This window comes from Piliocolobus tephrosceles, chromosome 2 (assembly GCF_002776525.5).
Source record: "Piliocolobus tephrosceles isolate RC106 chromosome 2, ASM277652v3, whole genome shotgun sequence".
Taxonomy (NCBI): Eukaryota; Metazoa; Chordata; class Mammalia; order Primates; family Cercopithecidae; genus Piliocolobus; species Piliocolobus tephrosceles.
In genome coordinates, this window is record NC_045435.1 from 66,846,190 (window position 1) to 66,918,278 (window position 72,089).

At 40.2% G+C, this 72,089-nt stretch overlaps 2 pseudogenes across 1 annotated transcript; one reads left to right on the top strand and one right to left on the bottom strand.

The window, feature by feature from the left end:
• Positions 1-2,054: 2,054 nt before the first annotated feature.
• Positions 2,055-22,829, top strand: LOC111532934 (annotated as a pseudogene).
• Positions 22,830-37,304: 14,475 nt separating this feature from the next.
• LOC111533386 lies at positions 37,305-37,710 on the bottom strand (annotated as a pseudogene). The gene has a single exon (XR_002728843.2). The product of XR_002728843.2 is annotated as a 60S ribosomal protein L22 pseudogene (transcript).
• Positions 37,711-72,089: the final 34,379 nt, after the last annotated feature.

Sequence of the window (72,089 nt, forward strand, 5' to 3'; positions counted from 1 at the left end):
CATTTCTCTTTATCTCTTCTCCTACAACCATGGTCCAAAGCAACAGCCTTTCTCCTCAGCTGTTGTTTTTCATGCACTCTGTGTTTCTACCTAATCCACTGTCCACACAGGACCTAGCAGGAACTTCTTAACTACTACTCAGATCAATGGCTTCCCACTGCACTTAGGGTAAGATTCAGACTCTTTACTGTGGCACAAAAGAGTCTATGATCTCTTGGACCCCAATTACACCCTTTTCTCCTGGGTTCAGGACACTCTCACCACACTAGTTTTCTGTCTCCTGTTGTAAAATCTGCCGAGCTGATTCCTGCCTCAGGATCTTTGTACTCACTTTTCCCCCATCTGGAATGCTTTTCATACCCAGAATTCCTTCCTATCAATTCTGTCTTAGCTCAAGTGTATTTGCTTTACAAAGGACTTTTATGAACAAGTATCCTTTCTAATGTGCCACTATCACCTTATATCACATTGTCCTGTTTTATTTTTCATGATATTAAATTATATTGTTTTTTGCTTAGTTATCTTCCCAAATAGAACATAAGCTTCATCGTAGCAGGAAATTTATTAGATGATATTATTAAGTTGGAAATACTCCTGGTGTACAGTAGATATTCGATAAATACTCATTGAAGGAATAAGTCCTGGGTATAAATATAAACTTTGAATAATAATGAGTGCCTGTGAGCCCATCTGCAAATCAGTGAATACTTGTAAGCCTCAGTTTTCTCCTCTATAAGAGATGCTAATAAGTGTCTGCTAAGTGTTTATTTACTCTTAGAACTCTTAACAGTTACATGTTGTAGAGTTCTAAGCTATGAAACTTATATGAGTATATTCATATAGCATAGTACCTGAACAAAGAAAGATGAATCCTTGTTGAAAAGAGGAAGACTGAAACTATCAACAATTCCCAGAAAATACTTCTAAGCTCAATACCTTGAAGAGCATGCCGTATTTGCAAAACTATTCTCATATTCTTATGCTTTCAGATCTCTCTCTCTCTCTTTCTCTCTCTCTCTCTCATACACACACACATGCAGTCTTCAATCCTTTCAAATCATTCAAAAGGCATACTCTTTGTTATTCAGGAGATAATTGTCCAAAAAATATTCTTGTCATCAAATCCCCTTATTGCCTTTTCCAAAAATATTAAATGATAAGTTCAGTCAATGTAACCCGAGCCCATTAGCAAAACAGATTGTCCAAATGCTACTCATAAATGAAGATGAATGTTCAACATACCAGCTTGATTCTGGTGTCCTCCTCAGTTCTCACTTGAGGTCCAACTCTGGAGGCATTGCTCTCCTTTCACTGAGCTTCAGAATGCAAAGACATTCAGAGGATAAATGGCTATCCCACTTCTCAGCTCCCATCCAGCTTCCTCAGCAGCATTCTCCCCAGCTACTCTTCCTTGGATGGCATACATACAATTTAAAAAGTAATGTCTTAGCAGCCTCCCCAGAATGCTATTTCTTAGGGAATGGGGCTCAGTGTTAGCTAGGCTCACCTTGGACTCCACAACCCATGGAGGGGTTGTTTCTGGAAACATCAAAAGAGTTCAGCCAGACATGGTGGCATGTGCCTGTAGTCCCAGCTACTTAGGAGACTGAGATGGGAGGATCACTTGAGCTCAGGAGTTTGAAACTGCAATGCACCATGATTCTGCCTGTGAAGAACCATTGTACTCCAGCCTGGGCACCATAGCAAGACTCCATGTCTTAAAAAAAGTTCCATCAGGGCACTTTCTTCTATAATGGTAAAAATTATAGTTGCTGTTTCCTGAGTGTTTTACCATGTCCCCTGCACTGTGTTTCACTCTGTATACACAAGAATCCCATGGGGAAGGCATTATTATTATTATTATTAGGAGGAGGAGGAGGAGGATATTGAGACTCGTAAGTTCAATAACTTACCAGTCATTAAACCCCAAAGACAAAGCCCATATTTTTGACCACCACTGCATATAACTGGGCCATGAACACTAAAACAATGAGAAGCAATCAATCATCCGAAATTCCTTTGTGGTAACTTACAGGATATAAATTATAGACAACATGATAGGTGCTCGAGATTTATACTCAGTTATGAACTTTGACAAGCATTACAAAGATAACAAGTATGTTAGTCAGCTTTTGTTAGGTTATGCTTCAGTAACAACTACCCTCAAATATCAGTAGTTTATAACAAAATAAATTTATTTATTGTTCATGGTACTCATTAGCTGTAGGTCAGCTGAGGCTCTGCTCCAAATATTTTCTCCATTCTGGGATTCATTCTAAGATGGGATAGCTACTTGGCAGAGAACAAAAAAGGAAATATGACAGGACCTTCTAATAGCCCTTAAAGCTTCTGCTTGGATGCAGCATATGTTGTTTCTTTCCACAGCCTATTGACCAAAACCAGTCACATGGTCAGAGTTTACATCAGTGGGTTAGAGAGGTATTCTCCTACCTCAGGGTAGGCAGTGCTAGTCACATAGCAATGGATGGAGAAGCAAGCTGTTACTGGGAGAAGAGCAAATAATTGGTAATAAAAGTATAACCTACCATAACAAATAGAGATGTAACTCTTGGAGGTCAGATACAATCAATATATCAGATACAACCTATATTAATTGAAAGTATTAATTAATTGAAAGTGACAAATAACCCATAGTGACTTAAGCAAAAAGGTGGACTTTATTGGCTTGAGTAATGAAGCTTTAAGTGTGACTTGGCCTGGATACTCATGACATCATCAGGACCTAATCTGTCTTTCTCTCTCTCTCTCTCTCTCTCTCTCTCTCTCTTTCATCTTTCACCTATACTCTATGCTGGCTTCATTCTTAAGAAAGATGATTGTCCACAGCTTATGGCTGATAGTCTTGTACCTCTGAACCAACAAAAAAGAGCATGTGTCTGCTGACAGATTCTGCACAAGTCCCAAGATTGACCCAAATTGGATGAGCTTGGGTCACTCACCCATCTCTAAATCAGTCAATATGGCCAGAGGATTCAGCGTTTTGATTGGCCAGTCCTGGGTCATTCCTGGAGCAGAAAGTGGGTCCTCCTGAGCCCAAACACTATGATTGTTGACTCTTTCTCTAAAATTCCTGAAATAACAAAACCTCTAAAGAGTTCAGTATTAATGAATTTCAAAGCATTTGCAATAACTTGCATAAATAGTCAAACAGATTTGAGTGTCTGGCATTTTTACAGTACTTACTAAAACCACCATCTGTAATCATTTTTCTACGCCTATTTTCCATATCTAATTTGTCTTCATTACAAACAATGGTTAATAAGATGATATGGAAGATTAACTTAACGTTTACTGAGTAAAACAGAGGAAATAGTATAAATGAAAATATTTGAAATATATATATATATATATATATATTTATTTATTTATTTATTTATTTTTGAGACAGAGTCTTGCTCTGTCACCCAGGCTTGAGTGCAGTGGCACTATCTCGGCTCACTGCAAGCTCTGCCTCCCAATTTTACGCCATTCTCCTGCCTCAGCCTCCCAAGCAGCTGGGACCACAGGCGTCTGCCACCATGCCTGGCTAATTTTTTTGTGTTTTTAGTAGAGACGGGATTTCACCATGTTAGTCAGGATGGTCTCGATCTCCTGACCTTGTGATCAGCCTTCCTTGGCCTCCCAAAGTGCTGGGATTACAGGTGAATCCTGTGAGCCACCGCGCCTGGTGAAAATATTTGAAATATTATCTAACCTACTTATTCAGGTCAGACCCAAAAAGATTTTTGTCCAGGATGCAAACCATATACTCATAGTCTGTTCTTGTGCCATAAAATCACTGCATACTGGTTTGGGTGGTTTTAATTAGGGAAATCTGTGTAGTGAATTGCTAGTAAATTTTAGGTAAAACAATGGCCCTCAATTTAAATATATATTTCAACCTAGTCAGACAACAATAAAATATATTGTATGTCCATTTCATAGTTGAAATCATCACAATCCCTTTAGCATATCTTTCTTCTTGTGTTACTGAAAGTAACACTAGCAACACTAGTAACAAACAGGCCCCAAATTTCAATGCTAAACACAATAGAGGTTTATTCTTCATTAAGATAAGACTTCAAGATAAGACTTCAAGGTGGGTGTTCCAGGTTGACAGGCTGCTTCCCTCTATGCAGTGATTCAGGCATCCAGGCCTCTTCTAGTGTTTTTCAACCTCAGTACATTTGGGGCCAGATAATTCTTTGCTGTGGAGGGCTGTTCCATGTCACAGGATTTTAGCATATGATCATAGCCACATTCCTAGCATCTACTTATGAGATACTAGTGACTCCTTGATTCACATTGTGAAGACAACAAATGTCGTCTGACTTTGCCACATGCCCCCACGGAGCAAAAATGCCCCTTGGTTGAGAGCCACTCATTTACTATCAAGCCTGGAATTCATTTGGTTAATATTTCCAGTTGATTTCATTGTGTAATAAGGATTGAGAACCAATGTCTTCATCATTATCTCCCTTCAGAAAAAGGAAAAAACACAACCTTTCTTAAAAGCTTTAACTTAGAATAATCACACATCACTTTGATTCTGCCCATGACCTGAACAAGCAGTAGCCATATACATGCCCTTTGCCCCATGCAAAGAGAAGAGGAGTGCTAGGGAATATAGTCCCTGGATGAGCGACAACTCTGTATGGAAAGGGAACACAAATTTTGGTGGACAGAATCATCTCTGCCTCATCTCTCAACATTTCCCCTTTTGATACAGGACCCTATATCTCACGTATTTGGTCCACCACTGCAGACTGTGCTAATAAGTGTCCTTCCTATAGATGTTGTTTTTAAGTAGGACTGGCAAGGTGAATTCCTGTCTTCCCTCTGCTATCAGAATGGTTGGGTTATGAGCTAGAGCTGCTTCTTACCAATAATGACAGAGTCCTTTCCATGTTCCAGGCACCATGCTAAGTACCTTATATATATTTGCTCATTTAATCCTTGCAACAACCTAAGAGTGAGGTGCCGTTAATTATGCCCATTATACAGATGAATAATTTGACTAAGGTCAAGGGGCAGAGGTGGGATGCAAACCCAGTCTGTCGGATGACCCAAATTCATGCTCTTGTCTACCAAGCTACATTGATTCTGCACAGGAAAAGTCCATCTCTTTCAGAAGAAAATGAAGCCAATGACAGAGAGTGACACAGCCCAGGGGCAGAGAGAGAGCATAAGCTCCAAGACCGACTCTCCTTCTGCCTTCCCATGGTGTGTTTATGCAGCCAATAGAGTCCTCTTTCTTTCTAAAGGGAGTTTGGATTATCTTTCTGTTCTTCGTAGAGAAAGTCCTGATTGCTAATGTAAGTAATAGCATTAACTCACACAGGTTCTCCTGTTCTGGAAATGCAACACTCTAGTATCAAAGTCATTCAAGACAAAAGGCAGGATTGGGAGTTCTTGTCTACATTAAAGAGGAGTGTATTCTCCTAGGAATTGGCACTCAATGTGTCCTTAGTAGGGTTGGAATTTATTAGGGAACTTAACACCAACCAACACTATGGGCCTGACTCAAGCTTCAACCTGGATGCTGAGACCAAGTGTATACCTTGCAACCACTTCTGGAATTTTACAATGCTAAACCCATTTTGGGTACCTAGATTCTTTCTTTCTTTCCCTTCCTTCCTTCCTTCCTTCCTTCCTTCCTTCCTTCCTTCCTTCCTTCCTTTCTTTTTTTTTTTTCCTTCCTTCCTTCCCTCCTTTTTTTTTTTTTTTTGACAGAGTTTCACTCTTATTACCCATACTGGAGTGCAATGGCATGATCTTGGCTCACTGCAACCTCTGCCTCCTGGGTTCAAGCAAATCTCCTGCCTCAGCCTTCCAAGTAGCTGGTATCACAGGTGCCTGCCACCATGCCCAGCTAATTTTTGTATTTTTAGTAGAGACAGAGTTTCACCGTGTTAGTCAGGCTGGTCTCGAACCCCTGACTTCAGGTGATCCACCCACCTTGGCCTCCCAAAATGCTGGGATTACATGTATAAGCCACCACACTCAGCTGATTGTTTCTTAGTACCTATTCTCTGTTGTGACTTTGACTACCATGCCCCTTGCAACACGTGTGAACTCAGCCTTCAGCTCTCATGATTGTTGTTCTATTATCAGTTGCTTACTTGAGGCAGACCACATACCTTTATCTGGGAACACTGACCCTTTCTGGATTCTCTATTTTTAGCCATCATCAGACATGCCCGATGCCAGCAACTTGCTTAGATTGCTAGTCATGCTTTATTAGTATTCATACAACTTGCTATTTTCTGTCTTACTGAACTTCCTTGCGGAGCTGGATCTGGTGCCCAATCATCTCCTCAGCCTAGTGACCACATCTATTTCTAGACCCTGGACCCACCCAACATAAACCACCTCTCTGTGGTTAACCATTTTGTGGTGGAACATGATCACCAATAATTTCATCCAAGAAATGCTATCATGGGTGGGTGCTGTGGTTCATGCCTATAATCCCAGTGCTTTGGGAGGCCAAGGTGGGAGAACCACTTGATGCCAAGAGTTCGAGACCAGCCTGGGCAACATATCAAGACCCTATCTCTACAAATTTATTTTTAAAAATGAGCTGGGTACAGTGACTTACACCTGTAGTCCCAGGTACTCCAGAGGCTGAGGCGAGAGAATTGCTTGAGGCCAAGAGTTTGAGACTATAGCAAGCTATGATTGCACTCCACCACTGCACTCCACTACTTATCATTACTATTGTACTACTATGGGCTTGGGGTTCCAAGATGAACAAGATATGTCATAGGATGACAAAACGTATCATATTCCTTGCTTGATCCATTCAGCAGTTTTTATGAGAACAAATTACGTCCCTCACCCTGGCGAGGGCTGATGATAACAATAAGCAACATAAGCACAGCCCCTGCCATTGAGAGAGAGAGAGAGAATTCTAAAGTAAACAAATAAAAAGGGAAACTAATTACAGAGGCTGTAAATGCTAGGAGGGCGAATAAAGGGAGTGCTGGTGTAGAGAACCAGAGAGATCTACTTGGATACAGTGGTCAAACTTCTAGGACCTTAAAATGTTTCCTTACTTTGTACCTAACCTTCCATTCCAGTAACTAGGAATTTTCAGATAGCAGCCAGACCTGGTCTAAATGCAGCTCACAATGTGTTTTGTTTGGCTAGCAAAATATTAAAAAAAAGAAAAAAAAAAGATTAAGGCGGGGGATAGTTTTCCAGTTTGCCCCAAGCCCCACCACTCCCTATTGCTCCCACATGGCCTTGATTATATACTTATGTTTTCTGTCTTATTGGCTCTTAGCAACATTTTGAGTTTGTAATTCTTGACCCCACCTTTCAAATACTTGAGGCAGTAAGATTGGATCTTGTACTGTACTCTACTTTCCCCTCATAATTTGATAAATTGACAAGTTTATTTGGCCAACAGTTCCCTTTTCTAAATGTTAAACTGGAAATTAAGCTAAAAGTCATGCATGTGAGTGCGAGTTTGTGCTTTTGATTGTGTATAAAAGAATGTGCATTGTTGGCTGCTTGTAAGATAAAATTTAAGTTTGCCAGTTCTTCAAGTAACAGCTCTTGCTTCGATAATGACTTCATCCGGTCACTTAAGAATCCTAATGGAGCACCTGAGACTGAAGATACAGAGATGGTTGCTGTGAATTATCCGTCATCTTTAAAATGCTCATACATAAAACATAGAATATATGTCATACTTAGAAGACCAACAAGAGGACTAAAATGTAACTGGAAACGTTTACCAGCCGTGAAGTGGTAGAGGTCTATTTAGAAAGCTTGCAAATAACTAAGCAGACATACAAGACATTCCAGACATGCTAGAAGGTTAGGTTGCCAAGCATCAGAGTTTGTCAAAAATTATGACTGCCTAAATGGAGTACTAAGGGTAATTATAGTTGTGCCTTCACTTTATGAAACCCTGAAATTACAAATCAGGTAAATTAGGGATGCGTGGTTCCCCGACAAAATGGTTTCTTCCAGGGTCGCAGAAGGGCATACTGAATTTATGCACATACCAAGGTCCCTCGATTCCTCCAAAAATGTATATTTATATCGGATATATCTCATGCCTTCTTCCAGAAGGGTTTACAAACAATCTATACTGATCCACCCACAGAATACAATCAGATGATGTAAACTAAAGCATGCATTTTTTTCTCAAATCAAAGAGACCTGCCCAGGTTAGAATGCTGGTTTTCTGTTTAGCTAATACTTTTACTGTGTAAAGGGGACTAACACTTATTGAGCAAGCTACTGGCTGCCAGGAATTATTAGATGTTCATAACCCTTTAAAGAGGGATCGCTGGCCGTTGTTCACCAGTGAGAAACAGGCCCTCAGAGGTGAAGTGAGCTGCCAAGCTCACACGGGAGAAGTGCCAAAATCAGGATTCAAATGCAGGTCTTGCAAACTTTCACTCTGCATGTGGTCATACCACATGCTCTGCCGCCTCCCCAAGCATGCAAGATATAGAAAACAGAGATGAGAGGGAATCTTGATTGCCAGGTTCAGCTTCCTGCCAGGGCAGGATGTAATTGCAAGGCTAAGACTAGAGCCTATGATAAGCTGATACTAAACTTGTTCTTGGCAGACTGTCTTGGGACTTGTGGAGGGTAGGGCGGAGGAGGGGGAAGAGGGGGCTTAGGTCTAATCTCTGATCTCCGCTTGTTTGAGCATGAGAACACTTCCTGAATGATGGTCCTAAATAATTTAGTGGTCTTTGAGATATGTTACTGGTCTTCAGATGTTCATACCTGGAGACTTGGTTGCAATGGTGTGAGTTGCTGTATCTGAACTTGGTCTTCGTTCCTCTTGTGAATCTAGCTGGAGGCTTGCATACCAGCACGTTATTTGGATGTGATGTCTCTCATGGTGTCACAGGTAAATTGTGAAAGCCTTTTGATATTTTATTAATTGACTGTGTTGTGCTTAGGTTAAAAAGGAAGCCAGCATCATTTGTTTGGTTTTGTATTTGTAACTTTAACCTTGTCTCTTTTCTTCTTTTTCTGTCTTTTTGTTCTTTTTGCAGAAGAGAAGTTCAGGAAATAGAATAAGATATGTGCTTTTACGTAAAGTTTTCTTTAATTGCAAATAGGAGTCATTTTCTTTCTTTTGATTCTCTCACTAGCTCTTTTATCCAGAAGAAGATTAGGTGAGGAAATGCTTTTGCTTTTTTATTTTAAAACATCTTTTTCTCATCTTATCTTTTTCTTTCTTTTTTCCTTTCTCTTCCTTCCTTCTGTCTTTCAATATTGAAGGACTAGATGCTTTGCAGTTCTTCTCATAAAGTCAGCTATAAATTTGAGGACAAACTCCACGATAAGCTATGCTTCATTCTCTTCTTCATTTTCCTGTAGTGATCTTCATTTTGTCTGGGTAATGGCTGCATGGCTTCCCGACCCATTGTTTCTATTGTTTGAACTCCCCTGGGACCGACTCTGCTTTGATTTTCCTTGCACTGGAAGTGCAAGCTAGTCTTTGTTGCTTTTTTCTCTTTCTTCCTATTGATCTTGCTTGAGACTAGTTTTACTGAAACAATTTTCATTGAGCTGGCGCTGCACCTTTAGGTGAAGAGGAATTTATTTTTCTGAAATCAGTCTCTGGGGGAGAGGTTTCTAGCATCAAAAAGTTGTTAAGGAAATTCTGGCTCCTTCTTGGAGGGGGTAGGGATGAATGAGGATGGAGTTTCGGAGAGGGAAAAGGCTTCATTCTTTTTCATCCTATTACTAGGGCAGAAGCAAGCAACCTTATCTAGTGCTTCATTCACCCTAAAGGCATTGACCAACATCTCTTATTATAGGCCTGGTGTGGTGGGGGCAGCTATGACAGAGCTCCCGTCCTCAGGGAACATATGATCTAGTGAGGAAGATGCATGGTAAATCCTTTAGCAAGCGAGCAAACAAATACAAATGGGAATATGGAAACCAAGACAGAAGCTACAGTTAGGTACTTGCCATGACACAAATACAATGAGAGGTAGGTGGTAACTGTGGGCTGCTGGAGCTATGGAAGTCTAAGACTTCTCTTTTGAGTTAAATCTCAGTGGAGAGAAGGAGGCAGTCCTGCAGAGGCAGGGGAGAGAACTTTCCAAGTAGAAGGAAGCACCATTGCAAATGCCTGAAACAGGAACAAGCCTGGCATGTTTGAGAGACAGGAACTTGAAGCTGTTTTGGAAGATAAGAGAAGCAAGTCTGTGGTAGAAAGAGTCAAGGCATTCATGACAAAAAGAAGAACTGATACAAAGATCTTAAAGAAAAGAGACTAACAAGATTAAGAGACCCTGTCTGACTAGTGCTGAAAACTTCATGCAGCACATGATAGATGAAAGTTTTTAAGCCTTCATTGGGATATAATTTATAAACCATCATCTCATTTAAAATGTTTGTTCATGTTTAAAATATACAATTCAGTGGCTTTTAGTGTAATCATATTAGGGCAACCAGCACCATAATCTTACTTTGGAATATTTTCATCATCCCAAAAAGAAACCCATACCCACTAGCAGTTACTTCCCATCCTCCCAACTCCCCCAGCCCTCGACAGCCATTCATCCACATTCTATCTCCCTAGATTGCCTATTCTGGACATTTCATATATGTGGGATCATAAGATTGTGGTTTTTCTGACTGGCTCGTAATAATGTGTTTGAGGTTCAACCATGTTGTAGCTCTATCAGTACTTTATTCCTTTTTATCGCTGAATAGTGTTCTATTGTGTAGATAAATCACATTTTATTTACCTGTTCATCAGTTGATGGACATTGGGCTTGTTCTCATTTTTTGGCTCTTGTGAAAAATGCTTCTGTGAACATCTGTGTGCATATCTTGGGATGGACATATGTTTTTATTTCTCTCCAGTGGATACCTAGGAATAGAATTCTGGGCTATATGGCAACACTATGTTTATTTTTTGAGGAACTGCTAGACTTTTCCAAAGTGGCTGCACCATTTTACATATACACCAGTAATGTGTGAAGGCTCTTGTTTCTTTCCACCTGTTTGCTAATATTTATTATCTGTCTTTCTTATTATAGCCATTCTAGTGGGTATAAAGTGGCAACTCACTGTGGTTTTGATTTGCATTTCCCTAATGAATAATGAGGCTGAGCATCTTTTCATGTACCTACTACTCATTTATATATTTTCTTTGGAGAAATGTCTATTCAAATCCTTTGCCATATATATCATTTGCATATTTCCTTTGGAGAAATGTCTATTCATATTTTTTACCCATTTTTATATTGGTTTATTTGTCATTGTATTAAGTTATAAGTTATATATTCTGCATATAAGTTTCTTATTAGATATATGATTTGCAATATTTCCCCCAGACAGTGGATTGTCTTTTCACATTCTTGATAGTGTCCTTTGAAGCACAAAATTTTTAAAAATTTCAGTGATGTCCAATGTATCAACCTTCTCTTTTACTGCTTGTGCTGGGTGTCATATCTAAGGAACTGTTGCCTAACCCAAGGTCACAAAGATTTACTACTGTCTTTTCTTTGAAGGGTTTTATATCTTAAACTTGTCTTTTTTTTTTTTTGAGATGGAGTCTCGCTCTGTTGCCTAGGTTGGAGTGCAGTGGCATGATCTTGACTCACTGCAACCTCTGCCTCCTGGGTTCAAGTGATTCTTCTGCCTCAGCCTCCTGAGTAGCTGGGATTATAGGCATCTGCCACCATGCCCAGCTAATTTTTGTATTTTTAGTAGAGATGGGGTTTCACTGTGTTGGCCAGGCTGGTCTCGAACTCCTGACCTCATAATCCGCCCACCTCAGCCTCCCAAAGTGCTGGGATTACAAGTGTGAACCACCGTGCCAGGCTTATACCTTAAACTTTTATAGCTATGTCTATGATATGCTTTTAGTTGTTTTTTCTATATGATATGAAGTAGAGGTCCAATTTTATTATTTTTCATGTGACTATCCAGTTGTCTGAGCATGATTTGTTGAAAAGACTATGCTTTCCTTATGAATTGGCTTGGCACCTTTGAAGAAAATCAATTGACCATAGAAGTTAATTTCTGGACTCTGAGGTGGGTACATTTTTAATTAGTGCCATCTTTCTAACATGATGTGAAGCCTTCAGAGAGCCAAGCTCTGGTTGCATGGTAAAGCAACTGATAGCTGTCAGGTGAATTTTGGATTGAAGGGCGTTTAATTTCTCTGGCTATAAAATGAATTTTTGGACAAAAGCTCTGGTGTTATTTACTCATAGGACTGGAAGGAGCCTTCAGGTAATTCTCAGATCCTTAACAGGGCTCCATTTTAACCACCCTTGACAAGGCAATTCTACTCCAAAGCTCCTTTCTCCCTCTTTCTTTTTTTCTTTCTCTTTCTTTCTTTCTTTCTTTCTTTCTTTCTTTCTTTCTTTCTTTCTTTCTTTCTTTCCTTCCTTCCTTCCTTCCTTCCTTCCTTCCTTCCTTCCTTCCTTCCTTCCTTCTTTCTTTTCTTTCCTTTTTCCACTTAAAACATAATCTGGTGGAAGAGATAAAATTTTACAATGGGCACATTTAAATTAGGTGATACATACAATAATACAAATAAAACAGAATGCAGTTTTATTTGAGATCACTTAATCACAAATTCAAGGGTAGTGATTTCTCAATTTAGCAAGATTTTTGAGGTAAGCTGTAAGAAACATAGATATTGGGTATTCATCTTCCCAGGTTCATGCTTCCTCTCTCCGTGAATCCTCTCCCTTTGTCTGTGGGCCATCCTCATGTGGCTAGCACTCCAACTGCCTCAGCATCCCTGGACAGCTTCCTAAATTCAGGTTCCAAATGTCTTCCTGGATATTTGCACTAGGATGCCTGCAAATACCAAAGGCCCCAAACAGAAGAGTGATCTTTTGACATCTTCTGAGAGGAAACAGATTATGAGTCCTGTGGATTTATCCACTGCCATAGATCTGTCTCATTCACTAGCTTTCAATTCTTCTTGCCTCCACTAGTTCTGAGATAGTGGAGTCTCCTGACCAGTCTCTTCTCCTGTAGTCTCTTTCTCTTCCAGATAGACTGGGTTAGTTCTGTTGGAAAACCCAATCTCTAGACCCCCAAATCTTCCTTGCCTATGAAATAAAATTCAAATTTCTTAGTTTAATATTTAAGATCCTTATCTATCTGATCCTTCATTTGCTTTACATGCCTTATCTCTGACTTTCTCAGTGTCATCTAAAGGAAAAAAAAAAAAAAGCTTTTAAAGATTTAAAGTTAGTTTTATTCAGAAGCCTTACTGGTGACTATAGACTCAGGCCTATAGCCTGGGATTAGCCATTTAAAGAGGTTCTATGAGACTGCTCCAGCACAGTATTTCAGTCCAGTGTGTTCAAGTACAGGTGGTGGAGATTCAGCACATGCAAAATCACGTCAGATTTGTTCAGAAATCACATTAAAGCAGAATCACATCAAGGTTTGGGTATAAGAGTACATCTGGTTATAGATTACAGAGGCATAATCACTGACCCTGTCAGACGTTATCTTAAGTATAGAGAAGGGCAAGGTCTAGGGTCATTTATCTTTTAAGGAGTATAGTGGCTGAAACAAGAGACCTTGGGGCAGGGACATGTTTTGTCTTTTATCGATCCTGTTTTGTCTTTTCAAAGCATCTTTCCGGAGAGTTGCATATCTTCACAGAGTCAGAAGCTTTGTGAAATTATTCTGGCAAGCAGAAATGAGCAAACATTGCTTCTTAACATTTGCTACTTTGCCTCACATCAGTATGTGGATTTTCTTTTCTAGCCAAACTAATCTCTTCAGTGTTTGTTCAACATTCCTTGAGCCTTCCTGCTTCGGAGCTTCTTTTATGCTTTCCTCCCCATGTAGTATGTCTGCCACTGTCTCTCCCTTCTCCTTATACACATTTTCCCCCCTTTTCTTTCCAAAATTCAATGTAAATCCCCTTCTGCTCACTCCAGAGTGAAGTTATAGATTCAGTTCCCAAGACTTAATGGCTTAGTTACCTGACAGAGATTCAAACCAGCAATCCACAGGCCAAATCGAACTTATGAATATGTTTTCTTTTGTCCATATAGTGTTTTATAAAAATGTTTTGGGGAGTTAAGCTATAAGGATGGAAAGGCATAAGAATGATACAATGGACTTTGGGGACTTGTGGGGAAGAGTGGGAGAGGGGCGAGGGATAAAAGACCACAAATATGGTGTAGTGTATACTGCTTGGTTGATGGATGCATCAAAATCTCACAGATCACTAAAGAACTTACTCATGTAACCAAATACCACCTTTACCCCAATAACTTACAGAAAATAATAAAAATAAATGTTTCGAATTAGTTGGCAACAGTTAGAAACCTGATGTTTTATATCAAAAGCAACAATAACCAGATTTCCAGCCAACTTGGGAAAAATTCAGAGCAAGACTCTTTATGCCCAACATGGCAACTACATGCAATTGCTCTATTGAACTGCCCCATGTAGCCAATGTGTGTGTATGTGCACTACCACTATGCATTGTGTTCTAGAATGCATTGTATCTCAACCTAGAATCATCTGTAATTATTGTATGCTAGAATACATATATCTGCATGTATTGGTGTTACAGAGATGCTAAATATATAATAGCGATGGCAGCGGTGGGTTGTCTCATGTGGCTGCTGCCATCACACTGGCCGCTGCAGGGAGGGCACAGGGAGGTGGACAGCCCCACACCTGCAGCCTGCTGCCCTGGGAGCCACCACGATGGAGCTAGGCTGGGTTGCACCAGATGAGGCGGAGCTCTGGGTCACCCTGAGCACCAGGGCCACAGGGGGAGCTTGCAGCAACATTGCCCCTGCCCTGTATGCTGGCCCAGGCCCAGCAAGGACCTGGAGCCCCAACCCCAGGCTGTGAGGAGGCTGGGCCAGGTGCCATGCTCCATGGAGCCAGCAGGAACCAGGGACAAGTGGGAGCCCTACCCCTTCTGAGTTGGTGGGGTGGGAGCTCCCCAGTTGCAACTGCAGCTGCCCAAGCTGTGGCTGCAACCCAGGCACCTCTGTGCTTCTGGGAGCTGAGAGTAGGCAGGAGTCCTGTTCTCCTGAGCGAGGCTGTAGCCACCGAAGTCCTGGCTGCAGATCTGGGCCTCCTGCTTCACAAAGCAGGCAGGAGCCCCCAACCCTGGTGCAGCTGCAGCTGTTCAAACTGCGACTGTAGATCCAGGCATCCCTGCAATCTTAGGGGGGCCTCAAAGGCCCCACTTGCCCTTGCAGGCTCTGAGGTGCCTGTTCTAGCTGCCTTGCCTTCCCCCACTCCTGGCACCCACTCCAATCTCTGAGTGGAGTTGGGGCCAAGCCTAGGCACTGTCACAGCCCAATCAGGTATGTGCACCCTCAGGGCAGTGCTGACATGCCAGCCCCCTGCTGCCCTGGCCCCCTCAGGGCTTTGGGCATAGAAGAGCATTGGAGGGGAAGCTGAGGGGGGTTGAGGACAGTTGGGAACTGGCCTGCAGGTGCCCCCTTGGTGCCAGCAACCTGGGTGCCATGGATGGTCACGGCAGGCAGACAGGCTCCTGGGGAGAAGGTTGGGGGGTCCCCAGAGAAGCCCCACCTTCAGGCCGGGGCAGACCTGAAGCCTGGGAACCAAGCTGCCAGTCCTGCCTACTGGAGGAGGAACTCATGGTGCTTTTTCCTGGACCTGCCCATGGCTGCCCATGGATGAATCAGCACATACTTCCCTCCTCTGAGGCCCATAAAAGCCTCAGGCTCAGCCAGAGCAGGGCAGAGGACAGACAGGATGGAGAGACGATGAGACGACCAGCTGCAGAGAGGAGTTATCCTCTCTGCTGATAGCTGGAGATGACTGGACAACCAGCAGCAGAGACGAGCTATCCTCTCTGCTAAGAGCTTCAGGGACCTGCAGAGAGTCAGGAATACCAGCTGTAGAAAATAGTAACTCTCTCCAGGGACTCCTCTCCACTGAGAGCTGAACACTTGATGTGATGACCTGCCTACAGATAGGAGCTAATCACTGTGGGTCTCCTCTGAGCTGTTCTAACACTTAATAGAGCTCCTCTTCATCTTGCTTACCCTCGTCTTGTCTGTATACCTCAGTCTTCCTGGACACAGGACAAGAACTCAAGCAAAGGCACCATTGGCCACAGAGGTTTCCTGCCAGAAAATCAACACCCCAAAGATCTTGTAACAATAGTACCTGGTACAAATATATAATAGCACCTGGTAGAATTCTAGAATGCATTGTGTCTTATAACCAGGCCTCCACCTTCCCCATCCAGCCCCTGTGGGAATCTGACTGGGCAGTCAATCTTACAGAGCCTATGACCACTTCTTCTTTGTCTTGATACTGTTAAATCATTCTTCTGTTGCTCTTCACTCCTTGTATTTGTAATCTCCTAAATAAATGCACTAAGATTATTTTAACTTCCCATCCCTTGCTCAAAACATCCTACCCCTTGCTCAAAAGGCTTTGAGGTAATGTTTTTAAAGAACTGTGCATAAAAAAGAAGAGAAATTCAAATAAAGAAGTAAACCAAAGACACAGGAGAATGCAGTTGCCAGGATTTTTTGTTTAAAGGGAAAAGAAAGCTAAGGTGTATTTTATTTCAAGGAGAACCAAATCGGCAAGCTGAACCGACAAAAACTTCAGTGAGCAGGGTTCTGGTTTCATTATGTATTTGTTGAATGTAACTGGTTTTTATTTTTAAGTGACATTTTCTTTCAAATAAAATAATTTGGGGCTTTTGATAAGGTCATCATAATGGAAATTAAGTCTTCTATTTTATTTCTGTTGATTTTTAAAATAACTGCAATGGTCCACAGTTGGTTAACGTTTATTGCTTTTTATTTTTAGAAGTTGGCAAAGAGATCCATAACTGTTTTTCCACCAGCAGTTTCCAGGTTTTCTGTGTCTTCTCCTCATGAAGTTTCCCAGCATGAATTGTAGGGAAATGTCCCTTTGGTGACCATTTCCCAATATGGTCCCATATTTTCCAGTGTTTCATCATTAATATGAGGTGAGGCAGTTCTACAATCCATTTTAAGCTTTTCATTAGTGAAATCCTGAACCTTGGCATACTTTCTATCACAGACTCCAAAATATCTTCTTAGACTAAAGATTTTCAGAGGAAACCTCTATGGGATTCTAAATCATTATAATCTTTATTATCATCAGTGTAAGCACTTCTAAGGGAACATACAATCTTGGACTGGAGGAAAGAAGCAGCTCTTAAGATTTATTTTAAAAGCCAAGACGCTCTGGCAAAGGCCTTAGAAGCCACAGGCAGTCTTCTCACCTGAAATATTTGACTGTTATTCTCGCACTGACATGGGTTGGCAACATAGAGTCTTCCTTTTGACCCATGGACCTAGAAACATACATACTTAGTAACTAAGAGAGTACTTTTGGAACATCTGGTACTACCACTGTTGATATTTTTCTGTCAATGTACTGCCTTTTTTGAACTACAAAAAAATTTTTAGGAAGCAGCTTTACATGCCTACTCTCAAAGGAAGACCGATATTCCTAGCCTGAAACTGAACATTATTGGGATATTCAGTGCAATGAAACATACCGTGTTATTCAGTTCTTTCTAGGTCCTCCTGCCTAGCCGAGCATCTGCTGTTTCTGTACAACAGGGGATAGAGTTGGCGTTAGAGAAGTACTAAATATGTAGAAGTGCAAAACACTGTCACATATTAATTCAGAGGGATTAAAAGCGAACCAAAAAAGAGTAACTGTTTACCCTGGGATGCCATGTTATTTAGGCACCCCTATGGGGATCATCTGAGGTCATTTCAGGCAGTGGCACAAGCCCCACACTTTGACAATCCCTGGACGAAGGATGTACTTCCTGCCCCCTCTAATATATTTTAGGAACTGTTGGTTAAAGATTTGATTCTTCAGTTAAAAGGAAATTGGCATCAGTAAGCTTCTAGAAAAATCTCCACTGTTTGAAATGTTCACATGAAACATGCTCTTTTAAGGAAGATGTTACAGCATTGCCCAGGTTAGACCGCTGTCATTTTCCTGTCTCCTTCGTTTTTCCCCCCAATCCCTCTCTCTCTTTTCTTCCTCCTCCCCCTTTTTCTCCTCCTTCTCATTTCTTGTTAGACATCTTCACAAAACAGTCACCTGTGGGAGTATGGTTTTGATCATTAAGTGTGGGAGCAGACACACTTCAGAGGTCTCCAGGGCATGGCTCATAATTCCCAACTTAGTTTACTAAGTTCTGTGATATTCTTAGGGCCACAGAGAAGCTCTCAGCAACAATGCCTCTTTAGGGTTATTTTTAAAATACTCTATCACATTACAGCTTTTACCCCCACCCTACTCCCTACCCCTTAAAGAAAACTAGTGTCTAATTAGAATGGGGCATTGAACAACAGGTCTGCAGGAAAACTTTTGCATGAGCAAAGCTAATGAATGTGTGCTCAGTGATTTCTGAAACCCAGGTGATGATTTTTGTCCCCAAACAGAATTTCAGCTTTTAAAAGAATTTGTGTGCTTGTTTATTAAATTAGTTGCAGCTTTTGCATCATTTTAAAGAAGGAACTTGCATTGAAAAAAAAAAGATCTAGTCCACATTTATGAGATTTTCTGCTTGGCTCTGCCTGTGTCTCCTTCTTTTGAGAATGTCTCTGTTAAGCCTTATTTCCCTGGTTGCTGTAGGAGCCACTGTTTTATACTCTAGTACCCTGTTTTCTGTTGACTGCTAGTTTATCCAGAGGCGAGTACCTGACTCCAACAAGGTCAACTGAAGCCCTTCTCTGGGATCAGATTCTTGAATGTGGGGCACTAAAGGTTGAGATTTTCTTTCTCCAGGGACTGAAGTCGTGAAAGGTGAAGCTTGACAGTTGCCGTGGCCAAGTGTTCCTCCTTATAGGAGAAGTCAGTGAGCCAGAAATTAAAGTTGACAGGCAGAAAGAGTTAAGTGTCTTGGCTGCATTTCAGCCCCCGACTACATCCTTTCCAAGACCCTGCTTCCTCCCTGCCATTCTTACTGCCTAACTGTTATGTGAAATATCAAAATAGTCTCTCTAAACTTTCCTTTTTTGCTTAGGGATTTTCATACCAGGGTTCATTCATCTATAACCAAAAAAGTCCTGATAGGTAACAAATGATCAGTATATAATTGAGTCTCATTCAGTAACCAACCCTATCATGAGCAAAGAAAAAATATAAGCACAGGTCAGGAAATTAGCTTATGACACCTCAGACTCTGATCCTCACAACAGCACTAATGAGGTAAGTAATAACCTGGCCCTGTTTTATATATTAAGAACTGTGGCTCTAAGAGGTAAGGGCATACACTCGATGTCACGTTGCTGTGTATTGTGTAATTTAGAAACCAACAGCAAGACATTTTCTTTTTCTCTCAAACACATTCTTTCGGTCTAAGCTTAAAAGCCACTTCTTCCCAAAGCCTTTAGAATTCCTGGACCACATGAATTGCTCCGTCTATAGGCTTTCCTACCACCCTCTCTTTCCCCTTTCATAGCATTTTATCCCTGGTTTAAACGGTTGCTAAACAGTCCCTCTTCCACACCAGACAGTAGTCTCTGTGAAGGCAGGAACTCTGTCTCTCTTGTTCACTCTTGCCCCTCATGTGGCATGTGCTTAATATACCTAAATGGTGACTGAATGGATGAATAATAGCACACGAGATCGGCAGCAATGTTCCAGTGTTTAAAGCAATCAGGGTATTAGAACATATCTTCTAATTGTAATTCTTTGGTTTTTGCAGTGTTCAACATTTGCTGTTGTAATCATATATGTAGCGTTTAGACTTGTAGCTTTGGGGACAGAAGTGCTCATAGATTAAGTACCAGGAATTCCACTGTTTCCCTGACTTTCCTTCTTTTGGGCTGGAGATTTTAATAAACTGTCAGTCACAGAACCATCCCCAATTCCCCACTGAACATACACTAGAACAACGAGAACCACTGCAGGAACTGAGCAGCGTTACTCAGGAACTTGACTCAGGGTCCTCAGATGGTAGTTTTGGAATGACCATTTGTAACTTCATGCTGCTGAGTTTCCCCAGATATACCCTGGTTCCTACTCTACCAGAATTGTATTGTTCACTCTGCCTTTAATTCTGGGAGCTATCTAAAGCCTTTCCAATACCTACCTTTCTTCCTTTCTTTCTTATTAACTTTGGTTTGCTAGAACTGGTTTCTGTCACATGTATTCAGGATTCTGTAGCAATACATGAGCTAAGACCAGGCTGAAGATGAGAAAACAGAGGAGAGCAAGTAATTCAGACCATTGCATAGATCACTGATGGACTTTACCAACCCTTGGGCATTGGCAGTTTAGAAGAGAACTTGGATGACCATAGGGCATCTCTAATTTTTGAATTGTGTAGGGAAGGTTGGAAAAGAGGGAGAAGAGAAATTGCGTGGCAGGATGGGAGAAGGCTCGGATGGGAGAAGTTTGGGAGCCTAAGAGCAAACCCTTGAAAGACCAATAACATTTGTTAGAAGTGGGACTAGTAGAAGCAGCCTTCTTCTGTTGGATTTACTGGGTTTTCTCCTTATTGACGAAACCTTGTGTAGGGTCGCTTCGTCAACCCCTTGCCCAAAGCTACTTTGCTTTTCACCTAAATTTTTATATCATGTTCAGCAATGACAGATTTTCATAAATTGTATTAGTTGTATTAAACTCATTATTTAAAAACACTGTGAATGCCCACATGGATGAATTATAAGCCACCAGTTAAATCTTCAGTGGACATAAAAACCTAAGGATGTTGGGGAAATAAAAGTATATATACTCGAATGATTAAAAGAGAGATCGATATGGCTGGAGAGGCAAATTAGGGTCAAATGCAAGATGGCTATATGAACACTATATCAGGTATGGGGTTTATGGGAGATAATCAAATCTCCAAGTTCAGAATGAGGAGTGAGATGGAGATTCAGATATGTGCTGCGTTGCCAATGAAGCCAAATTGTAGAATGTAGTTTAGACTGGAAGTCGAAATGTACTTTATTATATTGTAACCCTGTAACTGGACTTTGGAGTCTAAACTTGGGAAGAGTTGACTTGGTAGAGTGGACAGAGCCACCAGTTGGATAGAAGATTGTACCTGACCTCACCCTTATCAAGCCCAAGAATACATACATGCTTGCTGGAGGTATGGAGTATAGGAAGAGAGAAGGGCAAAGAAAGCAGAGGCCAATAATTGGTCTTCTGCCATCCTTGTCAGATAAATTACTCCTGGAGAGAAGGGTTAAAGGTTTTCCTCCAACCTTCATTCCTTTGGGGAATATCGTTTCTCTTCAATTTGCAGTCATAAGGAGTGGGATTAATGAGCATAACCCCCCTATATGGAAGTTAGATCTTAAATTTCTCTTCTTTAGAAATAGTGCCCAGAGGGAATTAGTCAAAAATAAAGATTTCACCCCCCAAGTAAAAAAAAAAAATAAAAGAAAGAAAGACTCACTTGAAGGCTTGGACATGCTACAGCCATTGGTATGGATAAAACTTCTGGTCCTTTGGAGCTCTCTACTCCCAATATGCCCAATATGGTAATACCTGAACATTTGACCCATTGCAAGTCCCCATGGGATGTCCTCTTAACACCAGACTGGTGGCAACCCTCTTCCAGGTCCCCTCTCTGCAGCAGAGATCTTTCTTCTTTCACTTATTAAACTTTCACTCCAACCTCACTCTTGGTATCCACGCTCCTTAACTTTCTTGATAGTGAGACAGAGAAATTCTGGGTGACATCTCAGGCTGCTGGCTACGAGAGACTGCTACACTGTGGTGCATTGGCAAAACTGTAACATTTTGGTGCATTGGCCAGAAATGGAAACATCAGAAGGACATCAGTTTTGAATGTCAAGGAATCCAAAGCTTTGAAAGAACAGTTGTAATTGGCTGGTCTTCTGGTTGGCCTTTTTAGTGATCAATTATTGGCTGTATTAGTGAAGAGGCCCTTCTGAGATATTAAGAATGAGGGTGGAGATGTTGAAGATGTGATATATCCAAAAAGAATCCAAGGGAGTTGCATCTGTAATATGCAAAGAAAAAAAAAGTTGCAGAAAATGTCATCAGACAAAAGAAACACCAGCTAACAAGGAAGACATGCTGAACTCACAGTCTCTCATTTTAGTGACAAGATCTTCAGCTCTGTAAATGCTATCCTTGATCTTTCTGTTTTTGGAAGTGAAGTTACTCTAGAAATTCTGGTAATGAACCTGAAAAAGAAATTCCCAACTTTAAGCTTCAGTCCTTTGGAAGCCAGTGGAAGACTCCATGGAAGGATCATTTCTAGCTGTCAAAGAGGCTCAAAGAATCTTTGCAAGTAAAAGCAAGTTCTCTTTTTTTAAAAAAAAAAAAAAAAGACAAATTTTACCAGTGAGGGGAGAAAGTAGAATAAATAGAGCCCCCAAAGGAATCTGCAGAGAAGCAATAACTCTTTGGAGTCAGTTGAGACCTTAGTACCTGAGACTACTAGAAGTGGAGAAACACTTCTGCTCAACACAGATGTTTTTCTTTACCTGAAACAGAAATGTGGATTTTTTTAAAGCACACTGAACAAATTCCATATTCTGAGTCAGAAGAGAGTGGATGGTGAAATCCCCACAATTTTTCTAAAAAGTACTCAAGCTGATTCTCAACCAAACAATCCAAAACATATAAAGGAGCTCATTGAGGAATGGTCACATGCTCTTCACTTAGAGCTTAGAAAAGAGACATTTATTTTGGGGGAAAAAAAGGAAAGAATCATTAAATGGGGATATGAACAATTAAGTTTGAGATATCTTGGAGTCCTAACTAACCTTTATAGGACACACATTGACATTATAGGATCTTCTTCTGACACTTAACCTATTTAAGAAGAGGTCGTGAAATTAATAAGGCAAAAGATTAGTTAATAAAAATCTCAGCAATATAGTGATAAGGGCTGCATTCTCTTGCTGAGCAGTGACCATTGCCATGAGTGAGGCTAGCTTTACACACCTTATCTCATTAATCCTTATGATCACCCTTCATGGTCAGTGTTAACTATCCTCATATTATAGTGGAAGAAGCTAGCATTTGGAGAAGTTAAAACACTTTTCTGAAGTGATCCAGTTGACAAGGAATGAGGCTGAGACTTAGCCCAGTCTATTTGATTACAAAGATATATCTAAGGAATAAAGCTTTGAAAAAAAAAAAAAAAAAAACCACCTCACCAAACCCCTTGAGAGAATCTTACCTTCTCTGTGACTTCAAATGATTAGAAAAAGAAGTAGCCTTAAGATATGAGAAGTTGGGAAGATGGCTATTATGCCATGGGCAATTTCTTAACATTTACAGTTTGTGTTTACTGCATGTGGAATTAGAGTGTTGGCAAAAATCACTTGCGAAACTACCTAGATGGACAGCATTGCTAATGCAGGTAATCATTATTTGACTAAATTCTATTGTTTCTAGCCTGCTGGCCGTGTGGGATGGTTTTACTACTTCTTATTTAGCCTAAGTGCTTACATGAAATGTTGATTCTCTTATTATAATTGTGCAAATTGATCATATGAATTGGGTCATTCTTGTCATGTCCAATTGAAACAGAGTCAAAAAGCTAGGGGGAAAAAGTACTTAGACATATAACATTGCCCCAGGAATGTAGTTCTCTTTGAGCCTGGCTACTCAAACTGCTTGCTGTAGCCTGAGACCAGCTTTGTCTACAGCTGCTGAGATAACTTGTTGCAACTCTAGGACTAATTTACCTGTGGCCATTGCCCACCAATTGGAGCTTCCCAGCTTCCCAGAGCTTTACTAATACTAATGAACTTTCTCTTAAGACTGCAAGTAACATTCTTCTTTTTAAATAAAACCCTCAACCTTCTCTTTGTTCTTTGGACATACCAAAGACCACCTAGAATTGAAATTATTTCTTCTCAAATAAAGCATTAAATTAAAAAAAAAAAACTAGACTGGTAATTTGAAGAACTCGCAAAATGGTGTTTTACTATACAAAATGCTTCTCCAAGGAATAGAGTCATTTGGAATGAAAAGACAAACCAAACATTTTAGTATCTCCTTCCAAACTCATCATGAGTATGCTTTAGAAAGAAATATACATCTTGGCAAAACAAAAGCTTTCCCTATTAATGTAAATATGATTTCCATAATGGACTGCACCATGGTGCCTTCTCAATGTAATTGCAAGAAACCTCTTTGGCTGCATTGAGAAATCTTATTTACCACCATAAATAATAAACTTGTTTTCTGCAAAAGTAATCTCTTTGGAGAATACCGATCCGAAATATTCCCATCATCTTGGAGTCTCTAATGTGTTTTGCAGCTGGGTGTCTTGGGGTATATTTCAACAAACCTCTGAACTAGATTTTCTGATTATGTCCCACAGAGAACTGTGCTACACTGCTGTTAATCTGAAACATTCACTGCAACACAGCAATTTGGTGAAATTATAATTGAAACAAGGTACTTGACCCTGAGGGGACCATAGAGAAAGAGATTTGCTTTGGTGGCTTCTCATGCATCATTTAAAACCTGCCGCCGCTAAATCAAAGTCTCGCTTGTATCTTAATTATACAAAACCTTTATCAACAGCCATTTCAGCTGGGCTGTAGAATGCTGTGCTCTTAGCTCTATCATTTTTCTCTATTTGTCTGTCTTTATTTTTCCATAAATTGAATTACTGTGATTAGTAACAATCTTGTGGAGTAGGGGCTTGCTGTGGGATTCTGGTGACCAGTGAGCAAAGTGTAATTAAACCATTGTCATGCAGTTTAACTGAGGAAAAGAGATTTGAAATCAAGGAAAATCAGTGAAGTTCAGTTTTTTTCACATACACAAGGTAATAAACTGGGCCAACAAGGTATTGCTGATTGCTGAGATCCTTCTGGGATTCACCTAAAAAGAAAAGATGAAAGGGATATGTACTTTTACCTATATCTAAGTAAATAAGTTCTGCTAAATCGTGTGGGGAGGCACTTAAGAACATTTCTTTGAAATTTTACTTACATTTCTGAGTTGTTTTAATTAAAGAGTCAGTTGAACTAAATCAAATTAACCCTCTCTGCTTCTTCTCTAGCTGAGACTTCCTATACTGCATTCTGATGACTCCTTATGACCATTGCAGCTATGTTCCAGTATTTATTTTTACCTTTTCCTTGTAGTAATAGAACTGGCCAATGGCCACCCAGAATAACAACTACATCCCTGAGCCTCCCTTGCAATTGGTTGCAGAGATGTGTGAGATTAATTTATAGGTTTTCTTTTTAAAGGGATTGGGTGTCTGCATGTATGTGTTGGTGTGAGTCGGAACAGCTGACTGAGATGAGAAGCTGGATGCTAAGGATGGCAGATGAAACTGTGCCCTGATGATGGTAGAGCTGCCTTAATCTGTCCAGGAACACCTCTGAAAACTCTTAACATAAGAAAGAAATCAACTTCTATCTGGTTGAAGTCACTGTATTTTAGGGTATCTTTGTTACATCATCCCAATACGATTCCTTACTCAAATTTTGAAACTCAGACTATACAGGTCATAGGTCTGTATTGACGGCAAAGTTGGTTATTTTCAGCAGCAATTAACAGATACCTGGACTCAAACAGATTTACACAATGAAGCAGATTTTTAATTCTCAGAACAGCAAGTCCAGAGGTGGAGCAGTCCCTCGGCTTGCTTGATTCAGTTGCTTAATAATATTAAGGTCTCAGCTTCCTTCCCCCATCCTCTGTCATCTTTGGTAATAGCTTCATCTTCAGGCTGCTCCAGCCTGAATATGGCCTGAATATAGCTGCTCCAGTTCTGAGCATCACGTCCAGATGGGATAGCAGTCAAAGGAAAAAGAGAGACAATTTTTTTGTGGCTGCTCCTTAAGAGCAGAAAATTATCCATAAGTATCTCCCTTCCCCAGTAGTGTCCCTTTCAAGTTTCAACACCCCTTTATTGCATTCCTGACCCTGTTACTGACCAGGGAAATGAAATTACCCCTAGGCCAAACAGGTGCATCTCTAGGATTTGAATACAAACAGGTCCATATCTCTGGCTGCATGAGAGAGCTTAAGAAATAAACATCACTGGGTGGAATAATGGGGAAATGAGTGATGGGTAGGCCACCAACAGTGTCTGCTACACAAGAAAACACCATAAAAGGATCTGAAAAATATAAATGAAAAGGGAAAAAGGAAATAAGTGGGAGGGACATAGTTCAAACAAGACTATTCATGAATTGATAATTGTTGGAGTTCATGAGGGTTCATGATACTTTTTTCTCTGCTTTTGCGTATATCTGAAATGACCTGTAATTTAAAAAAATTAAACTTTAAATAAAAAGAAATAATCCCAGCAAAGCAACAGAATAAAAGGTAGCAGGAAAAATTTGATCTGTTTTCATGTTTCAAGTGATAGCTAACATTTCTTGCACATGTGCTCTTTGTCAAAAACTCTGTTAATCAGTTCAGAATGGCTTACACCAACAGGAGAATTTATTTACTGGTGTGACTAAAACTTCTCAGGGTAGCTTCAGGCCCAGGTGAGTGTATCCCTTGGTTCTGCTTTTTTCCACATTGGTCGGTGCCTAATAGTTCCTGACTGACTCCTATTTCTTCAGTGTCCAAAAGGAAACAGCACCCTCCTTTTTAGTATTTGCAGCAGAAGGTCCCCTGCTGGGATCCCATTTACCTAGCATGGATTCTGTACCCACACCTAAACCAGTCATGATCACGAGAATGTGGTGCTTGGACAGACTAGTCATACTCTTCTTCTGGAGATGGGAGGTATATACTGGGATTGAGAAGAGCTGAGACACCATAGTTGTGATTGTGTCACTTATTTCTCACAATAAAACCTAGGCACATTCTTTTATTAATCCATGTTATAGAATTAAAAATGGAGGCTTGACAGGTCAAGTGACTTGCTCAGTCATGTAGCTGGTAATGGGAGAGCTAGGATTGAAACATGGGAAGCTTGATTTAGGGGGCCACAGGTTTCACTGCCTTCAATGAGTGGAACAACTTTTTTTGAACCTAGGTCTCTACTGGCTGTGAATCTCCATAGCCAATTCACAAACAGTCAGGTGCCACTCTAGAAGACTGTGTGGTGTAGTAGTTGTGAGCATGGATTTTAAGAGGCAGATGGATTTGAGTCCAAATAATGCCAGTTATTTACCACTCAGATGCTACTTCTCTTAATAAGTCACAAGTGCTTCTTGGTGAAGTATTTCTTAGCTTTATTAGCTTCTTTCCAGAGATGGGAAAGTTGAGCTCAGAGAACCAAAGTGACATGTCAAATTGCAGACCCAGAGGTACCTCCACTTCTCATTGGCTCCAAAGCCCATGCTCTTTCCATCTCACCAGTGCCTTAGAAACCATAGCGGGACCTCTGGGGGAGAGAGTTGGGGACAAATAAGCATGTTCTGGCTTTCTAACTTTTGCTTTGCCCAGAAGACTGGGATTCTCATTAAGGTTTTATTTTTTAAAAGACTTCTGGCCAGGCACAGTGACTCACACCTGTAATCCCAGCACTTTGGGAAGAGAAGGTGGACAGATGGCTTCAGCCCAGGAGTTCAAGATCAGCCTGGGCAACATTGCGAGACATTGACTCTACAAAAAATAAAAATAAAAATAAAAAATTAGCTGGGTGTGGTGGTGCATGCCTGTACTCCCGGCTACTCAGGAGCCTGAGATGGGAGGATCAGTTGAACCCAGTAGGTCAAGGCTGTAGTGAGCCATGATTGAGCCACTGCACCCCAGCCTGGGTGACAGAGTGATCCTGTCTAAAAAAAAAAAACAAACAGCAAACAAAGTTTTTTGCTTTTCTGTTTGTTGATTTTAACTTTGTGTTATGAGAAAATACAAACATAAACAAGGGCAAAATGTATGATTATCGTTCCTGTATCCAGCACGCAGGTTTAAACAATTATCAACTCATGGCCGACTGTGCTATATCAGTACCCCATTTCTCCCCTCCTTATTATTTTGAAGCACATCTCAGATATCATATTATTTTTCTGAAAATATTTCAGTGTGTATCCTCAAAAGATAAGGACTGTTTTTCCACAAAAACAATATCATACTTTTAACATTTAAGAATAATCCAGTTTCTAATTAAAGAGCTTCTGCACAGCAAAAGAAACTACCATCAGAGTGAACAGGCAACCTACAGAATGGGGAAAAAATTTTGCAATCTGCCCGTCTGACAAAGGACGAATGTCCAGAATCTACAAAGAACTTAAAGAAATTTACAAGAAAAAAACAAACAACCCCATCAAAAAGTGGGTGAAGGATATGAACAGACACTTCTCAAAAGAAGACATTTATGCAGCCAACATGAAAGAATGCTCATCATCACTGGCCATCAGAGAAATGTAAATCAAAACCACAATGAGATACCATCTCACACCAGTTAGAATGGCAATCATTAAAAAGTCAGGAAATAACAGGTGCTGGAGAGGATGTGGAGAAATATAAACACTCTTACACTGTTGGTGGGACTGTAAACTAGTTCAACCATTGTGGAAGACAGTATGGTGATTCCTCAAGGATCTAGAACTAGAAATACCATTTGACCCAGCCATCCCATTACTGGGGATATACCCAAAGGATTATAAATCATTCTACTATAAAGACACATGCACATGTATGTTTACTGTGGCACTATACACAATAGCAAAGACTTGGAACCAACCGAAATGTCCATCAATGATAGACTAGATTAAGAAAATGTGGCACATATACACCATGGAAGACTATGCAGCCATGAAAAAGGATGAGTTCATGTCCTTTGCAGGGACATAGATGGAGCTGGAAACCAGCATTCTCAGCAAACTATCAGAAAGACAGAAAACCAAACACCGCGTGTTCTCACTCATAGGTAGGAATTGAACAATGGGAACACATGGGCACAGGGTGGGGAACATCACACACTGAGGCCTGTCAGGGAGTGGGGGCTGGGGGAGAGATAACGTTAGGAGAAATACCTAATGTAAATGACGAGTCAATGGGTGCAGCAAGCCAACATGGCACGTGTATACCTATGAAACAAACGCGCACGTTGTGCACATGTACCCTAGAACTTAAAGTATAATAATAATTTTTAAAAAGAATAATCCAGTCAATGGTAACCTAAATGTCTCATGGAATTTTGTATTTTCTGAAGGTTTTTTTTTTTTTTGTTTTTTTTTTTTGAGATGGAGTCTCACTCTGTCACCCAGGCTGGAGTGCAGTGGTGCGATCCCGGCTCACTGCAACCTCCGCCTCCTGGGTTCATGCCATTCTCCTGCCTCAGCTGGGAGCCCACCACTGCGCCTGGCTATTTTTTTTGCATTTTTAGTAGAGACGGGGTTTCACTGTGTTTGCCAGGATGGTCTTGATCTCCTGACCTCATGATCTGCCCACCTTGGCTTCCCAAAGTGCTGGGATTACAGGCATGAGCCACCGCGCTCGGATGAAGATTGTTTTTGAATTAAGGTCCAAATAACATCAGCTTTTGGGGATTGGTTGGTATGTCTGTAAAGCCTCTTTTAATCTGTAAGTTTTCCCTCCATCTCTTTGTTATTTCCCCTTGCAATTTAGACATTGAAGAAAATTGGTAATTTGACCTGCAGAGTTTCTCACAGCCTGGATTTTGCTAATTTCATTGCTATGTTGTCATTCAGTGTTCTGTTTGACGCTTGTTGGTAGTTGAATCGAGATAGTTGTTAAGATTCAGGTTCAATTTTGTTTCCTCAAGACTAATTTATTGGTGATGTGTGTTCCCTCACACCTGCTTCCCTGGGATTGCACTCTGCAATAAAGTGCTAGTACCCAAGCTTTCATTTTGTAATGGAACATAATCTGCATGCAGTAAGTTTTGACAAATGCCTACACCTATGTGACCCACCCTTGCATCCAGATCTAGAGCAACCATCAGCCCAGGAAGTTTCCTTAGGCCCCTCACCAGTCAATCCACTCTTCTCACATTCCTAGGCAACCACTGTTCTGATGTATTTCAGCAGCAAGCGTCACCTGTCCTAGAATATCACATAAATGGAATCGTGGAATCTAACACATACAGTGTTGCCTGGGGGAGGCCAAGGAGGTGAATGGCATTAGGAGCCCCATTGCATTGGATGGTCACTCTGGGATATTAGCAATCAGTGATGGATCCATTAATTGGTTAAGAGCTGGAAAGTAGTGATATTCTAATTCTGTCAGTTTTTCCTTCCTGTCGTAGAAGGACCACTTCTAGAAGAAAGGGATCTCCACCTTTAAAACATTTACAAACCATTGCATACTGAGTATCACATGGTCTTTACTTAATCTGTAGTCCCAGTTTCATGTTTTAGAGAAGAGAAAAAAGAAAAACACCATTCCCAGGCCTTATCTGCCTCAGTAATCATATATAGGTGACAGTTTACTTTCTGACCTGCACACAGTCTATGGGGAAGGGCACTGCTAATATTACGTTATCCTACTGCACTCACCTGCCAAGCTAATGTATTTTCAAGGTGCTCTCTAAATGGTCAAAAAATACCTCTGTCGTGTTACCAGAAAACTTCCTGGCCAACATACCCTTCCCATTTCTGACAGAATAGGTATTGATGGGCAAAAAAAGTGACCAGCATGTATTTTAAATTACCATAAGCAAAAGTTTAACACAGATCAGTTGATCATTTATTCAGAAAGTCAGCCTTGTTTGCTGGTATAACCTCAGAATTGGGAGCAGCAGAGTATGCACATGGTAGTTGCCCCACAAATATGTTTGAATGGGTACATGAGGTAAGTAAAGGGTATAGTGTACTTTTCCAAATGAATCAAGGTGAGGCTTCTCCTATTCACTGTTTACTCCCTCTTGCTTCCAGGGTAGTGTTTCAGGAACCTGCCTGCTGTGGGAATAAGTGACTAATCATCTTCTGTGATACCCAGTAATCTTTCCAGTGGGTGGATCTCTAATAGAGAGCCTTTCAAAGCTGTACTTAGGAGATAAGGCAGTCATTTCTTTGTGCAGAGAGAGTCCTCCTTTTGCAAATTTCCTTGTACCTTTAGCTTTATGCATTATGAGCCAAAGTTTGCTTATGGACTTCCTTAGAGTCATGGTTACTAATAGTTGAGGAGTTTCTCTTCGGATAACTTATAAGTAGAGTATTTTATGAAAGAGCATAAAACTTGGAGCCAGATGCAGTCTGGCTCAAATCCCAACCCTGCCTCTATTACATTGTGTCATCTCAAGTCACTACTCAGCCTAACTGGAGCCTTAATTTTCTAGTCTATAAGCCAAAGGTAATAGCTATCCTAAAGACTTACTATGAAGATAAAAAAATAGGATCTATAATGCACTCAGGTCATTGCTTTGAATATCACTCACTAAATGAAAATACTTTGATCATGAACTTTAAATACCAGTATTTGTAATTATTTTGGTCTACGCTGGAAGTGATGTATGGTATATGTACTTCAATGGACCAGAATTATGAGAAAAACTCAAAATATACCAAGTTAGAACCTCACCCAGTTTCCCTGAAAAACAGATGCCCCAGGCAAAACTGTATGTGTTAGATTCCACGATTCCATTTATGTGATATTCTAGGACAGGTGACGCTTGCTGCTGAAATACATCAGAACAGTGGTTGCCTAGGAATGTGAGAAGAGTGGATTGACTGGTGAGGGGCCTAAGGAAACTTCCTGGGCTGATGGTTGCTCTAGATCTGGATGCAAGGGTGGGTCACATAGGTGTAGGCATTTGTCAAAACTTACTGCATGCAGATTATGTTCCATTACAAAATGAAAGCTTGGATACTAGCACTTTATTGCAGAGTGCAATCCCAGGGAAGCAGGTGTGAGTGTGAATAACGAGTGAGCAGGGAGGGCAAGGAGGTGAATACAAGGAAGTGCATCATAGATGAGAAAGCTGGCTTTGTGACAAGCTGACTACATGGTCTTCCAGGGGTGTCTTGGGAGAAGCCATATGAAATTATTATTCTTCTGAGCAGTGCAGGGGGAGAGAGGAAGAAGAGTTCATCGATCATTTCCCTGAGAGACCAGGAGGAATCGTCTGCTCTAAGTACCTCAGTCGGTGGCTGTGGCAGAGGCCTTGGCTACCTGGCTGTACAGCAAGCCATTGCCAGGACCTCTCAGGACAGAAACAAGGCCAGTGCACAGATACTGGGTGATGCACAAGTGACTCAGGTGTAGGCACAGGGAGGTCTCTGCATGGTTAAGGGTAAGCTCTGCAGAGCCGAATGCATGAGTCAAGATCCTGTCTCTACCACCCACCAACTATGTAGCTCTGGGCAAGTGACTTAACCTTGCCAAGCCTCATTCTCCCTGTAGCTGTGCTGTTAGTGGCCCTGAGCCTACCCCAGAAGTTGTCTTCAGACAGTTCTCATGCACACTGACAAGGCTGTTTGTGTCTTTTACCTGAGGGCTTTCTCTGGCCATAGGAATGAACTGCTTCTCACTATGACACAGGCCAGGCATCAGGGAAGGAGACGGAACATCTCCAGGAGTGACCCTCAACCAATGAGGAGTAAAGCTGCAGGATAAAACTGCGGCCTCCTAGCCCCTCCATGGGAACATTCTGAGGCATGCTCACACAGTCTCAGACAGTTCCCGGCAATACTGAGCTTTGGTTAATTGCGGCTCTGGTTACTGTTCACGAAGTCACCATGTTTTGGCATCCTTCCCTTCCCTGACTCCATTCCTCACTTCCCTACCTATGCTTCCTGGTAATATTTCCCAGAAAAATTCCTCGTCCCTGACTCCTTGCTTCAGGGTCTGCTTTTAGAGAGACCCAACCTTAGGACATCACCCATCAGCAAAATATCGTGAGGATTCATTGGGATAACACAGAGAAGACCCCCAGAGCAGGCCTGCCTCTTACCAAGTATAAAATAAATGGAGCAATCATTTTGGCTATTTCACCTACAGGAAGGATGATACCATGTTATGTATCATCCAAACGGGGCACTTTTGAGAGGGAAAGGTGGCACTCTGTTAATTACTCAGAGACAACAGGTAAAAACTGGGGCCGTCCTGGAAAAATACAGGATGTATTATCACCTAATAGTCATGATTTCAGTAGAAAAGAGGTTTTCTATACAAAGGAAATCCTAGCCTAGCCCAAATACTATAAACACCCCTTAACTGTTTCATAATTTCACTGTTTGTTTTAAGAATCCATGATCTGTTTCTTTTTTTTTTTTTTTTTTCCTTTTGAGACAGAGTCTCACTTTGTCCTCCGGGGGGAGTGCAGTGGTGTAATCATAACTCACCGTGGCCTCAAACTCCTGGGCTCAAGTGATTCTCCCACCTCAGCTGCTCGAGTGGGTGGGACTATAGGTGTGTGCCTGAATAATTTTTATTATTTTTGAGACGGAGGTCTCACTGTGTTGCCCAGCCTGGTTACTTTTATTTATTGATTTATTGATTTTAGAGATGGGGAGCTCACTATGTTTCCCAGGGTGGTCTCGAACTCCCGGCTTCAAGCAATCCTCCCACCTCGGCCTTCCAAAGTGCTGGGATTACAGGCCTGAGCCACCAGGCCTCACCAATTTCACATTTTTATGTGTCATTGTTTCTTAAAGTGGAGGTGTGTACTGTGCTGCTTTATTGCCTTAAAGAGATAATATTAAACCTCTAGTTTGCAACTTAATGAAAATGTCACTTACAAAGAACTGACAGGGGATATCACACACAGAGAGAGGTGCTTTACATCTAAACACAATGGAAGGAACTATTCAAACTTTTCCTGGTAGAGTAGCAAATTGAATTTTGAGAGACCAAAAACTTCAGATGTAGAAAGCTAATATCCAAATGTGATGCATTTGAAAGAATATGAGAATTATTGTTTAGATAGTGTTGACCAAGAATAGCCATTTCTCATGGTGAAAATAAGAAATGTAGAATCTCAGCTCCAGTTAGAGCTGGAAGGAGCCCTATAGATCATGTATCTGGTGGTTCACAAACATCTCTGCTGCTGACGTCACTTAGAGGAGCTTTTGTAAATATGCAGAGAACTGGCCTTTACGCTGGGAGGCCACAGATGGCCTAGAGGAGGGCTCAGGAAGCTGTGTCCTATGGGCAACCTGGTCAAATCCAGACACACCCATTTGTTTCCATATTGTCTGTGGTTGCTTTGGTTACATAATGGCAGAGTCAAGTCTGAGTAGTTGTGACAGAGATCATATGGCCTGCAAAACCTGGAATATCTGGCCCTTTATATTACAAATTTGCCTCCTGCTAGCCAAAAAGAAACTGTATTTTAAAAAGCTTTCCAGAAGATTCTGGTGTGCAACCAGTTTTGGGAATTACTGATGACAATTTGTGTCCTCCATTTACAAATACAGTAATCCGAGAGCCCCAAAGAGTGAAGTGACTTGCCCAACCTTGCTAAGCCGAGACAAGACTGAGGAACATCTCACTTTTTAAACCTCATCTTCCTACCACATCACCCTGTCTCTCTAAAGATGCTACTACCTTCCGTTAAAAATCAGCCTCTTCACTTGACCATTGTGGAGCTCAGCAGACAGCAGTCGGTTCTCTGGCCAACAACATTTGATGATGAATAATACAGTGAATTGGCTTGTCATCTGGCATCGTAACTTTCACGCATGCCAGAACGCCTTCCCTTTGTCACGGGCACCATCTGGGTATAAAACCATGTGGAATTTCCAACAAATGGCATATGATAGACATGTGTGATGGAAATCTCTGAAGCGAAAGGCTGTGGGGAATCAGAGGGGTCATGCATGCTGACAGAGAATCATTTATTCCTTGGTTCATTCATTCAACAAACATTTACTAGTGCCTTACTATAACCAAGCACAATGCCGGGCACTGGGCATTTAGTCTCTCTCTTCATGTATCCTATAATTTGATGGAGGTAAACAATAAATAAAAATAAATAATGGATAACTAATTAAATAGATAAGTAGATAGAGACACCTAGAGTTGCTGTGAGTTTGTTATAGACCAGCACAATTCAATAGGGAACACAAAAGAGGTAATAATTACCAAGTACCTGTTATGCCCCTGGTAGTCTTTTGACATGTTATGTATGTACTGACTAATTTAATGCCCACAACAGTCCTGTGGAGGTAGATGCTATTAATACTTTAACTCTCATTTTGCAGATGGGAAAACTGAGGCACGGATTGGCTCATTGTTTTGCCCAAGGTCACATGGCTAATAGTGAAGCCAAGATTTCAATATATGCAGTCTGACTCCAGAGTTTTTAATCAGTGTGTTTTGTGCCCCTCATAGAAGGATGCCAATCTAAGAAAGCACCATTAAAGCTGTTCTGGTATCTTCCACAAATGCATAGCACATACAGGCATTTTATAAATATGTAATGAATGTATGAGTGGATTAAGGTATACATATATCTATATATTCTTAAAAATTATGTCTAGCATAAAATGGGCTGTAGTAAGTCCTGCATTATCCATCCTCATTTTTTTTCCTTTCTGAGTATTTGAGCTATTACCAGCTATTTCAGCCAAAACACTGCTGCACTTCAATAAGAAAGGTGAAATGCAATAATTAGACAGAGCTCATTAAATCAGTTAAATGATTCTGAAGTAGGAACCAGAGAACCATAATTTACTGAAATGTTTGAAGTATTAGTATGCAGTGAGAATAATAAAAATATGAAGTGAAATTCTTACAAGATCGCTGCGAGAAAAAAGGCAGTGGATCATAAACATAGAAGTACCAATGGTGTATTTATTGCGTTTTGTTAGCACATAAAGCACTGTGTGTTTAGCAGGAAGTTAAGCACATTCAGAGTCTCAGGAAGTGTGTGTGCCCTAGAGGTTTGTAAGGATCAGATTCTTCTGAGTTGATTCCCCATTTCAGAATGAATCAGCAGGCAGGCGTTCTTCAAACCAGTTTTAAATGACATCTTTGTGAATCAGAAGCAGTGGGTCTTTGGAGCAAATTAGACTCCTTTGTTTTTAAAATCAGCCCATCAGCTTCAAGGTTAGACTGGTTTTTTTTGCTGTCTCATGGAAGACCCACATTCTCCCTAGGTAATAAGAGTAGAATCTACCAAGTACACTGGCTCTGATTACAAGCGTGTTTTTTCCAAGCCATGTTTGAATCTTAATGGCCAACTTTGGTCCTCTCAGTAATTAATACCCTGAAGATATCCAGATACTTGTTCTGCTCATGGGATATTTAACCATGTCAGATGAAAGAGGAGAATTTGACTGGCTATATATTTTTTGAAATCTTTAAATCCTGTAACATGGTTAATTAGCCCATCAAATGTCTGCCTTCCATGTTCAGTCTTTGTATGCTGAGGACACATTGTAGCTCTTCCCTACTTTTTGGCTAACCCCTACTTTAAGGCTCAGTTTAAATGTTGTGTTCTCAGAAACCCATGTTAAATCTCAGACTAGACTAGTTTTTCCTATATCTTCCCATCTTTCCTGTCCTTTCTGTTAGTATAATTTGCATAATCGTTGTTTAATGCCTCATGCTCTGTGAGCATAGACTGTGTCTATCTAGTTCACCATAGTATACCCAGCCCACATGGCCCAATGTAAAAATCTAATCAATAGTCATATAATGAGCACATGTATCCTAGAAGCTAATGAGCTCTGTTTGACCCCATCTATGAGCGCTTTCTGGGCTCTGTGGTGTAATTTTTGTTATTAATTTGCCATTTGCTTACAAACTCTTTTAGTGTGAGTTCCTCCAAAGCAGAACCTGAGACAGTATCTTGGGTGCAGGAAGCTAGTTTGGGAGAGGAGATTCCCAGGAAGCAGGAGAAAGAAGTGGAGAGAGTGAACAAGAGATGGAGAAAAGCCAAGAAAGATGGCTTCTACAGGCAACAGGGGCTCCTGTCTGCCAAGTCTGCAGCCCAGAGGCTGGGACATTTATCCACTGCTCCCCATTGTTGAGGGCTGCCCCGGCGGGTGTTACCTCCTCCTAAAAGCAGAGAGACAAATGGTGGAATAATGCGGTGGGAGCCGTCCATATTGCTAGAACTGTCAACCTCAGCTAAGGCTGAAATTAGGGAAATGTGATTGTGGGGACAAGGGTCGGCTACTAAGCCAGAAAACTTCTTTTCTAAATACACTTTCTAGTCTAGATAGAAATGGTAAACTGAGCTTCACAAAGAATTCAGTGGACTTTTTAAAACTTTCTAACATAAAGAAAAACATCCATTCTGTTTGGAGGACAACATAAATAATTTAGGGGGGAAAAAAAGTGGCACAAGATTTTAACACTTCAACCTTGGCCATGTTACCATTTTAGTGGAGGGCAGTAATGACAAGCAATGTGCCCAAAGGGACACACTCCCAGGACCCCAAGTAAATGTTCAAAACCTGGTAGAAACATTGTTGATTTTTTTTTTTTTTTTTTAGTTCCCAAGTTTTATTCAAGAACTCATACAAAGTACTCTGGATAAATGAAATTTAATCCTCATCTTCCTCCTCTTCTTCGTCCTTGTTAATTTGGAAGTAACATAATTCGTAACTCTCTTTGCTGTTAGCAACTACGCGCAACCAGTCACGTAGATTATTATTCTTCAAATATTTTTTGGTGAGATATTTCAAATACCTTTTGGAGAAAGGCACCTCGGATGTCACGGTGATCTTGCTCTTGCTCCTTTCGATGGTCACCACCCCTCCACCAAGGTTCCCAGCTTTTCTGTTCACTTTGATCCTTTCTTGCAAAAACTGCTCAAAATTGGCAGCATCCATGATTCCATCTTCTACAGGGTGGGTGCAATCAAGAGTGAACTTCAGAACCTGCTTCTTTTTTTTGCCCCCCTTCGCCACAAGCTTTTTCACAGGTGCCATGGCGGCAGCGGAGTTAACATTGTTGCTTTTTATGTAGACTAACATTTTATTTTCTCTTATCTTCAATATAGCTTATTTTCTCTTTTTCTTATTACAAAAGTAAAGCATGTTTATTCTGGAAAATTGAGAAAATACAACTAAGAACAAAGAAGGAAATAAAAGCCATTTGTATTTCCCTTACCCAGATATAGCCATGCTAACCGTTTTTTCCTTTCAGTTCTTTATTCAGACATTACAAAAATATAACGATCCTGTTCATACCATACTTAAAATTTTGCTTGCTGTGGACATTTTTCTATACTGGTAAACATGAATAAATAATTCCCTCCTTTCTTTTCTTTTTTCTTTGTTCCTTCATTCCTGTCTTTCTTTTGCAAAAATAACTTTAACTTTTCCTGGTTACAAAAGTAATATATGTTCATTGTTAAATACACACACACACATACATACACGTGTGCGTGTGTTTATGTGAATTAGACAACACAAAAGAAACTTCTACCATTTAAAGCAGGAGTCTGCAAACTTTTTCTCTATAGGGCCACATAGTGAATATTTTTAGCTTTGTGGGCAACACAAAGTGTGTTGCAGCTACTCAGCTGTGCCATTTTAGTACAAAAGCAGCCATAGACAACATGTAAAAGAAAGAGTGTGGCTGTGTTCCAATAAAACTTTATTTAGTGAGTCCAGGGTCTAGTTTGCTGGCCCCATCTCGGGGAAAGCACTAGTAACGTACAGACATAGGCTTTTTTTTTTTTTTTACAAAAATGGAATCATACTACATAAAATGTCTTGTATGTATTTAAATATTCATTTGTGTCCGTTGTGTGCCAGCTCATAAACAATGGTGTATACAATGGTGAACAGGACAGACAAGGACCCTGCTTTCCTGGAGTTTACTGCAGGAGACACGATTAACATAATAAGTGCTCTGAAAGTAATGAGGGGGCTGTGATGGAGAAAAATCAGCTTTCTAGTGTAGCATAACTTTTGCAACCAATCTCTTCTTTATGGGCATTTAATTTCCTTAATTGTTTCTATTATAGACTACACTGTCATAAACATTTTTGGGACTAAGCCTTTATGAAAAACCATCATTTTTCCCTTAGGCTAAATTCCTTGAAATGGAATAGCTGAGTCAAAAGGCATATGAATTCCTTTTAGTCTTTTGCTAAGCATGATCAAACTACTTTCTAGAAAATGTGTATCAACTTACACTTCTACCTCGGTTAGCATTTTTTGTTGTTGTTTGTTTTTATTTTTTGTTTTTTGTTTTTCTTACTTCCTTTGTGCAACCACTTTGAGTTTCATGAATTGACAAAGTAAAATGAAAGTGTCATAAATCTTAGCTGTGAAACAGAAATGAAGAGGTAGGGAATCATATCATATGAGGGAGAGAAGCCCTGTTTCAGATGTTCTGTCTCTGGGGGCATCCTGTGATTCAATCCCTATATAATAGTTGGAAATAAATCTCAGAAGTTCTTTACAGATACTAGACACCAGTTATTAACTGCCTTCACTATTTGCCAGAAACTAAGCTAAACCCTTGATGTGCATAATCTGAATTAAGCCTCAAAGCAAAATGGAACTGATGTCAAGTCGTTCTGATTTAAGCCTCAGAACAAAATGGAAGTGAGAAGCTACAAATGGCCAGGTGATGGTGGAACAGGATCCTGAACCCAGAGTAGAAGTCTCAAGCAGCCAGCCCTGTGGTGTGTTTTCTTTGGCTCACATAGTAGGAGCCAGCACAATGTTTAAAAATTTATTAACATAGTTAAAAACATTAAAAAATTGGAAAGTGTCACATAAAATCCATAGTTAAAACTTCGGAAAAATTAAAATACCTAGCCACACTTGGGGTCACATTCCTACTTGCTGTTAGTTGGGTGGAGTCAGGGAGTATCTCCTTCTACACATGGGACAGGAGTTCCTATGATGATACTATTGAACTGAGATTAAAGCCCACTCAAATTCCTCCTTCTTCATTGCTACTGTTATCACTGGGGATACAGCAGGAGAATGTGTTCTGCCTCCTCATCCATCTACTTCTCTTATTTATTTGATTGCCCTGGGCTGTGGGATGGTATAGGCCTGAGGAGGAGGCAGACATGGGTCCAGCTCACCACTACAATCCCACTTGGGTCCTAGTGTGGGGGACACATCAACGCTTGCTTAGGTGAGGAGATACCAAGTTCTTGTGGGGACTCTTGCCTTCTAGGCTTCTGCCTCCCTCCGTTCACATCCGTTTTTCTCACTCATCCTTTATCCATCATCTGAATTTCTTTCTGGTACACATCACTGCACCTTTCTTGGCCAGATGGATTGCCTTTCTGCATCTCACCTTAGAGAATGCACTTGGCCAGGACCTGCTCTCAAAGGGTCAGGTCATCATCTCCTCCTTTTTCCAGTTCCTCTCTGCCAAATACCATGCCCCCAGCCAGGTCACGCGCCTGTCTCTCCCCCACTGGGAATCCGTGCGGAGACTGGTCTTCTACAGGTAATAGTCCTGGGATTTTTTAAACTTGAAACTCTCTGTGTGTCTCCCTAGGCTAGAGGACAACTCTGATAGTCCTAGTGGCTTTGAGAGCCAGCGTTTGGCTAGCTCTAGGCATCACTTTGTATTTTATTTATTTAGAACTGTATTATGCAGCCAAGGAATCTGCTTTTACATACATGTGGTTTCCAGGTGCCAGGCGCTATGCACGGTGCCAAGTCAGAGGGTACCAGAAAGCAAAGGACAATCTGAGAGTCCGAAGGTGCCATCAGAGAGTAAGGACCAAATGCAAGAGTATGCCCCCTGCACCAGGAGTAGATTCAGAAGGTCCCTGACACAGAGCCAGCCAGATGAAGGAGGCTTCTATAAGGTGCTGCAACACAAGACACTGTACATAGATACAGCTTGTAAAAACACCAAATCAAGTCTTTTAATGCCCATCTACTCAAGCCCATCTCTTCACCTCTTCCCTAAGCCCACCTGACTGTCTGTGTCTTCAATAAACTCTCCCATCCCCACACTTCTGGAATTGTGTTGTCCAGTATGGAAGCCATTAGCCACACATGGCAACTGAGCATCTGAAACATGGCAAGGCCAAATTGAGATGTAGTGTAAATATAAAGCACACACTGGATTTTGAAGTCTTAGTAGAAAAAATAGAATGCAAAATATTGTATCAATAAACTTACATTGGCTATATGTAAAATAATAATGTTTTGGCTATGTTGGGTTAAATATATTACTAAACTTATTCTATTTTTCTTTTTTATTTTTATTAATGTGGCTGTGGAAATCTGAAAATTATACATGTGCCTCTCATTTGTGACCCATGTTATGTTTCTGTTAGATAGTTCTGTTGTAGAGTACTCCCTAACCTAGCTACATGAAATGTGCTTCTTTACAAATTTGCTATTTGCTATATATTCTCAGTCTCTAAATAGGTATAAGACAAGACTAATGTCTAGTTTCTCTCTGTTTCATCAGTCTCTGCCCAAGTGTCCCTTTTTCTATTAGAGAGCCAATGTGTATTTCATAATGATTCTTTCATTCACTTGACAAATATGTGTTGAACTCATACTCTGTGACAGGCTTCCCTGGGAACTTAATAAACTTTAACTCAATACCTAGCATAATCCTGACAGGATAGAAATTATTAGCTTTGTTTCATAGATAAGGAAATTGGGGTAGAAAGTCTAAATGACTTGCTCAAGGTCACCCACTTGGTAAGTGGCAAGAAACGATTTCACTTTTGTCCAGCTCCAAATCACATGCCCATTCTACTTAAGCATGCCAATCCTGTTGATCCTTCACCTCTGCCCAGTTGCTCCCTCAATACTATCTTCTTCTTTATATCTACACACTTATTACAATGCTTGTTAATAGTCCATCTTTCCCAGTAGACTTCATGTGAGGACAGAAACTATTCATCTTCCGATCACTGTTGTATCCCTAGTACTTTGCACTGCCTGGCACTTAGTAAATATCGGGTGAACATATGAAGGAATAAATGATGATACCTTCTTCCTCCTACCATTATAAAGTTCGTGTTGAATTCCATTTTCCTGGAGAGGATACAAATTAGAGTAAAACTCTACAGCTATCTCTCAGCAACTCAGTGTCTCAACAATATTGTAAACATTTATTTTGTATTTTATTTATTTAGAGCTCCATTATGCAAAGAAGAAATCCATTAATGTGAGAGTCTGGGAAAGAAATCTCTCCTTCCCTGCTTGTCTCTCTTTCTGCACATTATGTTATCTCAGACCAACATGACACAACCAGCCACCTGTCTTTTGTCAAAAGAGAATATGCATCCTTGCAACAGCTGTGTGCTGGCTGTTGCCAGGGCCTTAACACAAAACTGGGACTGGTGGTTTTTTTTTTTTAAATTATCTTGGCATAATTTTTTCATTATGGAAATGATCTGAATAGGTTGTAACATGCCAGGACCACCTAGTGGTTATAAGAAGGAAACCATCTCACCCACCAGAGAAGAAAGGCAGCCTGGCATGGAAAGAGGATTGCTGAGCTACAAACCACAAGGAATGGTTGCTAGTTTCAGTTTTGCCATGTTCTGTCTCTGTACTCGTGGATGGATAAGCCATGATACCTCATTGCTGTAAACCTTATTTTTCATACCTATAAAGAGAAGACATTAAAACAGACCAGGGAGGACAGCACCATGGCTTGTGTACCACCCTGCTGTTGCCACCTTCCACTGCAGACATTCCCAATCAATCACAATATACTCTTCCATTGATCCAGGCTACAGCTTCATAAACCTTATCACAGCACTTCCTACAGCTATCACCCATCAGTCACTGATCATTGCCAGGCCAACAGTTCTTTCTGGAGTCTCACAAATGTAGGTAGTGGTTTATTGTTTATTTGTTTTGGTGAAGGATAGAAAGAAAAGAGATCACAGCAGGGCATTTCTTAATTCTCAAAAACCATCCCTACTTTACTTGGAAATCACCACCCTGGCTATGAAGACATTACACATCATCCTCTGAGATTCCCCTGATGTGGAAAGGTCCTTGGGGCCCTGCTGGTTCCTGGAAGCACTGAAAAGGCAGAGGCTCCGAGGGGAGAGAGGGAGCCACATTCTTTCTCAAGCTCTGCTAGAAGTCATCATTAGGATATGGCTGCAGCCTTGTACATAACCTAAAACTCTGAGGGATTAGCTGGATTGTGGGAATTTCTTCTTATTAGTCAGAACCCCAGTGTGCGGCTCTTCAGATCACTGTTTAAATTTGGACTTCTCTGGAAAGTTTGATTTAGTGGGAAGGTCATCGGAAAATGACTTTTCATGGCAAATGTACCATCAGATGGAAAAAGGCCACAGAACTGGCTTACTTTTTTTGTTGTTGTTGTTCTGTTGTTGTTGGGTTTTTTTTGTTGTTGTTGTTGTTTTTTTTTGGAGGCAGACTTTCACTCTTGTCACCCAAGCTGGAGTGCAATGGCACAATCTTGGCTCACTGCAACCTCCGCCTCCTGGTTTCAAGCAATTCTCCTGCCTCAGCCTCCCGAGTAACTGGGATTATAGGCATGTACAACCACGCCCAGCTAACTTTTTGTATTTTCAGTAGAGATGGGGTTTCCCCATGTTGGACAGGCTGGTCTTGAACTCCTGACTTCAGGTGATCTGCCCGCCTTGGCCTCCCAAAGTGCTGGGATTAGTGGTGTGTGCCACCACCCCCAACCTATTTTGTTTGTTTGAGACAGTGTCTCACCCTGTCACCCAGGCTGGAATGAACTTGGGCTCAAGCGATCCTCCCACCTCAGTCTCCCAAGTAACTGAAACTACAGGCCTATGCCATCATGCCTGGCTAATTCTTTTCAGGCTGGTCTCTAACTCCTGGGCTCAAGTGATCCTCCTGCCTGGGCCTCCCAAAGTGCTGGGATTACAGGCATGAGCCACTACATTTGGCCTGAACTGGTTTACTTTTTTAAAGCATGAAAACGTGAACGTAAATAAATGTCTGAAAGTAGATAATCATGATGGCTAATGATTATTGTCTGCAGGCATTATATGAGATGCTTTACAAATTTCATCTCACTTCATTCTCACAACCTTGAGAAATCAGTGACCTTGTTCTCCCCATTTTACTGGCAGGGAAACTGAGGCTGAAGAAGGTAAAGTAACTCCCATGCCCACAAGCTTACCAAGCATGGGAGTCAGGATAAGAAGCCAAATGTGTGACTCCAGAAGCAGCCCTCTTAGTTTCTATATCATAGTGCCCTACTAAAAGTTTGAGTGATTATCTTAAAGTATTGGGATTAACAATTTTAAATTGTTCAAAATTGGTCTAACAGTTTTTCTTTGTGCTTTTCTGGGTTTTCCAAAATTTCTGCATTGGACCTGTATAACCAGTGAAAACAAAACAAAACCAAAGCCTTAGGAAAAATAATCACAAGACTAAGAATTTAGAATCTGATTCAGAAGACTTGGATTTCACATTCAGTCTTTTTAGCTGGTTGTCTGACCTCAGGCTGATCATTTCACTTGTCTGGGCCTTGGTTTCCTTGTCCAGAAAATGTGATCATAGGACTGGATGATCTGTAAGATTCCTTTTAGGATGGAAGTTATACACATTTATTTGAATGGGAGCTAGGAGGTAATATCTAGATGCATTCATCCACCTTTTCACCTCCTGGTAAGTGATGATTATTTAAGAGTCAACTCTTTTGGGTTATGTGGCATAAAACACTTGTAGCTTAGTGCTCTGGAAGCAAAATAAGCTCCTTTTTAAAATCAAAACTGTAAGGTTCTCAAAACGAATGTGTTAGAACACAGTCTTCATTGTCATCATGCAAGTCTTCATGCAGGACTTGACTTTTTAAATACAGTTCATTTCTGTCATAGATGTCTATTTGGTTATCTAGTCTAAATTTAGTGGTTGTGTGGTGTGGAGGTCTTTGAGGTAATGTTAGAGTTAAAACACATGGTATCTTATTAAGTTGGTTGCATTTATAGATCTTGAGAGGCCTTGGGGTGATAAAAATCTGAGTTATGCATTGAATTAAACAGAGTTATATAAAGCCTGTTGAATATTAATTTTGTAATGATTCACCTTACAGTTTTACGAGGCTAGATATAAAAAGATGCTGTGAATAATTGAGCCCATCGTCTGTAAAATGAAGTCTAGGGAATGGAAATAAAGAGAGCAAAGCCTTTTCCTTCTTTGCTAGCTTCTACCTGAAAACTCAGCCTCCCCAGTTTGTTAGAGCATTACATGAATGTTTACTAAAAAAATTCAAGGAGTATATACTAAAGAAAAAATACAAAATGTGGACATTTTGACCATATTAAAGTTTTCTTTATTCTTTATAGTCTGAATATTTTATAATTTTTTCCATGTTGCATTTTTCAAAATTGTTTCTACAATAAAACAAATTCTTGCATGAGACACAAAATTATTTGTATCTCTTGTCTCTCAAATTGCCCTTTGCAGAAGTTATACAAATGAGCAATAAGCCCCCAAAAATGATGCTCAACATTATTAGTCATCTAGGAGATGCAAACTCAAATTACAGTGAGATGCCAACTATTCATAGGTATTAAAATGGCTAAAATTTAAAGACTAACAATGCCAAGTATCAGCGAGGATATGGAGCAACTGGAATTCCCATACACTACTGTTGTAAATATAAAATGGCAAAACCACTTTAGACCATAGATCTCAGTTTTTTATAAAATAAAAAATTCCCGGATCATAGAATCTCACAATTCCACCCCAAAGTATTTACTGAAAAGCAATGAAAATATATGCCCACAAAAGATTTGTATCGGGGTCAGGCATGGTGGCTCACACCTGTAATCCCAGCACTTTGGGAGGCCGAGGCAGGTGGATCACCTGATGTCAGGAGTTCGAGACCAGCCTGGCTAACATAGTGATACCTCATCTCTACTAAAAATACTAAAATTAGCTGGGTGTGATGGCACACGCCTGTAATCCCAGCTACTTGGGAGGCTGAGCCACAAGAATCCCTTGAACCGAGGAAGCAGAGGTTGTAGTGATCTGAGATCACAGCCTGGGCAATAGAGTGAGACTCTGTCTCAAAAAATGAAAAAAAAAAAAAATTGTATTGAAATGTCCATGAGAGTGGCATTTATGATAACCCAAACAGGAAAGAATCCAAATGTCCATCAGAAGGTAAATGGATAAATAAATTGTGACATAGCCATACAATAGAATACTATAAAATGAAACAATAAAAAAGAACAAACTACTAATATGTGCCATAACATGGATGAATCTCAAAAACATCATACAAACAAACCAAAAGGAGCCAGAGACACAAAAAAATTCAGACTATATGATTCTATTCTTATGAAATTCTGGAAAAAGTAATACGTAATATCAGAGAGCAGATCAGTGGGTTCCTAAGGGAAGGGCAGGAAGTAAGTAAGAGAGAGAAATGAACACAAAGGGATATAAAGGAACTTCTTAAGAGAGAAAATGTTTTGTTATCTTCTAAATACCCTGACTTGATCACTACACTTTATATATCTGTAACAAAATTTACAATGTATCTCCTAAATTTGTTCCAAAAAAGAGAAGGATTCCATATCTTGATTGTGGTGGTGGGTAAGGAGTATATGTATTTGTTAAAATCTGTTTAACTCCACACTTAAAATAGGATATTTTATTGTGTATATATGTTATACATGAATAAAATTGATTTTTTAAATGCCTTCTTCAATATCTTTCTTATCGGTACATTAGGATCTCTAGAAGATGATCTTATAAGATCTTGATTGCAAATCAAGTTTCTGGTTATTTACTCGTTATGGGATCTTGAGTCTCATCTTCACATATATGAAATAGGTACAATAACTACATTTGGCCAACCTCACAGATTTTCCCTAAGAAACAACAGAGATGATGAGTATGTAAAAGAGATTTATAAATTATGATACTGTGTAGAAAATTGGCTGTCACTACCACTCTGTAGCTCACTGTGCAAGTCAGGGTGGAATTCCCTTCATCTGACACCCATTTAAAACTTCAGTTAGTTGATCTTCTCATTTGAGCCCCAAATGAACCACCCCTATATTAAATGCCTGGCTAGAACACAGAGTACCTCAGCAAAATTGCCCTAGCATTAAAAAATAAACTCTACCTGCTTCAATCTGTGTGACATGTAGATCAACCCACTCAGACTCTGAGCCCTTCACTTCCAGCAGTCACTACCTACACAATCATTCCCTCAAGAAGCACTGTAAGAGTGATCTTAGCTTGTCAATGAGGCTTACATTTCATTTGACTGATGTCTCCAAAGGGTCTTATGTTTTCAGAGGAACATGCTCTATGTCAGAGATTCTAAACTAGTTGTGGGGTGACAATGAAGATATTCATAGAGAGTGAGATATGTCTCTTCTGCAAATTAACTTGTCTTCCAAGCAACAAACTGAGTTTTAACTCTGAGTAGAGGGAGAACATTGAAAAGTTGGGTTCTAATTTAATCTAAAATAACACATGGCCAGGTGCGGGTGACTTACGCCTGTAATCTCAGCACTTTGGGAGGCCAAGGCGGGCTGATCACCTGAGGTGAGTTCAAGACTGGCCTGGGTAGCGTGACAAAACCTCATCTCTACTAAAAATGCAAAAATTAGCCAGGTGTGGTGGTGTGTGCCTTTATTCCTAGCTACTAGGGAGGCTGAGGCAGGAGAATCAGTTGAACCAGGGAGGCAGAGTAAGCTGAGATCGCACCACTGCACTCCAGCCAGGGCGACAGATTGAGACTCCATCTCAAGGAAAAAAAAAAATTTGTAGGCCAGGCACGGTGGCTCATGCCTGCAAATCCCAGCACTTTACAAAGCCGAAGCGGGCACATCATGAAGTCAGGAATTCGAGACCAGCTTAACCAACATGGTGAAACCTTGTCTCTACTAAAAATACAAAAATTAGCCAGGCGTGGTGGTATGTGCCTGTAATCCCAGCTACTCAGGAGGCTGAGGCAGAAGAATCGCTTGATGCTGGGAGGCTGAGGTTGTAGTGAGCCGAGATCACGCCACTGCACTCCAGCCTGGGTGGCAAAGCAAGACTCCATCTCAGAAAAAAATAAATTAAATAAATAAATAAATAAACAAACAAACATATGCATTCATTTGACAAATAGTCACTGAGTATCTACTATGTGCATTGTCCCAGGCTATGAGGATGTAGCAGTGAACAGGACAAAGCAGTATCTCCCTCCCCTTGGAGGTGAAATTCTAGTGGGATGAGAAAACCATTAAGCAAATAAACAGTGTAATTTCAGGACCAGACAGAAAACAAACAGGAGTAGAGAATAACACAAATGTAGCTTAATACTATTTAGGATATAGTGATCTGGGAAGGTCATGTGAGTTGAATTGGAATTACGAGGTGGAACCAGCTATGTGAAGATCTAGAGAAATAATGATCCAAGCAGTGACACAGCAAGTGCCAAGTCCCTGCAGTGAGAATGGGCTTAACCCAGTTAGGTGGGAAAAGGAGGCCATTGTGGGGTGTATTGAGGCCAGTAAGGGGAAGACTGGCATGAAATGAGATTTCAGAGGTAGATAGGTGTCCACATAGGAGCTGGAGTTTAAGTTTCAGTCTATGTAAAATCAGAAGTCACTGAGGAGTTTTAAGCAGGGGGTTTGATGAATGAGAAGTGGGATGATGGGGAGGAAGAATATATAGGTTTATGTCCTGAGCAACCAAGGGGTGGCAGGAATTTTTCTTAGGAGGCCACCTGCAGTGATTGGCTAGGGCATCTGCATCCTTCGTCTGTTATTAGAGCAGAGACCGAATTGCTCTGAAGACTGGAATAGTATTTGTAAATATCCTGTGACGTGAACTCTGGTTGTAAAGAGTTCTGTGATTCTCCAGACATGCTAATAAGTGGGTGCTGGAAATGTCATGATCTTCTAATCACAACCTTCTTTTTATGAGCCTTTTCAGCAGACACCAGTTCAGGGCAAGCTGCAAACCCTTTCTGGCTGCTGTCGTTTCTGGTGGGTATGTCACTCGTATGCATCACTCTCACTGCAGTGGGAGTGCTCGGAGGAGTTTACTTTTCTTGGCGAAACTTTTTGGAAGGTTGCCTATTTTTGTTAATTGTGGCTTAGGAATTACTTTGTCAGAAATTTTGGAGCCCAGGAGTCTAAAAAATTACAGAGTATTATTAAATATTTAAGAATTGCTTAATTTCTCCATGTGGTATGAGATTTTGGCTGAAATTGGATCCTTGGGCTATTTACGTCTAGTTTAGCATTACAGAGCCAGTTTTGCCTATTAAAACAAGTTTGAAAATTGTTTAAAACAATCTGGTGGATAAGTGTGTGTAGAGATTTTGTTGTTTCTTTATGTTCATGGAGATGAGTAGTGAACTTAGCACTGAAACAGAAGCAATCATCTTAGCTAGTGAAAATCCTGCTTGAGTAATAATGGGAAATGTTATCTTTTAAAATGTTTTGGTTATTTTCTTCTCCATTACAAACATTATATAAGTTCCTCCTAGAAAATTTGGAAGGTATGGGGTGAGAGTCAGGCGTAACCTAATCACACAGAAATCCATGAGATGTTGAAGTCTCCCATAAAATGATAGAGCTGGAATGCACTTTTACAACTATGTGGTTGAAAGAATAAAACAACTTTATTTCAATAATCACAACACTTCTGATACCAAATGTGTGGGTTTTCCACACTAAGCAATCAGTTCTCCAACTCTTCATACACCAACTGGATGTCCTTAATTCAATTCAGTTCAATTTTGATTTCACAACATCGACCTGAAATTAGCATCAGACACTGTAATCACCCAAACGGGTTCTTCTTGCCCGCTACACAGATAAACTCAATTCACTGAGACAGCATTATTGCAGTAAAGAAAGAGTTTAATTAATGCAAGGCTGGCCAAGCAGAAGGATTGGGGCTATTACTCAAATCAGTCTCCCCAAAGAGGCTAGGGTTTTTCCAGGATACTTTGGTGGGCAGGGGCTAGGGAACAGGGAATGCTGATTGGTTGGGAGATGAAATCATAGGGGTGTGGAAAATGGTCCTTGTGTGCTGTCAGCCTCTGGGTGGGGGCCCCAGGTCCAGCAGAGTCCCTGATATGGGTGAAGTTAGTCATCAAAATGCAAAAGTCTGAGAAACATCTCAAAAGACCAATCTTGGGTTCTACAATAGTGATGTATCTACAGGAGTAATTGGGGAAGTTACAGATCTTGTGAGCTCCAGAACAGTGGCTGGTTATTGTTTTAACTGTGCCTACATCTTAGCAGAATTCAGGTAAGTAATTCTAACCTCGTGGGCTTTCATTAGTTTCACAAAGGCAGTTTAGTTTGCAGAAGGGCTATTGTCATTCTTGCTTTAAGCTTAAACTATAAACCAAATGCCTTTGAAAGTTAGCTTGGCCTATACCCAGGAATGAGTGAGGACAGCAAGTGTGTGTTGCTGGAAGCAAGATGGAGTTGGCTGTGTCAGATTTCTCTTACTGTCATAATTTTGCAAAGGTGGTTTTAGCCTCATAGGTTAAGGGCTCAGGCCCATAAGACTACCCCCATTTCAGACGCCATTTGCAAGTCCTGGGCCCCCTGCACTTTTGACCAACTTAACTACAAATTAGGGGTTCCTATGACCACCTACTCATGTTTGACAATTAGCTATAATAGCTCATAGAACTCAGAGAAACACTTCACTTACCAGTTCATTAGAAAAGATATTATAAAGGATGCAGACAAACAGCCAGATGAAGATGTACGTATAGGGTAAAGTCTAGAGGGGTCCAAAAAGCAGGAGTTTCTGTGCCAGTGGAGTTTGGCAGTAGAGTTTGCTCTCCCAAAAAGTGAATGTATTCACCAGGAGGCTCTCCAAACCCCATTGTTCAGGGTTTTTATGGAGGTTCCGTTAGTTAGGCATGATTGAGTAAATTGTGGCTACTGGTGATTAAACTCAACCTCCAGCCTCTCTCCCCTCTCTGGAGGTCAGGGGGTGGGACTGAAAGTTCCAACCCTATAATCACATGGCTGGTTCCTCTGGCAACCATCCCCCACCCTGAAGCTGTCTGGGGCTGGAATCCCCCAGATATCTCATTAACATAAACTCAGATGTGGTTGAAAGGGGCTTATTAAGAGTAACAAAAGATGCTCCTCTTACCCCAATCACTCCGGAAGTTACAAGAGTTTCAGAAACTCTGTGCCAGGAACTGGGGAAGAACAAATAGAGATTTCTTATTCTATCACAACATCACACTGGCCCACCTTCTCATTTTGCATATAAAGAAACTGGCCCGAAGCCACTCAGAGTCTAGAACCCATTTCCTCACTGCTAGTTTTGAGCTGTTTCCTGATTGTTTATGTGGCTTGATAAGCAGGTCTGGTTCTCAGGGCCTCAGTGGAGGCACATGGATCCACTATGCCCCCTTCTTGGGCAAAGGGGACATGACATAGCAAGTCAGTGGGTGCATATGTGGCTCCATCTGCCCCCTAGTGTTTGGGAGGCTGTGTCATCTTAAATAAGGATGACATTAAATTGCCTTAACCTAGGTGAGTATTTCTCATAAATGGTTGTTGGACTACATGTGTTAGAATGATCTAGGGTGCTTATTGAAAATGAAGGCTGCACCCCTGGTTTGTGGAATCAGAACCTCTAGAAGTGGGATTGACAATCTGCCTTCTTAACAAATTCAGATTCACTTAAAAATAACACTGTTTCAATAAGAATAAAACTTGGCAGGGCATAGTGGCTCATGCCTGTAATCCCAGCACTTTGGAAGGTTGAAGCAGGAGGTTCACTTGAGGCCAGGAGTTTAAGACCAGCCTGGACAACACAGTGAGATCCCATCTCTACAAAACAATTAAAAAATTAACCGAGCATGATGGTGTGCACTTGTAATTCCAGCTACTCAGGAGGCTGAGTTAGGAGGATTGCTTGAGTACAGAAGTTCAAGGCTGCAGGCTACAATTGCATCACAGCCTGAGTGACAGAGTGAGACCCCATCTCAAAAAAAAACAAAAGAAACTTCTTTGTTGAATCATTCAAATTGTGTAATCTAAGATAGATTAGATAGCTGGGGATTTGTAAATGGATGAAAAGTTTCTGGATTTATGCAAATAAACTTAATAGCTGTCTCTTAGGAGTAGAAATGGGCCGAATAGACAGTGGCATTTTCACTATTCTAAGCCACTTGGAAACGTGGTACGCAGAATATAAATGTGTTTGGAATCCCTTTTATAAGTATTTCTGCAGTTAAACTATTTCTTCAAGAGACTAGAAATGTCTTACATCATTATTTACTGCTAATATATGTGTGGCCAGTGTGAGAAAGGAAATACTCCTTTGTTGATATAAGAGGACACAGGAGGAGCAACCAGGGGCATTGGGGGAGATCCATGTGAGTTCATTTTTCCACTCAGTTATCCATTCAGCTCATATTCATTGAACAGTTGCCATGTGCCAGGAATTGTTGTAGGTTCTGGGGACACAGAAAAGAACAAGACAGCAAGGTCCTCAATCATACGGAGCTTATGGTCTATCGTGGGGAATGATATACCAATAAAGAGTTCAAAGAAGATAAATTCAAATAGTGGCAAGTGCTGTGAAGAAATGAAGAAGCTATGGCATTATGGATGACTGGAGGGCTACTCTCTGGTGGGCAGGGATGGTTTCTCTGAGAGAAGACATCTGAACTGAGGCCCAAACAGCAGGAAGAAACTAGCCATATGCATATCTGGGGAACAAGATTCCAGAAAAAACAAAACTTCAAGGACAAGTGCCCCAAAATAAAATTAGCTTGGTGTGTTTGAGTACATAAAGAAAACCACTTCACTCTCACTGCCTCACTTGACTAACCTTAAAAAAAAAAACAAAAGTTAAGAAAACCACTGTGGCTAAAGCTTAATGACTAACAGAACATACAATATAAGTCCGGGAGGAAGATAGGAAGCCGTGTCCTATAATCATGCTCCAGTATGGAGTTTGAATTTCATTCTAAGTGTAACAGAAAGTCTCAGAGGAGCTACATTCAGGGAGGGGTGATTTGCTATCTTCAGATCTGGGTTTCAAAAAAATCACTCCAGAGCTCAAAACCACTCAGAAACTCAGAGTAAGTTTTAAGAAAATATATATCTGCTTCAGGAAAAAAAGGTTATTGTAAATTATTTTTAAAAGAACTAAAGAAATGACAAAAGATACCATATACATGGAAGAGGAAGATCAATATGAAATGTTGAGTATTTATAAGTATTTATAAATTCATTGTAGTTCTAAGCAAAATCCCCAGCATTCTGAAATTTGAATGAAACTGTAAGTAATCAATAATTTTTGTTGTTGTTGCTGTTGACAAAGTCTCTCACTCTATTGCCCAGGCTGGAGTACAATGGCATGATCTTGCCTCAGTGCGACCTGTGCCTCCTAGGTTCAAGCGATTCTCGTGCCTTAGTCCCTCAAGTAGCTGGGATTACAGGCTTGCATCAAAACACATTCCTAATTTTTGTATTTTTTTTTTAGTAGAGATGGGTTTTCACCACATTGGCCAGGCTGGTCTCGAGCTCCTGGCCTCAAGTGATCCACTCACCTTGGCTTCCCAAAGTGCTGGGATTATAGGCATGAGCCACCATGCCCAGCCACATTCAAGAATTTAATAAGGGAGTTTTGCGAAATAATAAAAGATTAGGAGTTCCTCTATCAAAATTTATTATAAAGCCATAGTATTATTGGTGAAGGGTAATTGAAAAATAGATCAATAGGACAGAAAAGAGAGACCAATGTTGAACTAAACAAATATGGTTCTTTCTATATGATATGGGATGCTTTAGAAGTTACAGAGGAAAACACAGTATCAAAAGTAAATGGTATTGTTACAACTGATAGCCCATAAGAAGAAAAACTCAGATTCCTACGTCACACTTTGTACAAGAATAAATTGTGAGATGGATTAAAAACTTAAATATAAGAAATAAAAATGTAAAACCTTTATATGGGGAAAAAAAGAATCTTAGAATGAAGTAGATTTTATAAACTAGAGACTCAAAAATCACACTCAAGATTGGATGAATTTCACTATATCGAAATGTATAATTTCTGCATAGCATAGCACCATAAAATAAACAGACAAGCAACAAACTGGTAGAAGGCATTTGCAACCCCAAATAACTACCAATAGCAAGTTTCCAGAATTTCTAATGAACTCCTACAAATCAAAAAGGGAAATTTAAACTACCCAATAGAAAAATAGACAGCTTATTAACAGGCACTTCCACAAGGGGGAGACATGAATGAGCAGTAAAAATATGAAAAGGGTTTCCACAGTGGTAATAAAAGCAGGAAATGCAAGTTTAAAAATCATAATGAAACTGCATTTTATGCCCGTCAGAATAGCAGAAATTCAAAAGGCTGACAGTGAGACTTGGCAAAGAATTGAGGTAAACAGGCACTCTGAGCCGTGGCAGGTGGTACTTTGGAGAGCAAGTTGTCATTCCCTAGTTAGACTTCTAAACACACAGATTCTACAACACCAAGATTCTGCTTCAGGACAGAAATCGGCAGCGTTTCTCAAAGGAGGGACTGTTGGTATCTTGTGTGGGACAAGTCTTTGTTATTCAGGACTCTCATACACTATAGAAAATTTAGCATCTCCCCCATTCCATCCCCATCTCATGAAAGATTGTCCCACATTTCCAAATAATACCTTGGAGGATTGCAGCACCCGAGGTGAGATTTACCAGGAGAAATTCCTGCATATACCCACACAGTGCTGCCATGTACTCTCATGTAGGTTGTTCCCCAAACACCTCTCACAAATAAACAGAGAGGCCTGTGTACAGAAGGAGAACCATGAGGATGTGTGTTGTCGCATCCTTTGTTATAACAAAAATCGGACACTACCCAAATAGCCATCAGTCCACAAATGGAGAATTAAACTATAATTCAGTCATACAACAGAACACTATGCAAAAGTTAATAATCCAGATCTCAAAAAACCATGATGAGTAAAATTTAATAGGCAGCATAATACACTTTGTAAAAAGTTTAAAATTACAAAATCATAGAATATATTTGGACACACATATACACACACACACGAACTAAATATCTACCAAATTTGGAAGAATGGTTGCCTCTGAAGATGAAGGAAGAATTGGACTGGAGAAATTAACATATAAGATAAATTCTGTGTGGTTCTATCACTTAAAACGGTAAAGACAGGATGTGAAAAAATACGAAAAACAACATTTGTTAGTTTTGAATGATGGGCGCATGGATAGGAGTTTGTTGCATTTTCTTCTGTATATTTTCATATTTTACCCCCACTTTGGCTGCTGAATGTACAGTGAATGGGGGTGAGTGGAAGGGTGAGGATGGAGATTGGGTGGTGGGAGGCAGTACTGGAACCAGAGAGGAGCCAAGCGAGGACCCCAGCATCCCTCTGTCAACTGCTTTGAACTCTAAGAGTGTGTGACCACTTTTTTGCTTCATTTCTCTATTGCCCAAAGGTTTTCCTGGATGAACACTTCCCTTTGTAGCATCCTCTGCCTTCCAAGTATTGAAATTGTCACCTAAGCAAGCCAGGAACTTGTCAACAGCTAGATTTTTTAGCAGAATGACACATTCAAGTGATGTCTAAATAATTTAAGTCTGCCCCATCCCCATTCCTACAATTTTGCTTCTACATCCTTTTTTGTCTTGAACATTTTTTTATTGTGGTAAAATATGCATAACAAGACTGGACACAGTGGCTCATGCCTGTAATCCCAGCACTTTGGGATGCCAAGGCCCAAGAATCATTTGAAGCCAAGAGTTCAAGAACAGCCTGAGCAACAAAGCGAGAACCTGTCTCTACAAAAAAAATTAAAAGTTACCCAGGTGTGGTAATGCTGCCTGTGTAGTCCCAGCTACTCAGGAGGCTGAGGTGGGAGGATCACATGAGCCAAGAGGTTCGAGGCTGCAGTGAGCCATGATTGCATCACTACACCCTAGCCTGGGTGACGAGGTGAGACCCTATCGCAACAGTATATATATGCTATTATATTATATAACATATACTATATATACAGTATATACTATATATACACTGAGGCCCAAACTATATTATATATAGCATATATAGCATATATTACATATAATATATAGTATATATAGCATATATAGTATATATACTATATCATATATACTATATACTCTATATAGTATATATGGTATATATATTTAATATGCTATTAAATATTATTGTAAATAATATACTGATATATAATAGTAAATATTATGTATTCGATTAATATTTATTATAAGTACATACTACATATATAATAGTATATGTTATATATAATAGTATGAATAGTATACTAGTATGTACACTAGTGTATATAATATTTTATATTTTATATTATATATTTTATATATATACACACATAGATAACATAAAAGTTACCATTTTAACAATTTAAAAATTACAATTGGCCAGGCACAGTGGCTCATGCCTGTGAACCCAGCACTTTGGAAGGCAGATGCAGGAGGATTGCTTGAGCCTAGGAGTTCCAGATCAGCCTGGGCAACATAGTGAGACCTCATCTCTATAAAGTTTTTTTAAAAAGCTGGGCGTGGTGGCGCATGCCTGTGGTCCCAGCTACTCGGGAGGCTGAGGTGGGAGGGTCACTTGAGCCTGGGGGTTTGAGACTGCAGTGAGCCATGATTGTGCCACTGCACTCCAGCCTGGACGACAGAGTAAGACCCTGTCTAAGTGCATTCACAAGGTTGAACAACCACTACCACCATCCATCTCCAAAACATTTTTCATCATTCTGAACTAAAACTCTATGCCCATTAAACAATAACTTCCCATTCCCCAGTACCCCCAGCCTCTTGTAAACTCCGCTCTACTTTCTGTCTCTGTGAATTCAACTGTTCTAGATAGTAATTACTATTCGACTATTCTAGATATTAATCACTCCATGTAAGTGGAATCATATTTGTCCTTTCATGTCTGGCCTATTTCATTTAATATAATGTTTTCAAGACTCATTTATGCTGTAACATACATCAGAATCTCATTCCTTTTTAAGGTGAAAAGAATTATAGTCCATGGTATGTATATGCTGTATTTTGTTTATCCATCAATCTGTTGATGGACGTTTGGGTTGTTTCCACCTTTGGTAATTGTGGATAATATTTCTATGAACACTAGTGTGCAAATATCTGTTCAAGGCCCCCCTTTCAATTCTTTTGGGTATCTGCCCAGAGATGGAATTGCTGGATCATATGGTAATTCTGTATTTAACCTTGTGACAGACTACTAAACAGCTTTTCACAGTAGCTGCACCATTTTGTAATCCCACCATCAATACACTAGAGTTCCAGTTTTTCCACATTCTCACCAACACTTCTTATTTTCCTTTCATTCTCCAAATATCTGTCCTAGTGGGTGTGAAATGGTATTTCATTGTGGTTTATCCTATAGTTTTTTTCTTATCAGTGTTAGGAAAGCATTGTACATATTTCTGTCTGATTGATTGATCCATAACACCTATGTTTTTTAGTATTTCAGCATTTCCCAAAGTGTGCTCCACAGAATATTGATTGCATTATTAGAGGTTTTATTATTAGAGATTTATTATTAGAGATTTCATATATTAGAGGTTTCTGTGGGGTAAGACAAGTGAGGGAGGGAGACTCTCTGGTTAAGTAAGCTGAGAAAGGAAGCAAACTCCAGTAGAGTCATTTCCAGTGCATATATAACTTCTGCAAATTCAGCAAGTGAGTAGGAGATGGTAACTCAGTCTCCTGTCCTTTGATTGGTCTCAGTTTTTTCAAGTCTTTTACGCTGAGAATGATTATGTTATTTAAAGATACACATCTTTTTTATACAAATGGTCCATAAATAGACCCTTTTATGTAGTGCTTGAAGAAAATTTTATCTGTCGCAACTTTGAAGGAAAAACTGCCTGTATTCATGAAGATGTAGTTCGTGGGCTCTATGTTGGCACTTTCCCTAAGGGATTTTCCAGTTATTTTGACTATACACAGTTTTCACTTTGAACTGACTTTAGAAACTACCTCCCAGGTAAGACACAATTTTACTGTCTATCTTCCCCTTGAAGATTGGAAAGACCTTGAAAAGCCCCACTGTAAAGGAACCTGATTAACACAGTTTAAACCAGGAGTTGGCAAACTTTCTCTGTGAAGGGCCAGATAGTGGATATTTTCAGCCCTGTGCACCAGACAGTTTCTGTTACAGCTATTCAACTCTGCCGTTGTAGCTCGCTAACAGCCATAGACAATCAATACATAAATGAATAGACATGGATGTGTGCCAATAAAACTTTATTTAGAAAAATATGCAGCATGCTAGATTTAAAACTACTGGCAAGCAGTAGTTTTCTGACGCTTGGTTTAGACCATCCTGACCAAGGTTTATTGAATGGCCTTCCTCTCCTTTTTTTTTTTTTTAAAAAAAACCTAAAACCTATAATAAACCCTTAGATTCCTGAACTTGAATTCAAATATTAGAGGGCTTCACCTCTTCATGAATGACACTGAAGGTTGATGACAGGTTGTTACTTTTCAGGTGTCTGGATTTTCATCTCTGTGGTACCAGAACTAGTCACTGGTGAGTGTTAAGGGCTGAATTATGCCAGCCCCTAGATTGATATATTGAAGTCCTAATTCATAGCACCTCAGAATGTGACTGTGTATGTAGATAGGATCTCTAAAGAGGTGATGAAGTTAAAATTAGGCCTTGAGGATAGGCCCTAATACAGTGTGACTGGTGTCTTTATAAGAAGAAATATGGGCACAAAAAGAGGTACCAGGGATGTTTGGGTACAGAGGGAAGACCATGTAAAGAGGTGGCCATCTGCAAGCCAAGGAGAGAAGCCCCAGAGGACACCCGCTCTGTTGACACCTTGATCTTGAACTTTCAGCCTCCAGAAATGTGAGAACATACATTCTGTTGTGTAAGCCGTGTAGTCTTTGGTATTTTGTTATGGCAGCCCTAGCAAACTAACAACAGCGGGTGATTGTAACTCATCTACCCCACCTCACTGAGATCTTAAATTTCTTTGCTCATTCCCAGATACCCAATATCACAAGTATCTTGTACCAAATTGTATAGGTGGAGTCAAGTGCTTTAATTATATTTGCATATTTGGTGTGTTCATAGATCTCAAGACATATCCCTCCTGCATGTTAACACTTATAGAATAGATTCTTACAAGCCGGGCGCGGTGGCACACGCCTGTAATCCCAGCACTTTGGGAGGCCGAGGTGGGTGGATCACAAGGTCAGGAGATGGAGACCATCCTGGCTAACATGGTGAAACCCCGTCTCTACTAAAAATACAAAAAATTAGTCAGGTGTGCTGGCAGACGCCTGTAGTCCCAGCTACTCGGGAGGCTGAGTCAGGACAATGGCGTGGACCCAGGAGGCAGAGCTTGCAATGAGCCAAGATCGCACCACTGCACTCCAGCCTGGGTGACAGAGCGAGGCTCCGTCTTAAAAAAACTAAAAAGATAGATTCCCACAATGCTCTTATCTCAGTTTTCCTTTCTTTCTCTCTTTAGTTTCCTTCCAAATACTGTCCACTTTGTTTCTATTCCTGGATTCTGGGGTTTTCAAATAGATGCATATTTCTTTGGTTTATAGTGCTGCTTATTGCAGGCAGGAATGGAATCTGAGAACTAACCAGTTGTGTGTAACCTCAGACAAGGTATCTATTTCCCTGACTTCCTTTCCTTACCTTCCTAGTATAATAGCATCCATATTATCTTTGGAGTTTCTAGAAGCATTAGCAGAATACAAGTGATGTGCCTGGCATAGTGTATGGCTTATGTTGTACACTTAATAAATAGTAGCTAAAGGCAATCAGAAGGTATCTGTTTATTTCTCTTTTTTCTGTCTTTGTGATCCAAGTTGACAGCAGCTGTGTAGTCTTTGTTAACACCCACTAAAGAAGTAAGGGGTTTAACTAGTTCTTTGCACATGACATTAGACACTGTTTGGTATATCATTGTTTACAGGGCTTAATCCCTCAAGGAGCTTTTGTCGCCAGGCAGACACAAGAAAGATGTGGAGAGATGACACGATAAGGCAGAAAATGTACTGTGTCATTCCAGTGCCAGCTCTGCCCTGTGTAACATTTTACAAGTTGCTTTCTCTCTCTCTTTCTGGACCTTATTTATCTTATTTGTAAAGTGGGGGCTTAGACTAAAACACATCTCTAGTGTATCCTCTTTTTGCCTAATGTTTCACCGAGAGATCATGAGGACCAAGAGGATGACTGGGTGTGAGAATTCTTCATACCGATCTTAGTACCACCCAAACCATGACTCCATGCCCAACATGCTTTCCTCCTAAAAGGGTACTAAAAAACATTGCCTGCAAGAAACTCTCAACCTATTCTCCTTTCCATGCTCTCATTTGAGTTAAGCTCCTTGAATATTGAGTTCCTGCTAGAAAAATGGCTTTGTTCTATAGCATCAGTAAGGAGAGAGAGGGCAAAGGTGTTTGTGAAGAAATCCCATTGACTTCCTGCTTCTTGTGCCACCTTGTACCTAGATGCCTTGCACATCCAGGGGGAGTGGAGGGTGGTGTGGGGAGGTGCCATGTGGATGGTGCCACAGAGAGTTTCACTTACCACATGGCAGAACAAGGGATACCACATCTGCCACTTCTGCCTTCCTCCTTGTCCTGTTTTTACACACGGGTGCATGTGAAACAGTGTGACCTCACAAGTGACAAGGGAGAAGCATGCTTATTGACCTAAGTGGAGCTTCTAGGGAGAAAGCTGTTTTCTTTTCTGTAGTAGGGAGAATGAGAAATACGTATAAATGAGGATATCTTATGGCGTGATATGCACGCTAGATTTCATCAGTATTCATGACGTGTTTCATTCTCACCACACTGACATCTGTTAAAAACGAGATTCAGGAATGCCATTCTGGTTTCAGTAACTCTGAAACATGGCTTCCGAGGGGATGTATTACTGAGTTCTCTCTCCCATTTGACAGCCCTGATTTTGCAACTGAGTGTAGATAACTTTGAGCACTTCAGAATCTCCTCCTACAGAAACAGTAGAAGTCTAAAACGGTGTGTTCAGTGACATGCATCCTGTAAGAAGACAAATTGGTATGAAATCTTTAGTTGTTAAGGAGACTAGCCTCAATTTCATCTGTATTTCGAGAGAAATCTATTCTAAATCTCATGTAATTAGGTGAATTTCTAAAACTGTAATTAAACTGTAGTCAGCCTGGGGAAAATTAGAAATAAATTAGAAGTGTCACTGACTTGAGATTTATAGTTTCTCCCCCTGTGCCTACAGAAATTAAGGAGCTTCTCTCTTCTGTATTACAGGCTTTGATGAGAAATCCAGAAGAAAGAATGTGTGCAAGAAAAAGATGACATCTATGCATAGCAAAGAAAATCTCCAGATTATTACAGTAAAAACAAAAGAAAGGCAAGAGAATACTCACTAGTTAAAGGTAAGTGGACGTTTCTGTAAATGCTGAACTCTTTGTTATGTTAGATAGAACAGAAAAGTGAGTTTATGTGTGTTTGCATGTGAGTACTCATTGACTTGTCAAGCAGGGCTTGGACAGGATGTGATATGTGATATGGCATATTAGCAAGATATTTGCATTACTAGCAAATGATGAAGAAAATTAATAAATATGGTTACTCCCCTACTTTCAAATGAAAGTCAAACACCCCAAAGTTGAATGATATGCTTACATTTCATAGGTCTTTTCCTACAGAGCAAAATAAACAAAAAAATTAAAATATACTAATTGTACTATGCCTTAGACATGTTTCCTATATTTCCAATATTTATCACACATTTATAAAAGTATTTTCTTTTTATTCACAGTTGAGCAGCTTCACCAGCTTAAGTCCAGTGGACAACTGAGCAAAGCAAATAGTTGATTCTTTTTATATGTGCAATAATTTTCATCTTTAGCTTAATTGGAATAAGGGAGTGCTTTGTATGCTTAGTATCATTACTTGGGTTTTATTTTCCATTTTCCACTGCTTTTATAATATAATAAGAAGAGGATGGACTATTTGAACAGTTGCACAAGCATTGTCATAATGATAGCAATGCTATAGAAACCAAACTGCCAGGCATGTAGGCAACACAACCAGATGAGGTCTCAAAATGTTTCTTCATGAGATGCTCTCAGACGTTCATATCTGACAGACAAAAACGGTTTGAAGAACATCGATGTAAAATATGCAAAACTATGAACGGCACGTAAGTGAAATGTGCAACAGTTAGGAACAGCATTTTATGTCTCAAAATGCTTCCTCTGGTGAAATCATTGCAATTCCACATGCTGGCGCCTGCTGGAGAGATGTAGCAGTCAAGGACGTCGACTCTGGAGATCTTGCCCTACCACTTATCACTTGCATGATTGTGGTCAGAATGATTAATCTCCCTTTGTCTCAGTTTCCTCATCTGTAAAACGTGGGTGATATTAAAACCTACCTTATAGAGTTGCTCAGCAGAAGAAATGAGTCAATATAGGCAAAGCTCTTGAAAGAATGCTGAGCACATAGAAAGTGCTCAGTAATTATTGGTTGATTTTATCATTGAGTAAAGTGTACTCAGGGATGGAAATTTCATTTGTTTGTTTTAAAGGGGGCAAAGATGTGGAAGAGCATAACAGATGTTGGGGAAGTGGAAGATACCAGTTCTTTAACTCTGGGCATATTTGTACTGTTCAAGCAGCTGTCAAAGGAACTAAAGGGTGCCAGGCAGAGATAGAAGAAAGCTACAGGGGATCAGTGTACTTCTCAAACAAACTCTTACTGATCGTCTCCTTGATTCAAGTACCTTGAGAAACATCGGAGAATACAGACTTAAAGGATGCAGGACTTTTCTTACGTTACAAATAAGACCATCTTAAACTCTTTGCTGTAATCTGTAAGGCTGGACTTGACCTGGTCCCAGACATTGTCTCTAACCTCACCTCCTTAGCTCCCTGTGCTCATTCTTGCCTTCTTTGATTCCCTCTAAAACATAAGTAGTGATTTTCCACTTGGATTTTTTGCACTCACTGCACAAGGCTGCCTGGCTTCTTACCCTCCCTTGTTCCTGTGTCTTTTTCCTTTAAGTCTCAGAACGGGGCTTCTCTGGCTTCTCTACTAAAGGGGCTCCCTCTGAGAAGTGAGCATCCACAAATATTGTCCCTACTGTCACTCTCATCAACAATGAATGTGAGAGCCTGTTTTTCCATATCCCTGCAACAAGGAGTATTCCAAAATTGTTTCATCCTTGCCAGTCTGATAGGTGCTGAACTTGATTATTTGAAGTAGGTATAAGAGAGGATGCACAGATATGCAATGAGGGCAGAAGTTAGTCATTCATTAACTCACCTTTAGAGCCTTCCCTGTTTTCTTTATAGCACTCATTACTAGCAGGAATTAATTTGTCTCTTCAGTTACTTTTCACCTGCCTTGCCTCCTGGTGTATAAGTTCCCTGAGGCCTGGGACAGCATTTGCCCTCTTCACAGTAATATTCTGGGATCCTGGTCCAGCAATTGCCATATACGAGGTACTCAATAAACATTTTGAGAGTGAAAGAATGAATGAGAAAGACAGGATCTTGTAATTGAAATAGACAGACAACATCTTTACAACAGTGCCAGAGGCTCAGAAATAGAAGGGAGTCTTACAAAAAGTTAGACCCAGGTAGGCAGGAGCAATATTGAAACCATTAACAGCCTCTCAGCACAAATAAAGATCAGCCTCAATAGGCATTGGCCGTAGTGCTGGGCAGGGTCTAAAAGGGCCTCTTTTGGCAGTAGATTTTACCCTTGAGGTGCTGGATTGTGGGGAGGTGGCTGGGATTCAACAGTGGGGCACAGGGGACTGGTCATTTGCCAACCACTATGGTGGAATTGCCAGTATCTTAACCAAGCACAGCTGTATGTGTGCATTCCTACTCAATATCAGTCCTGATTATAGTACCAAGCAGAACTCTTTCTAGTCCTGTTTGTACTGGAATACTGTTCTCTGCCTTGGATCAATAAGAAGAGTCATCCAGGCCCGGGTGCGGTGGCTCACGCCTGTAATCCCAGCACTTTGGGAGGCTGAGGTGGGTGGATCACTTGAGGTCAGGAGTTTGAGACCAGCATGGTCAACATGATGAAACCCTGTCTCCACAAAAAATACAAAAATTAGCCAGACATGGTGGTGCATGCCTGTAATCCCAGCTACTTGGGAGGCTGAGGCGGGAGAATCACTTGAGTCTGGGAGGCAGAAGTTGCAGTGAGCAGAGATCGTGCCCCTGCACACCAGCCTGTGCAGCAGAGTAAGTGAGACTCCATCTCAAAAAAAAAAAAAAAAAAAAAAAGAAGAGGTCTCCAAATAGAGTCAGAGGACTCTGATGCCCTCAAATTTCACCCCGAGCACCCTTCTGCCCGCATTGCATACCAGCAAGTCCTCCCTTATACCTCTTTTATTTCATGTGTGTGGATTTTGTACTAATATGTCATAGTTTTGCACATTTTAGGGATACATGTGATATTTTGATACATGTATACAATGCGTAATGATCAAATCAGGGTAATTGGGATATCTATCACCGTGAATATTTATCTTTTCTTTGTGTCGGGATACCTATTTTAAATAACCATGCTCATCACCTATGAGACTGGCAAGGACAAAAATTATTTTAAATACTCCTCATTGGAAGGATATGGACAAAAAGGCTCTTGTATACTGTTGATGAGAATGCCAGTAGGGGCAATATTTTTAGAAGTTAGCTTGGCAGTACTTATCAAAATTCTAAATGCACATTCTTATTGACCAGGTAGCATAGCTTTTAGGGATTTATCTTCCAGTTAAACTGTCTCAAATACAAAATGATATATGCACAAGTGTGTTCACTTTAGCATTCTTATAATAGCAAAATTATGGGAGCAATTTGTATGGTTGCTGATAAGAGAGGAGTGGATAAATGATGGTGCTTACATCTAATAGAATACGGTGAGACCTTTAAAAAGTGTCAGGTAGATCTCTCAAATGTATTAAGTAAAAGAGTGAAAAAAGCTGCCAAAATGGTGTGTATTATGAAATCCTGACACATGCTACAACATGGATGACCCTTGAGGGCAGTATGCTACATGAAATAAGCCAGTCACAAAAGGATGAATACTGTATTATCTTACTTATATGAGGTACCTAGTGTAGTAACATTCATAGAGATGGAAAGCAGAGTGGTGGTTGCCAAGAGCTGTAGGGAAGAGGGAATGGGGAGTTACAGTTTAATGGGCACAGCGTTTCAGTTTGAGATAATGAAAATGTTCTAGTGAAGGATGACAGTGATGGTTGCACAACAATGAATGAATGTACTTAATAGCACTGAACTGTACACTTGAAAATGGTTTAAATGATAATTTGTGTTTTATCTGTTTTACCACAGTTTTTTTAATATTAAGAAGAGGAAAACTTTCCTGGTTTTTCCAAAGAAAAAGTGTTAATAGTTTAAAATACTACCATAATACATTTTAGTGACAAACAGCTAAAATTTCTTAGTTGTCTCAGGATCTAAAACAAAAGTACAATATTTTTAAAAGAAAGAAAATATCTATTTTCTTTTTTTTTTTTTTTTCTTGAGACAGAGTCTCTCTCTGCCGCCCAGGCTGGAGTGCAGTGGCCAGATCTCAGCTCACTGCAAGCTCTGCCTCCCAGGTTCACGCCATTCTCCTGCCTCAGCCTCCCAGTGACTGGGACTACAGGTGCCCACCATCACGCCCGGCTAGTTTTTTGTATTTTTAGTAGAGACGGGGTTTCACTGTGTTAGCCAGGATGATCTCCATCTCCTGACCTCATGATCCACCCGCCTCAGCCTCCCAAAGTGCTGGGATTACAGGCGTGAGCCACCGCGCCTGGCCTGTTTTCCTTTTAAATGATGCCTCATACACCTAACTTCAGTGGTGCAAATTAAGAAACAACAAATTACTAACCAACTGCCAAATCACAGCACCTCCTAGTTCTGCTGGGGATTAAATGAGTTAACACTTGTTCTTTTAAGAACTTTACAAGGGTTAAGTTATTTAATCCCCAGCAGAACTAGGAGATATTGTGATTTCCATTTCACAGATGAGATCACTGAGAACAGAGAGGTTATGTAACATGCCCCAGGTCACACAGCTAGTGAGATGCAGAACTGGTTGTCATCAAACCCCAAAATTATATGGCCCCAGAGCACAAAATAGTCTGAGCCACTGTTTTACCAACTCCCAGCTCTGAAGAGCTTCCGGATTAGAAGAGCCATCCATAAACTATGTTGGCCTTTTTAAGATTTCTAATGCATAGTTACAACTGAAAAGCTTGAGTGCACTGATACAGCTACTAGCTTTTCTTCAGTAGATGCTTGTTAACTTGAAATATGTAAATTATTTGTCTCTAACTGGGAAATTATTCTTTAACATTTACCTAGCTTCTTGGCTGGGCGTGGTGGCTCATGCCTGTAATCCCAGCATTTGGGAGGTCGAGGTGGGCAGATCACTCAAGGTCAGGAGTTCGAGACCAGCCTGGCCAACATGGTGAAACCCAGTCTCTACTAAAAATACAAAAATTAACTGGGCGTGGTGGCGCATGCCTGTAATCCCAGCTACTTGGGAGGCTGAGGCAGGAGAATTGCTTGAGCCTGGGAGGTGAATGTTGCAGTGAGCACTACAGCCTGGATGACAGAGTAAGACTCCGTCTCAGAAAAAAAACAACAACAAACAAACAAACATTTACCTAGCTTCTTATTGAACACAGTCATGGAGGAGAACATGGAAGGGAAGGCTACATATAAAAACACAAGTGTTCTAAGGTTTTATCAGAGAAGAGCTCTGAAAGGAATTCTCCATATTGGATGGGGAAAACATGATCTTATATTCTTTTCCCTAAGGTTCATGTCTCCCAAAATATTAGGTTAATTTTTAAAATATAGTTCATGTTTATATTCAAACAAATTTAGGAAATGCTGAATTAAAAGGCATTAAATAGTTTCTCTTCTGCAGGAATTCTTAAGGACTTAGATAAACACCATGAGTTGCCAAAAAACAGGTATATTAAATAATTTATAACAATATATTATAAATATATTATATAACATATAAATATAACATATATTTATAATATATTATATTATATATTTATATTTATATAATATGTAATTGTTTCCCAGAGTTCTTTTTACCACAGAGCCCTTCTCCCATGGAAAATGTTGAGGGGTTAATGCTTCCTGGATCACTTTTTGGAAATCTTTGTATTAGAGATTTTCCAAATCTACCACCAGAGGTCAGTTTTCCCCTCATTTTATATTCTGACTAAACATTGACAAAACTTAATTTTCTCTTTGCACACCTGAGACAGGCTGACATTTTTCAAGTAGACTTTGCTTAAAACTTTTAAGGGATGAGTGAAAGAAATAAGAAAAATAAGAATCCCTATAAATAGTCACATTTCCAAAACCTATGAGGCTGAGCCAAAGAAATAGCAAATCTACGAAGCTCTCTTGTACCAGTATGGAGAACAAATTCTCAGCCATATTGCTTGGCTCTTTTTCCCTCCTGTTTCTCAGCCAAGTGGCCTTTCTGTCATCTCAGCCTCCAAGCGCATCTGTGGGCTTATCTTATTACATCTGAGGATAAATCCCATAGACCCTTGTGTTTTCATGGTTCAAATTATTTTCTGATTTAAATATCCTGGGTCTGCAGTGTGATCTTTCCTCTCAGTCCTAGTTGGCAGCTCTGAGATAGCTCTGTGATAATGAACAAATATGGCACTCCTGTGAATGTTCTAGTCCTAAGAAAAGCAACTATGCAGTTAATATGCTACCCTCCCTTCCCCTGCCAGGACAGACATTATTAATCAACACAGCACCCTTTCTTTATAGAACTCAGGTCTCACAATACTTCCTGAAACAGGGCTCCAGGCAGGCATTACCAATAGATTGGTGTTAATGTGAGAAAACTCTAAGCCTAAGTTGTAAATTCCTTCCACCTCTGGACTATTCTCTGTTGACTGTCTTTTGAATGTTAATCTCTGTAATCCTCTACCCAACACACACACACACATACACACACACACACACACACACACACACACACACACACACGGTTTTAAAAGTTTATTTCAAATCCACAATAATGAAAACCTACTCATTACAGCCCAAGCATTTCCTTATTCATACCTTATCCTTAGCAAACTATATGGGTGCAACACCTGATTTAAAGAGAAGGCTTGTTACATCCCAGCATATGCCAGAAGCTCCACACTTAGCCCATTCTGTTGTTTAACTTCGGATTCCTATTGATAACATGGCATATGCCCTATTTTAATTAGCACTTGCTTGTGCCTTTGTGTGAGGTATTTAGGAAATGGCCTGAGTTCTTGATCAATCTTTAGTAAAAGCTGTGATATTAAAGGTATTAAAAGGCCTAACCTGTTATGGTAGACTTTGAAACTAATTATCATCTGACAGGTTCATTTCTTTTTAATGCTGAAAGCTTATTTTAGCATTAAAGAATAAGAGGGTAATATAGTGTAGTCATTAAGCATATCCTCTGGAGTTAGATGGGGTTCAACTCTTGGCTCCCCCACTTACTGTGCTTTGGGGTCTTTGGAGAGTTACTAATTAATCCTTCTAAGTCTTCTGGAAAAAAATTAAAAATAATACCTGCCTCATTGTGGTGCTTTTATAAAACATTATTTTGCAACTACTTTGTATCAAGTGCAAAACATCACTGTGAGGATTGAATGAATTGGGAATTTACTGCACCTGGCACCAAGGTGGAACTATTATTAATCTTTGAAAGCACTTTTATGTTTCAGCTGAAGCCATCACGAAAGGTAGGGGCAAAAGAAGACATGCGTGTATTGAACTGCAGATCGATTAGAGATGAGATTTAGGTGTAGGCTGGCCAGCAGGGTCAATATTTAATTTTTCAATTAAATACTGTGCATTGGAAGTGAACTTTCCCCCGTGGGCAGCAGGGTATGCTGTGTGAACAGGATAACTACTGCTAGCACTGGTTTCAGGTGACAATGTCTCTCTTCACCTTGGGGGAGTGTGATCGTGAACTAATGAGCAGCAAGTTCAACTTTGCTGATAGTTCTCTAGCTTCTGTTTCTTGTCAACTTTAACTCCATGCATGTTTCTTACGGCAGTAGAATTGATTAACATTTACTGCATGTCCTTTCTGGCCAATGCAGTGTTGAAATGAATTTACCATGTAAGTAGGAGGTGACGCTAATACACTGGATGTTGTTAAGAAGGCATCATGGAAATACTATATAAATTAACTACTGATGAGAGATAATAACACTACGAAAAACCATGGAAGAGATGAAAGCCTTTTAAAGCAATAATAGTCCATCACCTACCTTCCTATTTGCCTAAGTCACTGTCTGGCTGTGGAGAGGTAAGGAGAGGTAAAGTACATAAAAGCAGAGGGTTGGGGGTAGGTAGAAATAAAAGGCTGTTATAGTTCAAGTCCAAATTACCAAAGCTAAAGATAAAGTCAACAGCACCTATGATTTTTCTATATTGCATCTATATAACTTGTTATTTAGACTCTTACATTCATTATTTAGCTTTGCCTCTTGAAATTAGCTTCAGAAATTATTTTCCTAAGCAAATTTTAAATTCACCTTTGAATTTTTACAGAAGTTGCTTTTTTATTTAAATCCCACATTGGGATTTAAGGTAGTCAACATATATCTTACCTCAATTCTTTTGTCTTATAAAAGTAATTCTGTTTCTGACAATCTAATAGGAGAAAAAATATTTCATTTGTTTAGTATTTATTTCTGATTATCAGTGAAGGATTTTTGTATATTTATTGGCTGTATTTCTTATGAAAATTGCTTATCCCCGTCCCTCTTTTTCTGTGGATTTGCTTCTTATATTAGTAAGTTAAGAGAGAAACAATTCAGAGGTGACAGACTAAGGCACATGTGCCTTAAAAATGCAATCCTGATGGTGCTGTGGCTTTCACCTGTAATTCTGTTGCTTTGGGAGGCCAAAGTGGGAGGATCGCTTGAGTCCAGGAGTTCGATGATGCAGTGAGCTATGATCACACCACTGCACTCCAGCCTGGGTGACAAAGCGGGATCTTGTCTCTAAAAAATATATAAATATAAATATAACAATACAATCCTGATTTAAAAGTAATCCCAAATAATTGGAGAACATAAATGTTCAGCTTCTGCCTGATCTTTAGAGTGACTGATAGCCCATTCTCCCTTTTAGAGTCATTCTTGAGCTCACAGATGACTGGTTCCTCTGTCTAAGGTCCCTGTCAGCCCTGTGGCAGTTGCAGAGAACTGGAAGGGCAAGCGTCCTTGTAGTCCCTGCAGATTTCCATAGAAGAGGCAGGTGGTACTGTTGAACAATCCTCCTTGGCAGATGGCAGTGGCATCATTTGGCTTAAAGAAAGAGCTTTAAGAGAAGATATGTAATTCTGGCTGGGCGTGGTGGCTCATGTCTGTAATCCCAGCACTTTGGGAGGCCAAGGCAGGTGGATCGCTTGAGGTCAGGAGTTGGAGACCAGCCTGGCCAACATGGCGAAATGTCTCTACTAAAAATACAAAAATTACCCGAGTGTGGTGGTTCACACCTGTAATCCCAGCTACTTGGGAGGCTGAGGCTGGAAAATCACTTGAACCTGGGAGGTGGAGGTTGCAGTGAGCTGAGATGGCACCACCGCACTCTGGCTTGGGTGACAAAGCAAGACTCTGTCTCAACAAAAATATATATATATATGTAGTTCCTCCATCAGTCTGGACAGTAATTGAGTCTTATTTATTTATTTATCTTTCACTTGGTGGAAATGTTGTCTTGATGAATAGCCAGGGCGTTTTTTGCTTATTTGTGTGTTTTGTTTATTTGTTGCCCAGGATGGTGGAATAAGTGAAGAATGACTCGTTTTGCCAAAATGAGATTTCTCTTAGGGCCATGCTTTAGAAAATGGGATTTCTGCCGGGCGCGGTGGCTCAAGCCTCTAATCCCAGCACTTTGGGAGGCCGAGACGGGCGGATCACGAGGTCAGGAGATCGAGACCATCCTGGCTAACACGGTGAAACCCCGTCTCTACTAAAAATACAAAAACTAGCCGGGCGAGGTGGTGGGCGCCTGTAGTCCCAGCTACTCCGGAGGCTGAGGCAGGAGAATGGCATAAACCCGGGAGGCAGAGCTTGCAGTGAGCTGAGATCCGGCCACTGCACTCCAGTCCGGGCGACAGAGCGAGACTCCGCCTCAAAAAAAAAAAAAAAAAAAAAGAAAATGGGATTTCTTTAGTAAGTTGGCAAAGCTTATGAACCCTTTCTTAGAAAAATATGTTTTAAAATTAAACTTAAATTATTTTGAAATAACAGTTTCTAAAACATTAAATACTATAAAAATTTTATATGTTATAAAAACAAAGGTTCTTATATATTAATTCAATAAAAAACAATTTCTAGTAATAGATCTAATAACTACTGTAATGTCAAAGTTGTCAGGAGTATAAACAATATTTTGCAATATACGTAACCACCATGATGTGATCTCAAAATATCTGTGGTTTTTATTGGTGACTGAGTCACAAGTACTGGTAATATTTCTGTAGTTTGGTACCTATATTCACAATTGAACAAACACTACATTCCAGTTAGAGACAGTGATAATAAAAAATTATAAATTGCCCATATAATCCAAGTTCTATTTTTGAAATCTGTGCAAATATCCTTTGGGGCATATGGATGCCCCAAAGCGGGGCATCCTTGGCTGGAGTGGGGATAAGGGTTGACTACAAAGGGACATGAAGGACTTTTTTGAGGTGCTAGAACTGTTCAATCAGGATTGTGATGATGGTTACATGACTGTATATGTTTGTCAAAAACTTACAGACTATATGCCAAAAAGGGTGAAGTTTGCTGTACGTAAGTGAGGCCTTGATAGAAGAAGTAAGGAAATAAAAGAATTAGGAAGGGAAAGAAAATAAAAGAAAGAATAATGAGTTGAATATTCCTGCTAGTGAGAAGAACTACTGTATAAAGGTCCTTGTTTATTGGAGTTGGGTTTCCTGCACAGTTATTCAGTGCTTTATTGAGAGTCCATGTAGCAATAGGGAGTGAAGTGAAAAGACTCTGAAACAAGACTCCCTGAATTCAAATTCTGGCTCTGCCACTAATTTGCTGTGTGACCCTGGGCAAATGACATGACATCTCTGTGCCTCACTTTCTTCATCTATAAAATGAAGACAATAATAATTGTACCTACCTCATAAGATTTTTTGAGGGTTAAATGGGCTTATATATTTGAAGTGCCTAGAATAGTGCCTGGCACATAGGAAGCATTATAATGTCATATAGTATTTAGAAATGCTTGGGGAAGAGGCTGAGGCCATGATGAGGACCTAACACCAGTAACTGCATAAGTAATCACAGAAAAA